This window comes from Homo sapiens, chromosome 2 (genome assembly GCF_000001405.40).
Source record: "Homo sapiens chromosome 2, GRCh38.p14 Primary Assembly".
NCBI classification, from domain to species: Eukaryota; Metazoa; Chordata; class Mammalia; order Primates; family Hominidae; genus Homo; species Homo sapiens.
In genome coordinates, this window is record NC_000002.12 from 185,375,845 (window position 1) to 185,447,933 (window position 72,089).

Genomic DNA, 72,089 nt, shown 5'->3' on the forward strand with positions numbered 1-72,089 from the left:
GTTAATATGTCTCCTTTTTTAGTCAAAACTCTTATTTCTTTCTTCCATATATATTAGGAGAAGTTGATATCTTAATAAAATGCTGACGCTACCATTTCTTACTTGCCATTTTATTCATTTATTTAATCCAAAACCTTTACCTGTGCCTGCTTTTATAAGATTCTGATCGGAATCAATTCAAAATGCCTACTTGCTATCATATTAATCTTCAAGAAGAACAAATTTATCAATGACTACAAATTGATATAAATAACTTTAATTTTTAATCCTCACAATTTTTCAATTTGAATATTATTGTCGTCACAGTTTTCACATCTAAGACATGCCAGAATAAATGATTAAATAAAAATATAAACTTTTATGTTGACATTGTTGTTGCTGCTGTTTCTGTTTGTTAGTTTTTCTTCTAACAGCCAGGTCATACTTCTGCAGGTCTGCTGCAGTTTCCTGGTGGTCCACTCCAGACCCTGTTTGCCTGGGTATCACCAGTGGAGGCTGCAAAACAGCAAAGATTGCTGTTCACTCCTTCCTCTGGAAGCTTAGTCCCAGAGGGGCACCAGCCTGATGCCAGTAGGAGCTCTCCTGTATGAGGTGTCTGTCGACCCCTGTTGGGAGGTCTCTCCCAGTTACGAGGCACAGGGTCAGGGACCCACGTGAGGAGGCAGTCTGTCCCATAGCAGAGCTGGTGTGCTGTGCTGGGAGAATCTCCCTTGTGAAGATCCACTGCTCTCTTCAGAGCTGGCAGGCAGGAATGATTAAGTCTGCTGAAGCTGTGCCTGTGCCACCCCTCATCCCAGGTGCTCTGTCCCAGGGAAATGAGAGTTTTATCTGTAAGCCCCTGACTGGGGCTGCTTCATTTCCTTCAGAGATGCCCTGCCCAGTGAGGCAGAATCTAGAGAAGCAGTCTGGCCATAGCCTCTTTGCCGCCAAGTGGTGAATTCTGCTCAGTCCAAACCTCCCAGTCTCCTTAGCACTGTTAGGGGAAAACTGCCTACCAAAGCCTCAGTAATGGCGGATGTCCCTCCCCCAACCAAGCTTCATTATCCCAGGTCAACTCCAGACTGCTCTGCTGGTAGTGAGAATTTCAAGCCAAAATTTCTTAACTTGCTGGGCTCTGTGGGAGTGGGACCCACCGAGGGAGACCACTTGGCTCCCTGACTTCAGCCCCCTTTCCAGGGGATTGGACGTTTCTCCCAGTGTCTCACTGGGGTTCCAGGCACCACTAGGGTATGAACAAAACTCCTGCAGATAGCTCACAGCATGCCCAAACAGCTGCCCAGTTTTGTGCTTGAAACGCAGGGCCCTGGTGGTGTAGGCCCACGAGGGAATCTCCTGAACTGTGGATTGCAAAAATCCGTGGAAAAAGCATAGTACCCAGGACGGGTAGCGCAGTCTCTCACCACTTCCCTTGGCTGGGGGAGGGAGGTGCTCCCCGTCCCGCTCCTTGCACTTCCCGGGTAACCGATGCCCCACCCTGCTTCTGCTCACTCTCCATGGGTTGCACCCACTGCCAAACCAGTCCCAAGGAGATGAACTGGGTACCTCAGTTGGAAATGCAGAAATCACACGCCTTCTGCATTGGTCCCGCTGGGAACTGCAGACCGGAGCTGTTTCTATTGGGCCATCTTGACCCCTCCATCCATACCAGAATCTCTGGGAAACATCTAAAGCAGTGTTAAGAGGGAAATTTATGGCACGAACTGTCCGTGTCAGAAAGCAGGAAAGATCTCAAATCAACACCTTAACATCACAATTAAAAGAACTAGAGAAGCAAGAGGAAACAAATAAAAGCCAGCAGACAAGAAATAACTAAGAGCATAGCAGAACTGAAGGAGATAGAGACAAAAAAATCCCTTCAAAAATCAATGAATCAAGCAGCTGATTTTTTGAAAAATTTAACAAAATAGATAGACTACTAGCTAGACTAATTAAAGAAGAAAAGAGAAAAGAATCAAACAGACACAATAAAAAATGATAAAAGGGATATCACACTGATCGCACAGAAATACAAACTACCATCAGAAAATACTATAAAAACCTCTATGCAAATAAACTAGAAAATCTATAAGAAATGGATAAACTCCTGGACACATGTACCCTCCCAAAACTAAACCAGGAAGAAGTTGAATCCCTGAATAGACCAGTAACAAGTTCTGAAATTGAGGCAGTAATTAATAGCCTAACAACCCCCCCCCACAAAAAAAAAAAAAAAAAAGCCCAGGGCCAGATGGATTCACAGCCAAATTCTAACAGAGGTACAAAGAGGAGCTAGTCTCATTCCTTCTGAAACTATTCCAAACATTAGAAAAGGAGGGTCTCCTCCCTAATGCATTCTATGAGGCCAGCATCATCCTGACACCAAAACCCGGCAGAAACACAACAAAAAATAAAACTCCAGGCCAATACCCCTGATAACATTGATGCGAAAATCCTCAATAAAATATTGGCAAACCAAATCCAGCATCACATCCAAAAGTTTATCCACCACTATCAAGTTGGCTTCATCCCTAAGATGCAAATCAATAAATGTAATCCATCACATAAAAAGAACCAATGACAAAAACCACATGATTATCTCAATAGATGCAGAAAAGGCCTTCGATAAAATTCAACATCCCTTCATGTTAAAAACTCTCAATAAACTAGGTGTTGATGGAATATACCTCAAAATAATAAGCTTTTTTGACAAACCCACAGCCAATATTACACTGAATGGGCAAAAGCTGGAAGCATTCCCTTTGAAAACTGGCACAAACAAACATGCCCTCTTCTCATCACTCCTATTGGACATAGTATTGGAAGTTCTGGTCAGGCAATCAGTCAAGAGAAAGAAATAAAAGACATTCAAATAGGAAGAGAGGAAGTCAAATTGTCTCTGTTTACAGATGACTTGATTGTGTATATTTAGAAAACCCCACCGTCTCAGCCCAAAAACTCCTTTAGCTGATAAGCAACTTCAGCAAACTCTCAGGATAAAAAAATCAATCTGCAAAAATCACAAGCATTCCTTTATACCAGCAACAGACAAACAGAGAGCCAAATCATGAATGAACTCCCATTCACAATTGCTACAAAGAGAATAAAATACCTAGAATACAACTTACAAGGGACATGAAGGACCTCTTCAAGGAGAACTAGAAAGCACTGCCCAAGGAAATAATAAGAGAGAAATCAAACAAATGGAAAATTTATTCCATGCTCATGGATAAAAAGAATCAATATTGTGAAAACAGCCATACTGTCCAAAGTAATTTATAGATTCAATGCTATTCCTATCAAGTTACCATTGTACTTTCTTCTTAGAATTAGAAGAAACTACTTTAAATTTCATATGGAACCAAAAAAGAACCTGTATAGCCAAGACAGTCCTAAACAAAAAGAAAAAAGCTGGAGGCATCATCCTACCTTACTTCAAACTATACTACAAGGGTATAGTATCGAAAACAGCATGGTATCAAAACATACATTTAGACCAATGTAACAGAATAGAGACTTCAGAAATCAGACCACACATCTACAGCCATCTGATCTTTGACAAACCTGACAAAACCAAGCCATAGGGAAAGGATTCCCTACTTAATAAATGGTACTGGGAAAACTGGCTAGCCATAAGAAGAAAACTAAAACTGCACCTCTTCCTTATGCCTTACACAAAAATTAACTCAAGATGGTTTAAAGACTTGAATATAAAACCCAAAACCATAAGAACCCTAGAAAAAAACCTAGGCAATACCATTCAGGACATAGGCATGAGGAAAGACTTCATGACAAAAATGCCAAAAGCAATTACAATAAAAGCAAAATTGACAATTGGGATCTCATTAAACTAAAGGGCTTTTGCACAACAAAAGAAACTAGCATCAGAGTGAACAGGCAACTTATGGAATGGGAGAAAATTTTTACAACCTACCCATCTGACAAAGGTCGAATATCCAGAGTCAATAAGGAGCTTACACAAATTTACAAGAAAAAAACAAACAACCTCATCAAAAACTGGGCAAAGGATATGAATAGACACTTCTCAAGACATTTATGTGGCCAACAAAGATATGAAAAAAAACTTCATTATGACTGATCATTACAGAAATGCAAATCAAAACTGCAATGAGATACCATCTCACACCAGTCAGAATGGTGATTATTAAAAAGTCAGGAAACAATAGATGCTGGCAAGGCTATGGAGAAAGAGGAACACTATTACACTGCTGGTGGGAATGTAAATTAGTTCAACCATTGTGGAAGACGGTGTGGTGATTCCTCAAGAATCTAGAACCAGAAATACCATTTGACCCAGCAATCCCATTATTGGGTATATAAACAAAAGATTATAAGTCATTCTACTATAAAGACACATGCACATGTATGTTTATTGCAGCACTATTTACAATAGCAAAGACTTGGAACCAACCCAAAAACATATCAATGATAGACCGGATAATGAATGTGCTACACATACAGCATGGAATACCATTAAGCCATAAGAAAGAATGAGATCACGTCCTTTGCAGGAACATGGATGAAGCAGGAAGCCATCATTCTCAGCAAACTAACACAGGAACAGAAAACCAAACACCACATGTTCTTACTTATTAGTGGGAGTTGAACAATGTGAACACATGGACACAGGGAGGGAAACAACACACACCAGGGCCTGTCAGGGGGTTGGGGGCAAGGGGAGGGAGAGCATTAAGACAAATGCCTAATGCATGGGGGGCTTAAAACCTGGATGAGAAATTGATAGGTGCCCCAAACCATCATGGCACATGTATACCTATGAAACAAACCTGCATATTCTGCACATGTATCCCAGAATTAAAGTTATATACATATGTTTAATATCCTACTATTAATTCAATACACATATATAAGACTAGGTGTGAAAATTCACATCAGGTCATCTCCTTTTTCATCTAAAATGACCTAGTACTAATAATTATATTGCTTGAATCAATGAGATAATAAAGTCAAGGGTAAAATTTAACTCATAAATTAAATTTGGGAGCTAGTTTTCTGTTTATAGCCACAAATAATCCAAACAACCAACCACAGTATGTGGTAAAGTCTTTGTTTACATATCGACATCTATTTCAATAGCAGTCCATTTTCAGAAAAGGGTGTGTCAACATGTCAAGGATGATAGGAAGTGTTAGATATTAACACAAACGCATCATCTCCACACACAAAAAAAATCCACAAAAAAAAAGAACACTTGCACTATGTCCTCTAAATATTGAGTTGGCAAACTTACACCCCTAAACTTTCATCATGTTTTAACATTTCATTTTATTTTTTTCTATTCTACTATCCTCATTTAAAGATAAGTATATCTTACCTAGACTATAATAATTTATTTCTTAAACTACAACTTTTATTTGTGTAATGTTCCTTCAGACTTTCTCTGAAAATCCAATAACTCATTGTTTAATTAAACAGATATTTCTATCAACAATAAGTTTTGAATTATGTTACATTCCTTGTAAAAAGTTTGTAATGTGGCTCGTTCCTGAAAGCAGTGGTTGAACAATCTGGTTGCACTTTGTAAAATTGCCTGGGGAGCTTAAAAGTAACAATGACAAAAATAAAACAATAATGCCTTAGCCTTAGCTTACAAATTTTGGTTTATTTGGCCTGAGATGGAGCCCATGTATTAGTATTTTCTAAAATCTCCCTCATAAGGGAATAGACTTGAGAATGACTTGATTATAAGTTGAAGTAAAAAATCCTTAGAAATAGGATGTTATTCCTAACTCTTCTTTATGGTTTAATTGCATATTACACACTACAAAACTGCAAACTCTCAAACACGACAGACTACTCATGATTCTGAAGTCTGTTCTTATGCTTTCTTTGAACTGAACTGATCATTCTCTCAAATTTCTTCACTAACAACCCAAATCCTTCTAATTCCTAGCAGTCAAGTTTAAGACTCTTGGTGAAACATGAATGAATCACTTATAACTGCTTCTTTTAAAAGTCCCTTATTGTTAATTTTATCTTGCTTTTGTTGTGCATGTATTTCTCAGTCAATTGCCAACTCTGTTGTGACTAACATAACAGCTTAAGTGATTCAGCAAAATTCTAGTACTTCATTTTAATTTACAATATTGATTGGGTTAGCACACACTTGTCAGTGGCACATAAATCAGATCAGGCCTGAGTTTCTTTAATTTGTATCATACATACATATTGCCTTTTCAAGATATGCATTATGTGAGCAACAACTATAGCATAAAATATTTAATATTTGATTTATATTGATTTGTTTTTACTTAAACACATTTATTTAAAAAAAAAACTTTCTAATCCCACCATAAATGAAAACAAGTTTTTTCCCGCTATAAAAGTAAGCACAATGAGAAATATTATTTAGCTCTAACCCAATATCAGTTTTCATCTTTTTTGGATTGAAATTATCAAGTTTCATAAAATTACATTTGATGTGCTAACAGAATCTTGTTTTTCCTTGATTTAATCAGAAAAATTAAGAAAGATTTAAAAAGAAAATAATTTGTAATTTATTATTATTTTTTTTTTTTTTTTTGAGAAGGAGTTGCTCTTTTTGCCCAGGCTGGAGTACAATAGCATGATATCAGCTGACTGCAACCTCTGACTCCTGCCTTCAAGCGATTCTCCTGCCTCAGCCTCCCTTGTAGCTGGGATTACAGGCACGTGCCACCACATCCGGCTAATTTTGTATTTTTAGCAGAGACAAGGTTTCACCATGTTGGCCAGGCTGGTCTTAAACTCCTGACCTCAGGTGATCCACCCACCTTGGCCTCCCAAAGTGCTGGGATTACAGGCGCGAGCCACCGCTCCAGGCCCAATTCTTTGTAATTCTTTATAGTGTAACTTATATTTAACATTACTTAGTGATCTATCAATATGTTTTCTAAAATTACTTGATGTACCAAGAGGTCTACCATATGTTTTTAAACATTTACTTAAAAACTATTCAACTGATGGTAACTCAACCACATCTACACCCACCCTCTACACCCTCCCACCCCTTCCCACACACACAGTACATATTTTTAGATGGGAATTATTCTAGACTTGACTATATGTCGAACACCTGTGTTTATATAGAATGAATGTCTTTTAAAAAGACAAACTCAAGACTTCTTTCAGCAGCCCTGGATTATGCACTCAATTTTTTACCTTTTTATATCCTACCAAATCTGTGAATCATGCTTCCAGGGAGAAAAAGAAAAAGTAGTGAAATTTTAGAAATATGTTAGACTGAAATACATTTTATATTTGTTAAAAGTGTTCTCTGGGCACCTACAGATTTAAAGGAAATCTTTATTAAGGAAGCTGTTTGTCCACAATTGTTGAGTAATAGCATTTTATAGAATTTATGTATAAAGTCAACTCACTTTTTAAATAGCCAACATACAACATGTATTAGCTTCAGCTTGATGAGTTAATTAAAAGCAGTTGAGATAGTTTTAAAAATTCCAGGCTTTTAATGTAAAAGGAGAGGTTGAAAAATAATATTTGTAAAGAGCTCAAGAGATGATTTAAAATAGAACATGTTCAAAGAAATGATTGTTAATGCCATAGCTATGATCTTTTGGATATAAATATTTTGTCCTGTTTTCATAAATAGGTTTTTTTTTTTTTTGAGACAGAGTCTCGCTCTGTCACCCAGGCTGGAGTGCAGTGGCACAGGCTCGGTTCACTGCAAGCTCCACCTCCCGGGTTCACACCATTCTCCTGCCTCAGCCTCCTGAGTAGCTGGGACTACAGGCGCCCGCCACCATGCCTGGCTAATTTTTTGTATTTTTAGTAGAGACAGGGTTTCACCATGTTAGCCACGATGGTCTCGATCTCCTGACCTCGTGATCCGCCCACCTCGGCCTCCCAAATTGCCGGGATTACAAGCGTGAGCCACCGCACCTGGCCTCATAAACAGTTTTATCTTTGGACTAATTTTACAAAAACTTCTTTCCTGATCTAATCTCTTAGTATAACCAGTATTTTCTATTTGCTTAAAGGAAAAATATTTCATAAAACCTATGCATCTACATTCATTTTAATAGTCCTAGCTACCTAAAACCTTCCATACATAGAGAAATACACTTACATTATTATTGTCTGCTTCGAGAAATTGGAAGTTAAAAATGGAAGAATTTCTTCTTAGTGAAAAACTAAAATCAGTAGTTAATGGGTCAATATAATGTTATGCAACACTTTAAAGGAAATGAAATAATTATTTACCTATATGACCTGAAGGCAAGTTATTTGAAATTATTTGAAAAAATTTCACACTAAAATAAGGTGTTCAACTGAAATGGAAAAAAAAAATTATAAAAGGAATCGATATTTCCTAGCTTTCCTTGGATAGTGGAAAGGGGCCCTAACTCAAGAACAGGAATATTAGTTAAGTGTAACAAGCATACCCCTAATGGAGAGATAACTAACAAACAATTTTTGCTTTTTAAATTTAGGTATTAAGATTATTCATTTAATACCTGACTTATTTTACTTAGCCTAATGCCCTAAAGGTTAATTCCTATTGCCAAATATGACAGGATATGTAATTTTTATTTGTAACTTATACATCAATTTAAAAAATAATAAAATAAAATATTTCTTATAAAAAACATAATAATAAAAAAATCATTCATTCATTTAAATTTCCTATTCTTATTCCCCCATGTTTGGAAACTAAACTGTAATTAAAGCATGGCTCTTAATTTGTAGGTTGCTATATATTACCTACAGGAAGGTAGTGTGTGAGCTCTTATTTTATATTTTGCCAAATTCTTGCAATTTTAAGGCAATGGGTACTTGCAGTGGCAAATGTAGCATAACATCTTTAAAAAGAGCCGTATATCTCAAGTTAAAAATAAGTCAGAAACTTACCCAAGACCATGCTATACTCTCTTCTTCTGCCTCCAGGATCCTTGAACATGGCAATATTCTATAGGCTCTCAGAGTCAATATTAATGTTAATGGTGGAAAATTGGAAAATTAAACTAGTAAATACTATTGAGGATAAAAATATAAACAAGAACCTAAAGGACAAAAATTCAGGAAGTGAAGACAAATTCTGCATGGGAATAATCATTGCAATAATATCACTGGGTTACATCAGTGGAAAGACAAGACTGCACATGGCATACTCATGCGAGGAATGCCTTAATAAACATAAAGGATATGGAACAACAAGGAAAAGAAAACACAGGCAATAGCACAGAAGTCCAAAATCATTCACATGTAGTCCTCTAACATGCTTTCTTCATCTCGCAGGAAATACTTTGGTTTTAGATTATGAACCACCAAGGTATGTGCAATAGTTTTCAGTGACAGGGGAGCCCATATACAAGTTTACTGAGGGGTCTTTTATCCCATTTGTCACTTGGCTAAAGCCAGGCTTTTTCTCTATTAAGCCAGGAGCAAATGATTAATGTCTGTTTCTCTAAACAAGAGAGACAAGTTAGTACCATGTGTTCCATGAGAGTTTTGAATTTTAAACAACAGGTTATAAATCATTAGCTAGCACAGCTCATTCTTCCCTTTACTAATGGTCAGTAACAGGATTCTCAGCTTCCCTGGAGATAAACATAGTGCTGTGCCAGTGCAGATGTAAGATAACTCTACTCTTGCAAACTCATAAAAGGCTGAATGATGTGAAATTAAATGAATAACCTAAGTCTCAGGCTCAGTGTGCAAGTTATTTTATAGGCCCTATGGCCCCTGTCATGTCATGCTGAAGTATCTAAACAAATCAAAACCAAACTTTGTATTAGATATAATACAGCATGGCCAAGTAGTAATTATTCCAAAGTTAAAAAGAAACTTAGTATAACTAAATCTATTAAACTACTGACTAATGACCAAAGTAAGATATCAATAAATAATACCTACAATCCAGTACAAACCACCTCAAAACTCCTCAGACACATGTTTATAAAGCTACAGGATTAAATGGTGGTTTTATACCTCGACTAGGGGTCAGAGTCATGGCATTCCTACCAGAAAGGTGTGAAATACCCAATTGTTCCACATCCACACCATTACTAGACATTCTTTTATCTTTTAGATATTCTGAGTGTGTAATGTTACACTAGGGGTTTGTTTTTGACAGAGTTTTGCCTTGTCGCCCATGCTGGAATGCAGTGACACAATCATGGCTCACTGCAGCCTCCACCTCCTGGGCTCAAGTGATCCTTCTGCCTCAGCCTTCTGAGTAGCAAGAACTACAGGTGTGTGTCACCACACCCAGCTATAGCTTTTAATGTTTTGTAGAAGTGGGGTCTTGCCATATTGCCCAGGCTGGTCTTGAACTCCTGGCCTCAAGTGATCCTCCTGCCTTAGCCTCCCAAAGGTTGGGATTACAGGCATGAACCACTGTGCCTGCCTGTACATTAGTCTTAAGAATAAATTTCCAAGAAAGGTGACCCTATAAAGAGAGTTCATTTAGACTATATTTTACTTTGTTATTATGAATTTCACCAATTTCTTAATCATTATGCCTATAAATTTTCTGGAGTAAAATGCATAAAACTACATGTATTAAGACTGTAAGATTAAGTAGTAAAAGTAAAGCATTAATTTACATTATTGACTTTGAAACAATGTTTAAAAGATAATAAGTATGATTATATATGAGTTAAAGTTCCTCAGGAGAACTTTTGTGCCTGTGTGTGTGTGTGTGTGTGTGTGTGTGTGTGTGTTTATGGATGAGAGAGAGGGAGAAAGATAAAATATAAGTGAATATCAATATAATTGTTATTTTAGAAATACTTTAAGAAGTAATATATAGTCTGTTAAGTAATAGTCAAATAAGGAAATAAATTAAGCCTGAATTACTGTTGGTTTGTCAAAAAAAAAAGGTTAAACATGAACATCAAAACGGTACTGAGTAATTTCCTATTGCCTATGATTATTTTTATTATTTGAGAAATATGTTTCAATATAACCAACTTATAGTACCCCACAGCTACATATTAAAAATTGAAAATATGCCAAGCAAACTCTTAATTTAAGAGGATTAATGAGATTAGAAGTTGAATTGATTTTTTAAATATTAAATATATTTGTTTATTATAGAAAAATGAACATTTTATAAAATATTCTACCTATGGGCTGGGAGCAGTGGCTCACACTTGTAATCCCAGCACTTTGGGAGGCCAAGGAGGGCAGATCACCTGAGGTCAGCAGTTTGAGACCAGCCTGGCCAACATGGCGAAACCCCATCTCTACTAAAAATACAAAAATTAGCTGGGTGTGGTTGCAGGCACTGTAACCCCAAGCTACTCAGGAGGCTCAGTCAAGAGAATCACTTGAACCCAGGAGGCGGAGGTTGCAGTGAGCCGAGATTGAGCCACTGGACTCCAGCCTGGGTGACAGAATGGGACTCCATCTCAAAAATTAAAAAAAATAAATAAATAAAATAAAGAACGAAAAATAAAAAAAATTCTTCCTATGTTTTTATGAACACAAAAACTTCAGCATAGAGTGCACAAATATGTCTTTGCTTTCTCATGCTGTGGCCTCATTTTCAAATGCAATAGCTTTACATGGATCTACAGTGAAATATATTCTCAATCTATCATTTTGGGGGTTGGAGTGTTGGGAGGTGGGTACAAAGAATATCATACGCCTTCTTATACAACCAGATAAGTAAACGAGATGCGGAAGCAGGAAGACACAATTCATATTATATATAAATTTTAATTAATAGCTTTCCACAAAATTTGTTAATATAAAATATATTGAACTTACAATTATTTCCAGGTGATTTTGAGCTTATATTATCATTGATCATCACCTCCTTTATTTGGCACCTTGCAATCCATAAAATTAATTTAAAATAATTATATATTTGATATTTGGAGAGCCCTCTCTTTAAATCACACTTGGACGTCTTAGGAATCACTATTAGAAGAACTCATTTAAATTAAAAGTACTTATTAAGATGTATTTGCGAAGAAAAGGCTTAGTTACTTGGTGAAATAACACCCGCACATTTCAAAATTAGAAGGCAAAAACAATCCTAGTTAGCAATATACAAAAGATATGTTTTAAAAATAAAGTAATATTGGCAAAGTTTATTCCAACAGTTCTAGGCTTTATGATGTGACACATTTTTATTCCATTAATCTGACAATGTGGACTATCCAGACTCAGCCAACAAACTGGAAAGAAATCTCAGATTTTTTAAAAGTTGAATTATACGTTTAAAAGCCCATGAGCAAGAATTGTACACTTGAATAAAGTTACCAGGTTTCATACACCACAGCATAATAAAAATAGTGTCTTATAAAGGGTAAGAAGAGGCATACCTCTTGACAACAGCAAAATTGACACTTGATGATTGAAAAATAATTTTCATTTTGTTTTGTTTTGTTTTAATGGAAAACATATTAGAATCCCATGGCTAGGATACTCAGTTTAGCGAATAACTGGTATAAATATGGCTATTGTCAGAGTAAACATTTTTCCTTAAAAGCTTTAGTTATATGGAAACTGATGCATATAAAATATTACATTCACTGACCAGGTGTGCTGGCTCATGCTTGTAGTCCCAGCTACTCTGACTGTTGAGGTGGGAGGATTGCTTGAGCCCGGGAGGTTAAGGCTGCAGTGAGCTCTGACTACCACTGTGCTCCAGCCTGGGTGACAGAATGAGACCCTGCCAAAAAAATAAGAATAATAAAATAAAAGATTACATTCAGTATTACTGTTGTGTAACATTTTTCTAGAGTAATCATGCTACATTTTGTAATGCTTAAACTATAATTACAATATAAGCATAAATTGTTTCTTCCCTTTAAGAATGAAATAATTCAATTTTTTTTTACTCACCTAGGAACTAGCTGGCCATTCATGTAGGTAGAAGGATTTAATCTGCATAGATTTGCATTGTGAGTTTGGAAATAAGTTCTAAGATATTTTAAGACATTGAGAATGCTCACTACTGGAAAATACTCATATGAAGAATGCTTTCTTTCCATGTAAAGTCATGGGGCATGGTCTACTAGGGTAGGTGAGCCCACATACCTAAAAATATAAATATTTTAAATGAACAGATTTTTTTCCAGTGTGCAACAACTATGACAACTAAGACATTGTTTCTTGCCTCATCTCATATCTACTATTTTCATTCCTGATTCTAGTCTGATTATTTTGGGGCATTTAGAGAACATTTGGTATAATTGGCACATTTAAAAAATTATTTAATTCTCATAACTCTACAAGGTAGATATTTTAATTATTTCCATATCAAATATATGAAAGCTGAGGCACGTAGGTAAGTGACTGGACCAAGGCAGTACAGTTAGAAAATTGACTGGTCAGGATTAAAATACGGGTTGTTGCCTCCAGGGTTTGCACTCTTAACCTGAAAATATACGGATTCTATATTTAAAATATTTACAGACCATCTTAGAAATTTTACTCTTATTTACAAGGGAGATCACCTTCAAGTACACAAACAAACAAATAAAAAATAATTTGAGGGAGGAAAAAAACCTCACACATTTAGGAATTGGGATCATATTGTATAAATATCACTTATTTTCATCATTGTTCTATGAACTTAATTTTACATTATACATTAGCACACAAAATTTTTCAAATATTTTTCCAGTTTTCAATACTCTTACAATATTTAAAGGCTTCTCTGTTGTTTTGTTTTGGTCTCAATATGCCAGATAATATAAACAATGAAACTCTAATAGATGGTAGCGTGGCCTAGGAATCCAGAAATATGAAAATACTGACCAAAACCATAGCCTACTTTCTCCAGAAGGTCCTCAGTGGATTAAAAATCCACTTGAAAAGAATGGCAAGGAAAGTAAAAACACTACTGGGTTGTTGATTTTGAACCTTATGTGCAAAAAAATGTGGTAAAACAGACTGAAGTGTAACAATAAGGGGTCACACCCCCTGCTTCCCATACTCAAACATGAATCATAAAATGTTACACTTCAGTGATCCATATAGAGAGGAAGTACCGATGACATGAAAAGAGGAAGAATACAAATGTCCTCCTTAGCTATTTTCTGGGAGAGCCTGCAAACATTCTGTCTTCAGCGTCCTGAGATATGATTGGTTGGATTGGTTATCTTAAATGCCTGGAGGAAAACACAACACAACACAACACAACACACTTCTTTCTCCATCTTTGAGCATCTGAGATGGATCTCTTTTCACCCCTGAGCCAGGCCAACTACAATTTTGTGTCAGCCTCCACCTCTTGCTTGCACCGGGCCCACAGATCCACCAAGTCCATCTTTTCTGAGGAAAAGTTGCACTTTGTTTTCTCCTATATGCGTAGTTGCTGTTCTGAACTCTTACTCTCCCAAGGAATTTCGTCTTTGGCCTCTGTTTTCCCAGGCTTTTGGATCTGTCTTCTTCTTGCCCTGTATCCTGTCCCTTGCCCTAGGCAGGCATAGGCAATAAATGTCTTTAATCTTCCAGCAGATACCCAGAAAGCCCCTTCAGCCTAAAGAGGGAGAAACAAAGGTCATCCTCTGCATGTCCTTCAGGGAACCACCAGACAGCTCAAACGCATGAACTTATTTTTAAGACAAATCCATATTAGGGAGAGATAGCATTAGGAGATATACCTAATGTTAAATGAAGAGTTAATGGGTGCAGCCCACCAACATGGCACATGTATACATATGTATCAAACCTGCACGTTGTGCACATGTACCCTAAAACTTAAAGTATATATAAAAAAAAAATCTCTGTTACCAATGAGCCACACCAGGAATGCCAACCCTGTCCCCACGGATGCAGTTGCTGGCTGGGGAATGGAGGATGTTACGTTCGTAGGTGCGTTTTTACCAAAATTCCGCTGCCCCTTTTCTCCTTAAATGGCCCCTTGGATGCTGCAAAATTTAGAATAGATTCCAGGGTTTTGAAAGAGTTAATTCCACCAGTCTTTGCCAGCTGAGGTTTACTTTAATGAAGGGACTGATTATTTGCAGCTGAGTGCCCTACTTCACCATTTACTGTATGTCACAGTCTGTGGTCTACATTTATTTTTTGCTACTTTTATTGTCCTGTGAATATAGGTTTGTTTTTTACTCCAAAAGAGAATCTGTTTATATGATTGTTGAATGGGAAATCAAAAGAAAATAACATTATGCCTACAACTACACCTCCAAAATAAAATATATGTTTGCAAGTGTGTGTCCTCTGTTATTTTCATCATGATTCAAAAAGATTTTTTTAAATATTCACTGAGCATACAGTGGTGTGATTCCGTTTGAACTAATTATTTTCAATATACCACCTTGATATACAATTCAACACATTACTTTAATTTGTTTTTAATGTACTCTTTTAAAATATTGATTTAATTTTACTTTGATAAATCATTTTATTTTATTCCAATCAAGAAAACCAATAAAACCTGGGAGGTCTATGGGATTTTTTTTTTTTCTTTTTTTTTTTTTCAGCTTTGAGAGACTGCCTGCATTATTTAGCTCCTGCCTCTTTGTCTTGCATCACTCTAACTTTTTGCTTGTGTTGTCACATCTCCTATTGTCACATCTGCAAAGTCCTTTTTAGCATATAAGGTAACATTTGTAGTTTCTGGGGATTAGGACATGAATATCTTTGGGAGACATTAGTCAACCTACCACAGAAACAATTCTTAAAGAAATAAAATCCAAGAAAACAAGAATCATCAATAACAATAGAATATGCATCTTAAAAAAGTAATTATAAACCATACTATACATTTGTGGTGTTAGCAATTTTGTACTTCTGTTTAAATCCATACACTTGCTACTCTAAGATGTGTCACTATTACAATAGATGTTCCTAAACACCCTCCAGATGAAAGCAAATGCCTGCATTGTTCTTCTGTTTATTTGATTACATAGTGACAGAATTGCTAGCACCAGAAAAATTAAATTGCCCTAATTCAGCAGAGTCAGCCAGTTACATATAGTAAAATAATTTATGGGCATTCCAAGCTAATTTATTTGAGGGAAACATGATAACATACCTCAGGCAGATCCATTTAGTAAATGCACTCTGTGGCTAGGAGAAATGGAGTTTGATATTGACTAATCTGAGCCATTGAGTTGTCTGCTGAGAAGAAATTGGAAGATTACTTTTATATTTGGAGTATTTTGATGGGAATATGAATGCCCCAGATGTGAGGCCAAAAGAATTTGAGGTATAGAAATGAAAAAGTTTGTCATTAACATCACCATCTCAAACTATGTCTCAGGTGTGTACTGTTATGTTTTTCTTCCAATTTTCCTTTATTTCCCAGCTAGAATATAAACTCTATTAGAACAGGACACTTTTCTTTCTTCTTCATGACTTTAGTGCCTAACTAATATTAGGCATTCAATAAATAACCAGTTAATGCTTTCAGTTGATTTTTGTTAAATGTCAGTCAGTTTTGAATTACCACAAACTTGCTCATGAAAGCCTCATCGAAGCAAATAAAATTATCAATATATATGTCTCAATTGGTTTTCCTCACCCCAGAAATATATTTAAGAATATTAGATTATGGCAAAGTTTTTGTTTATTGTATACTTGTTACCAACAGTGATATTTGCTTTAATAATATAGATATTTTACTTAATTATTACTAACTGATCTCTAATTTTGTTCATGACAGCAGTCTCCAGTTAAAATTTCTCATCTCCCTAGGTTTCCTTGCGACTAGATATAGCCATATGACATCATTCTGACCAGTGTTATAAACAGAAATATACTAGTTGCAGATTACAGAAAGTTACTGTTTTTCTAACTTAAAAAAAACCATAATTAATATGTGCATATCTTTTTGTTTTTTATCTTACAATTTTATTTTTTACTAGAATTTGAACTCAGTGCCTAGGTGTGGAGAAGCCATTTTTAAACCAAAAGGCTAAAAGCTCCATCATAAAGAAAGTAAAGACAAAGCTAGTATGTGCCTGGGTCTTTGATGACTTTGTGGACTAGCTGCAGTAGCCATGGGATGTATACCTCTGTACTCCTTGCCGCTTGAAGAAAACTACCACCTATTCACTAAAGCAAGATTTCTGTTACATGCAGCAACACAGTCTTTATTATTATAAAGCTATTGAAATAATGTTGTTTTCTTAACCTAGTCTTGTCAGTTGAAATGACAGACAATATTATAAGTCAAGAAAACATCCAATTCTCAAAATAATTCCTATAAAATGATTTTTACTCTGAAGTGTCCAGATGACGATGAAGAAAATCTTACATGGTGGATAACCAGTTCACATAATTGTAAGAGTTAAAGAAAGAGGAAACAAACACGAAAAGTGGCTCAACAGTCAAAGACAGGCTTATTTTGGAGAATAAACCTGACAGGGGCTTCTGGCTGACTTTGGTCAGGAGTGATCTCTTTTACAGACTAAGGGCATTTATTGTTGTGAGAGCTTGGAATGTTTCTGTGTCTGGGAGAAGTTTCTGTTACGGCTGGAATGTCTTTGGTCAGAGGGGAGGTTATCTTGGGGCTGACATCTCTCTGTCTGGAGGGGAGGTTATCTCGGGCCTGGGATGTCTCTGGTCAGGGAGGGCTTTGGACTATTTCTGGTCAGAGATGTTATTTGTGGTTTACGGTCATGCTGACCTTAGCCATTAGGCTGATGCCCTTTGGATTTAGGTGGTTTTTGATCAAGGTGAAATTTAAAATGACGGTACTTGTCCAAGACAGCGATGCTCCTACTCTGTCAATAATGAGGGACTCTGCCAATAACCTGCTCAAAAACCTGACTCTAGGCTCAGGTTGTTTATTTTATCAAAATGGCTTCAATTAGAAAACTAATATTTATTAGCCTGTTAAATTCTCAATTTTCTGTAATTCAAACATATAATTAAAATAGCTCCCTATAACACCCACATAAAGCAATGGGACTATGGTCTGGTTAGAATATTGTGTTATTTTTCAAAAAAAATCTAGATTTATTAAATATTTAGACATGAGTGAATTATTAGAGTTGGGAGTAAAAATCTGACATGAAACATAATATTTGTTCACATTACTGTATTTGTTTTGTTTATTCTGAAAGCAGTGACTGGTTTGAATTTATAAATTTGAAGTTTTAATTCACTGATATATATTTAAATTTGAGTCTGGTTTGAATTTACAAATTTGAAGTTATAATTCACTGACATATATTTAAATTTGAATCTTTTTTTATTAATTATACATGATTCATGTGGTCCCTTTTAAGCTGATAATTCTTCCCTTCGGGTATATATATGTATATTTTTTCATTAGTTCTTTTTCTTCTCTATGTGCTGTATTATTTCTTTTAAAAGTAACATATGGTCACCTGAATAATTTATCTAAATATTTTATCTTTTCTTTAGTAAAGTGTTTGCATTTTTGTTCCAGATTCTGGTAAGATTTTTCAGCTTGATCTTCCAGTTCCCCAGTTCAATATTTGGTGAAGTGCATTATGTGTGTCTCACATATTTTATTGTGTTACTGTATTCACAATCTTGTTAATTTTTAGGAATTATTTAGCCATCTTCAACTTTCCTTTCACAGTAGAATTCTAGTAATATTTTATTTATGCAATTTTTTTCTTTTTTTTGAGACTGAGTTTTGCTCTATTGCCCAGGCTGGAGTGCAGTGATGCAATCTCGCTCACTGTAACCTCCACCTCCTGGGTTCAAGTGATACTACTGACTCAGCCTCCTGAGTAGCTGAGATTACAGGTGCTTGCCACCACGCCTGGCTAACTTTTGTATTTTTAGTAGAGGCAGAGTTTCATCATGTTTGCCAGACTGGTCTCGAACTCCTGACCTCAAGTGATTTGCCTGCCTCTGCCTCCCAAAGTGCTGGGATTACAGGCATGAGCCACTGCACCCAGCCTTATTTATTCAATATCTCCTTGAATAACTCTGAGATTTGGCTCCCCACATTAACTCATTCATTGAAATAATATGTTTGCATAATATGGTTTCTCTTTCAGGATCCATATTCTACTTATTCTACTATTATTTATTTTCTATATAGATTTATAAATTATCATGTAAATTGAAAACACCTAGAAGCTTGTTTGTATTTTCTTACTTACTTTGTATAATAATTGCTCAGCTCACTTTATAAGATTCTCTTGCATACATGTATCGACACGCTATACTCACATGCAGATAGATGATAGATATGTATATACTTTTTTCTGAAACATTTGCCCCATTACTTTGAAATAATTCAGTGTGTATGTGTAAAAACAAAGACATTCTTCTATAATCACAGTAATTTCAGACAAATGAAACTTTAACAAAATAGCACAAATATTTCTGTATACCTTTCTTTCAAATTCTCAAATGTTAACATTTTACCACACTTGCTTTAGAGCTTCTTTCTTTTTTGCGTAAGACTTTTGCATGCAGGCTGCAGATTGGATGTCAGTTTATCTCTAAATACACACTCTGACATGTGTATCTGCAAAATAAATTAGAATATTGTTTTGAGTAGCCATGGAAAATTATCAAAATTATCAAAAATTAACATAATAATGTTAATTAATATGAACATTATTAAAATATTATTATCTAATCTACACACCTAATTAATGAAGCCAATTGTGTCACAAGTATCATTTTTCTGGTCTAGAGTTTAATCCAGTATATGTGTGACTCCCTTCTTTCTGCTGATATTATGCAAGCAAAATTATGTTCCTGTGGGATTGGGAAGCTGTTCTCAATAGGGATTCCAATATGGATATTAAGGTGAATAAACAGAATGAAAAATGAGGTATGATAATTTGTAGGCTTACTTTAGGGTAAAGAAGCACTGAATCAGCCCTCTAGCTGTTGACACTCATATTAGGAAAAAAGAGAGAGAGAAAATGAAAGAACTAATAATTTGGGGGTACAACATTTATGCAAGAGAAAATATCCATTATTTCCACTGATTGTTTGCTTTATAGGTTCAAGTTTTCATGTCTTGCAGAGAAAAGGGGTGCTTACCAATACCTTCATACTGTATTTGGTTTGATTTAATCTAATTTAATTGCCTGATTTTGATCTATTTATTCCATCCATGTGACTGACATCTTATCGTGAAACTGAACCTAGAACTTCTACAAAATTCTACTGGAAAGAGTAGCTTCCACGGTATATATTCTTGGCTTTGTTTTCTTGCATACACTTCATCATGTACATTTTATTCCTCCAAGTAATTAATTCAAATATATTTTACTACTTATAATAATCCTCCCTGTACCCTGCTGTCTTCTCACTATTAAGCCTTTCTTTTTCACAGAATTTCTGTACTTTTACTTCAATGAAGCCTTCATAACAATAGAAGGAAAGTGTATGTGTCATTTCTAACAACGTGAGAGTGAGTTTACTCTATTTTTAAATAAAACAAAATAATATCTTATTAATTTTCATTTGATAACATTTAGTTTAAATACAGTGACTAAAATAGAAAATTGCTTTGGTATCATCTTTCAAGTCCTACAAATGGTATCTAAAATTATAAAAGAAAAAATACCAGTTATATAATAATAACATCAGAGTATTGATTTATAGAAAACACATGAACCAAAAATGCTAAGCCACTTAGCATACAGGGTACATTCTGACTCATTTTCACTGCCATACTTTAATTTTAGTCAGAAATATCTCAACAGGTATACAGAGCTGCAATTAAATAACCTTTTTTAAGCAGATCCTCAATTACATATCACACATGTTACAGGATTCTTTTGGTACTGCTTCGCCAGCTAGAAATCTCTGTGGCTGCCATGACCTCTGCCTGGGGACTCGTACAGGCCTACTGGGGTCACTCTGCCCACTAGGTCCAGCTGATTGTACTCAGCTTGCACTACCAGCCCAGATCCCATGCCCACCCTGGCTCCACACAGCCTGCAGCTGAACTGCGTGTGCCACAAGCAGCTTCTGCATTGGGCACGAGCATCTAGATAAGGGGAACATGGTGGTACTCCAAAATTAGGAGATGCCATCAATTGTGGAGCCCCAAGGGATGTTACAGCTCTTCTTCAGGGAGTCCTGAGGTCTGAGCCCCCAAGAAATGTTGCACCTTTTGTAGTTCAGCAAGCAGGAGGGAATGCCATTCAGCGGCTTTTTCTCACCCATTGCTCAGCAAGCAGTAGGGAGTGGTATCCAGTGGCTTCACTTCTTCATGCTGGCAGCATGGCAAACACGGGTATGTTACAGCTCTCTTGTTTCTGCCACCCACAGCTCAGCAAGGTCTGGGCTCTTGTCCCCTGACCAAGAGGAATAAGGTTCATGGAAACCAGAAAGTGAGTAAGGCAGATAATTTTATTGAGTGACACAGGAAAGCTCTCAAATATAAGAGGGGACCCTGAAAGTGGGTTGCCCTCAGCAGTAAGAGGGAGCCCAAAAGTGGGTAGCCATTGGCTGCAAGAGGGCCCTGAAAGTGGGTAGCCCCCTGAGGCTGAGTCCAGGGTTTTTATGGGCTCAGAATGGGGGAGTACATGCAGATTGGTCCATGGGTGGTCTTTGGAAAAAGAACCATTCAGTTGGCTGAAAGGCATCATCCAAAAGGAACCAATTGAGAGAGAATGGGTAAGACATTGATAGAAGTTCTCACTCTGGTTGTGGACTCTGTATTTCTTATTGACTTCACAGATATATCATCATTTAATAATTTTAGGTATTATTGCATAAAATCAAAACAAAATAGTAAAACAGTATGCATCTATGCATGTTTCTGTATTTCAAAGTCACACATTTAGGGCAATTTTAACATTAAAATGGACACATAGTGGTAATGGCACCCAGAAACTATTGTGTACCTATATATAATACACACACACATATGTGTTTTTTATTCATATAGATATATACACACACACACATAAACATATATTTATGCATATGGGCTAGAGAAAGAATTTGAAATATTGATATTCAGAAAAAACACCTGTAGTAGGCTAAATTATACAGTTACAATCTAACCTCACATAATTAATAAGTCTATGACCATAGGAAACTTACTCAATCTCCTTTTATCTCTTTTTTCTCACTGTTATTTAGGGAAAATGCTTATCCTATTGAATTAATATTTGAGGAGAAAAATGTTTGTAGACAGACTATGTATAAAAATGTACATTAATTTCATGTAAATTTGTGTCCCTTCTCTACCACAACTCCACTCTTTCCATCCTGCCCTGTACCCTGGGAAGCTCACCTGCATGGACTACATGAAGATTTCCTTGCCGTGTGGCTTCTCGTTAAGGTTAAGCAATGAGAGTACAAGCCCAACACTGAAATGTAAAGAGGGGAGAGATACTAGTGAGCTTTTTCTAGTCTTTCAGATTAACAAGGATCACCTGTGTTATTCTACTTAAAGACACAATTCCTGTCCTACAGCCATTCTCTCCATGAGTTTGAGTAATGACTCTCTCCCATTGACCTTAGTGTTCAACAGATGATAATGCCTCCCAAATTTTGCTCTGTGATACCACTACTCCATGTGTTGTTGATATTCTTAACTTTGACTATATATGTACTAATAGTTCCTTTGTTGAATTTTTTAAATCACTAGAGTGATTGTGCACATTGGCTTAATTACAGTTCCAGTTTATGCTTCTTGTTCTGGTGTACTTATTAATTTCAGATTAGCAGGGATTGGACAGTAGGTGATATGTTCAACTTATGAGTAATCTCACTCGAGTAGGCTATCTTTCCTGATGTAACCCTGACAGACAGAGACCATTCTAAAAATATTAGTATATTTAATAATCATTCAGTAAATAGTATACAAACATAATTATTTTAGCTCTTAATAAACAGATTTTTAATAAAATATGCATCCAGAAATCATTGAGAAATTAAACCTAAATAAAGTTTTATATCCACAGGTAAAAGTTATTTGGTATTAAAATGATGAGAGCTCAAACTTTTTTGTTGTTTAATTCAGACTTAGCTGCAGAAGTGGAAGTGTTCTCTAAATTACTTCATGTAGCTCATGAAGCAACCTTGTCACTACAGAGGATGCCTGATTAATGAGACTTTTTAATATACTTTTATAGGCAAATTTTCTCATAATATTCAGATATTATTAACATTTTCTCTGTGGCTTATTTTATGTTTTTGTCATAAAGTGTAGAATGGCCGGAAAATCTCATGACAATGTACCTAATTTCATGGTAAGGGATTCAAAGGTATTTGTTTAAAACTTCAGAATTTTGAAAAACCGAATCAATAGGCTCACTGGTGTTTCCACGTTATTAATCCAATTGTGTAGATGATTTGCCTAGGAAGAGCTAATAACATACTCTGTTTATTTGTTCTAGCTGTTAGGAGGCTCTGAAAAACTGACCTCAGCTTATTTTTACTAATACTTTTTGCTGATTTAGGCTGCTTACTGTGAAGTGGTTCCCTGAAGTTAATCTTTTCATATATCAGCAATTCATAACCTGCTAATTTTTAAAATATGACTGTTTCTACAATGAATTCATAAATTTTATTGTACATTTTCTTTTATATTACATTTACTTCTTTACCAGTTAATTTTGTCCCCTCAAAAAGATATGTTGAAATCCCAATCCCCAGTACCTCAAAATGTTACTTTCTATGAAGACAGGATCTTTACAGAGGTAATCATGTCAAATTTAGGTCATAAAGGTGGGCCCTAGTTCAATATCACTGGTGTCCTTTTAAAAGTTGGAAATTTGGACAAATATAGACACACACAGAGAGAGAATGATGTGAAGAGATACAGAGAGAAAACAGCCATCTACAAGCCAAGGACCAAGTCCTGAAACAGATCTTTTCCTCACAGCCCTGAGAAGGAGCCAAGCACACAGTCCAGAACTGTGATACAATACATTTCTGTGGTTTAAGCAACCTAGTTTGCGGTACTTTGTTAAGCAGCCCTAGAAAAATAGATCAGCCTGACCAACATGGAGAAACCCCGTCTCTACTAAAAATACAAAAAATTAGGCTGGGTGCAGTGGCTCACGCCTGTAATCCCAGCACTTTGGGAGGCTGAGGCGAGCGGATCATGAGGTCAGGAGATCGAGACCATCCTGGCTAACACAGTGAAACCCCATCTCTACTAAAAATACAAAAAATTAGCTGGGCGTGGTGGTGGAAGCCTGTAGTCCCAGCTACTTGGGAGGCTGAGGCAGGAGAATGGCGTGAACCCGGGAGGTGGAGCTTGCATTGAGCCGACATTGGCCACTGCACTCCAGCCTGGGCGACAGAGCAAGACTCCGTCTCAAAAAAAAAAATAAAAATAAAAATAAAAATTAGCCGGGCATGGTGGTGCATGCCTGTAATTCCAGCCACTTGGGAGGCTGAGGCAGGAGAATCGCTTCAACCCAGGAGGCAGAGGTTGCAGTGAGCCGAGATCGTGCCATTGCACTCCAGCCTGGGCAACAACAAACTCCGTCTCAAAAAAAAAAAAAACCACCAAAAAAACACAATACATTTCCAGAAAGGGATCAAATATTTTCACTAAGTCTGTGTATTCATCTGTTTTCATGCTGCAGATAAAGATATACCCAAGACTGGATAATGTATAAAGAAAAAGAGGTTTAATGGACTCACAGTTCCACATGGCTGGGGAGGCCTCACAATCATGGCAGAAGTCAAGGAGGAGCAAAGGCATGTCTCAATGGCAGCAGGCAAGAGAAGAATGAAAGCCAAGTGAAGACGAAAACCCCTTATAAAACCATGAGATCTCATGAGACTTATTCACTACCACGAAAACAGTATGGGGGAAAACGCCCCCATGATTAATTATCTCCACTGGGTCTCTCAAAAAATACGTGGGAATTATGGGAGCTATAATTCAAGATGACATTTGAGTGGGGACACAGCCAAAGCATATCAGTCTGTCTCTGATCTTTCAAGTAAACTAGGAAAGAAAGGAGCAAAATAGGTTACGGATCTCACCTTTTGTTAGAAGATGGATATGAACATTATGGATTGTTTCCAGTTACTCTATTCTACACAGACTAATTTTCAATATGACTGTGAAAATAAGGAACAGGCAATGCATTGACAAAAATCATATTGAAAATATACAACAGTTAATGTATTGACAAAAATCTTCAAGTGAAAATTGCAGGAATGTTCTTATATAAACACTTTATTAATATCTAAGTTCATTTTTCTACATCTGCTAATAGAAAAATAGATTATTGTTGTTCATGCTTGTTCTCACCAAAATCACCTGAAAATTTGGATAGCATTCAAAATAAACATCTGTTTGAAGATAGAGTAATGTTACCATGGAATCCACAACTTCAGAATCAAAGATCCTCCTGTGAAGGAAAATAAACTGAAGCAAGCCTGATTTTGCACAACACCTTTCTCCTTGAGACATTTGCTGATTCATAAGAGGCAGAGGATAGAGAGACCAAGAAATCAAGCAGAAAAAAGAACGCACAGTGTTTGAATGACAAATAAATAAATACATAAGAAAAATAAAAATTGGATTTCATTGTCTGCAAAGGAGAAGCAGCCTCGGTAAACATTCCAAACTTGCAGTTAAAATTTCAGAAGGGCTATACTCTAGAATGAGGTAAAGAAAGAGTCCTTAGGAATTATTAAATGTAGTCTCAAGCCAAGACAATTCCAGACTGACTGAAGAGACTTATTCCTACCAAAACTGCATCCCAGAGTCCATCCTTATTGGATAAACTCTTAAAGCACCATGCCCAAAGATTTACACGTGTGAATTCTATCAAGCTTTCAAAAACCAGATAATATCATGCCACATACTTTTCCCCAAACATAATAAATTTAGAATGTCTTTCAAATATTTTCTGCAGCAAGTATAATATTAATAACTAAAATGATTAAATAGCACAAAATAAAATTATAGCAACAAAAATTTTACATAACGATAATAAAGATGTGCAAAATCTATATAAAGAAAACTTAAATTCTACAAAGCATACCAAATGTCAACTTGAACAAAATGGAAAGCTATCTCCTGTTTTGAGGTAAAATGACTTAACATTGTAGGAGTTAATTATTCCTATGTTTATATAATCCCAATAAAAATATTAGTTAGGGTTTTTGTGTTGTTTTGTATTGATTTATTCCATGAAAGTACACATGTTTATACTAAAGTTGTGATGAAAAGTGAAATATGTACGAACATCTAGGAAATCACTGGATGGAAAAGGCTATGAGGATGAATAAGTCACTACCAAGTATTGAAACATACTTAAACATAGCTTCAATGTGATACTAGCTCAAAAATAAGCAAAGAGACAAGGGAATAGAATAGAAATTCAATAAATAGACTCAAATACAATGGAGTATTTAGTATATTACCAAAACTGACACCCCTAATCACTAGGAAATAGAATAATTTTCTGTTTGAATGAAAGGGGAAATAACTGTATAAGCCATTTTAAAAAGTGCACCTGTATCACATATAATATGGGTGTGCATTCATCATCACATGCAAGAGTGAACTCCAACCAGACTGGAGATCTAGATGTAAGAAATAAATCTTAAAAATATTAGAAAATAACATGGTGTGTTTCTCTATATCACCATAAGGAAAATTTAAAACAGATTAAAACTTTAAAAATGTAATATAAACATAGGTAAAAAAAAATCTCTCTAATATATAAGCATCTTTTAAGATGGAAAAAAATGAGGCCAAAATTTGATAGAAAAAATATACAAGCAGAAAATTCATAAAAAGAATGTTAAAAGATATATGAAAATGGCTTGTAAACATATAGAAGGGTCTTCATTTTCACTTAATACAAGAAAATAAAAGAAAGAAAACCAAAACTAGAATGAGATACAATATCTGATCTATCAGTTTGACAAAACAAAAAGTTGACAATATACTCTTTTGGCAAAACTGTAATAAAACATTGATATTCTCATACACTGATGTCGGGAATATAATGTTGTGCAACTCCTGAGGGAAATTAGTCAATATCTTTAAAAAATACATATGATTTTACCATTTGAACCAGCAATCCTACTGTCTAAGAATTTTCCCTGTGAGTAAATTTCCAGTAGTGTAGAAATACATCAGCACAGGGGTTATTTACTGTAGAATTATTTATGATACAAAAAATTAGATATAATTTAAATGCCCCCACACATGTTGAATACACTGTGGTCCATCCACACAACTGAGTACTAAGTAGCTATATAAAAGAATACGTAGATATTTATAAATTTATATGTATTAATTTCTCAGATACCTTGTCAAGTGAAAAAACACAGTACAAAAGAGTATCCATATTATGTTATATTTTTTATTAAAAGAGAGAGCATAAAAAATACACAGGTATTTGCTAAATTTTTGCAAAATGAAAATACAGAAAGGGCAAATCAGAAACTTATGAAATTTGTTACCTGTAGGGGTGCGTAGCCATGAGAAGGATGGAAGAGGGAATAACAAATCTGAGTTGTCTTCTTGAGTTACAGGTCTAACTAAGTCCAGCAAACAACTTCCTTTCCTTGCTCCTTCTGGCTTAGGTGTGTAGTAATCATTACCAGCCCCAGGTGCTTTCCTTTTCCTACTTGCACTTTTGCAAATGATCCCTTTATTAAACTTTCCTCAACCACTCCTTTCGAGTAGCCCATCAATTAATTGACAAAAACTAAATTGAACATAAATATCTTATCTTTAAAACACACACACTCACACCCACATACACATACCACACACATATAAGAGATGGAGTCTCACTCTATAACCTAGACTGGAGTGTCGTAGTGAGATCATACCTCACAGCAGCCTTAAACTCCTGGGTTCAAGCAATCCTCCTGCCTCAGCCTCATGGGTAGCTGGGTCTATAGGCATGCAAAACCACATCCAAATAATTTTTAACTTTTTCGTAGAGATGGGGTCCTTGCTATATTTCCCAGACTGGGTTCAACCTCCTGGCCTCAAGTGATCATCCTATCTTGGTCTCGCAAGGTGCTGGGATTACAAGCGTGAGCCACTGTATCCAGCTTACAAAAACATATTTAATTTATCAATTATTTCTATATAATTCTCATTTTTGAGTGTTTATAGTTTTGATCTTCCTATCACTCTGTGTAGGATTGGTTGAGAAAAAAAGGCTGAAACTTATGTATCCCTTTTCTAGGATATTCCAGGCTTTGTGTAGTTACTTTGATTAGATTTCATGTCTAAGTTATTGAAGACTGAGGTAATGATATGACAGTGAGATTCTATTCTGCACTTAGGGTTAGTATTTTTTATTTTAATTTTAAAAAATTATAGAAATCTAGGAATGCTAGGAAACACGGGAGGCATATGCATGGTAGAAAATACTCTTAATTAAGAGTTAACTTATAAATTAATTAACTTAAGCGTATTGGAACACAGAAACACAAAACAGCACTAACGAAAAATAGAAGAATAAAAGAAAATTTAAATAACCATATTTTCAATATTTCTTATATCTTCTGATCCCTGTCTGAATATTTTACTTATACTTTTAATGCTCTATAATAGTCACCACAATAAATTCACCAAATATATATATATATATATTTAAATTCACATAGTTTACTTCACATTTTCTGCTAAGCCATTCATTTTGTTTGGTTTTGTTTTATTTTAGATGAAATATTTTTAGTTTAATTGCTCCTGTGCATTGGTAGGGAATACATAATTTTCATACACAACCAATATAGAGTAAATGAACACATTAATCAGAAAACAGTATTCAAATCTATTTGGATATAAACCAATGTGATAAAAAATATAGATTTTCTAAAACTCATTCCCATTCTCATTTCCATTCTAATTTTTTAACACAAAAGTGAATGAAATAATCTATATAATATCAGAATTGATGGCAAATATCAGCTCAAATTTAATTATAAAATATTGTTAATAAATTGGTGCATAAGTTCAATTTTAGTCTTCAAATAAAAATTCCAGGTTTTGAAGGTTATTCTGGAGAAGGAGTTTGGCACATTGGTAGGATAATATTATTACAACAGTCTTTGCAAACAGCCAGTACCCTCTAGTGTACATTATTAATAAAACACTCAACAAAAATGAACAATATTGCCTTTCTCCTTAACGATTACCATTTATCTACACTGTGTGTTTGTTTTAGTATTTTCAAACATGTAATCAAGCAACGATTACCTAGTGAAATGATGAAACACACTGATTATAAATACTTCTTAACCATGGTGCAATCCATAGGAGTCCATTCCTTGGTACAGAGCTGTAATTCTTATTCATGTTCATGTCAGTTGCAAATTTATATTGATGGAAGAATTAGGCCTCAAAGTAGTTCTTATTCTAAAACTCTGTCACTGATTATTGATTTAACTGACATTTAAACCATCATAGCATGTCACAAACATACACAAATCCTTACATATTCTTGTCAAAGTCAATGAAAAATTAAGTACAGAAAGCAATTTAAAAAATATGAAGTAGAATATTACATTAAAGCAGCTGCTTCCAGGAATCATCTGGATTAACCAACATTCCTATTATTTCTGACATAAAGTCTGGAAGCCTAATTGTGCACTTTGGGACATCCTCAACACTACCCAGATGCTATAGCTAGTGAATAATGAAATATTTTTCTGATTTCAATATTAAGCAATTGCTCTCAAGTTCACACTGGCTGTCCTATATAAACTAGCACAAGACAATCAAATAACATACAGGATTTGCACATTTGGGACTGGAAAAGAGGCACATGCAATCCAACAAGAAATATCAGTTTCTTAATTTATTGTAAGAGTCAAGGAGCATTGGTCTTGAGATCATTATTTTACAAAACAAAAATCCCAACGGTGTCAAAGTAGTTTACCAGTTAATATGCTCAGCTATTTGCGCTTTACTGTAACAATTACATTTTCTGGTCATTATGTAGGAAGGGTAATATTTCAACAGCAAATTTGTTTTCAGAACAAATTAAGCAGTACTAAGAATGTAGATTTATCACCTGAAGGAAACGACTATTTATTTTTTTGCATTTAAACAGAAAACTGTACAGTGGAGTACTTTCATAAAAGAATGTAGCATATGCCCAATTTACATTTTTAGTTAAATAACTACAATTATTTTTAAGAAAAACTTGATAAGTTAGAAGCCATTGTTTAAATGCTTCTAACTGAGAAATAGATTTGAGAAAATAGATTGAGTAAAGAAAAATAAGAAAACTTCTTTGATAATAAAACTGTATCAATGCAGATTCCTGAACTTAAAGAGCAAAAAAAAATGCTAAAATTAAATGTTAAGATTGTATTGTGGTCCTTTGTTAAGTAATTTTCCTATGCAGCATAAGGACTTGGAAAAAAATATTAGATTTTAACAGTTGTTAGAGTGTGTGCTCAGAGCTGAAAGAAACACACACACACACACACACACACACACACACACACACACATATACACAAAGGTACCCACTTCTCCAGCTCTTAATCCTTAGGCTAGTCAGATAGGAATAATGCCTGTATGAAAAACAAACAGAAAAAGAGACAATTGGAGAATGAAAAATCTCAAAATAGTTTTCTGTGTAATTATGTCCTAGTAGTTTCTGGAAAGATGAGGGGAAAGGAAATCAAAATGAAATGAATCTTTAAGGTTAGATAAGACATTTTGGAGCTTGCTAAATAAATCAGAAAAATATTATAATATGAGTAATCATATCACTTTATGTAATAAAGGGATATTTTCATTTCACTTTGCTTCTATTTTTCACCTTCTTTAAATTTGTATTAAAAGTTACACATCTCTCAGAAATCAATGTAAAGAAATGACAAAATTATGTGAATATGAAATATATAATAGCAAATGTACAAGGGTAAATGTCCATTTCTGTCAGAAATGATTAGTAGCTTCCACTTTTTTTTATGATTGCAGACCTCTGTAAAATGATTCATGCAATGGCTTGAGGAAATTTTATTTCTCACTTCATATTGAAGAAATGGAAAAAAATAAAACTTTTGAAAGAAAAAAAGTAATGATATCTTCAAATAGTTACATCTCTATATTGGAGAAGAGAAGATTTGAATTAATAACCTTTGGTTTTATGATTGTTAAAAAATAATACTTTTTTCATTCTTTTTTTTTTTTTTTTTTGAGAGGGAGTCTCACTCTGTCGCCCAGGCTGGAGTGCAGTGGCACCATCTTGGCTCACTGCAAGCTCCACCTCCTGGGTTCATGCCACTCTCCTGCCTCAGACTCCCGAGTAGCTGGGACTACAGGCGCCCGCCGCCACACCCGGCTAATTTTTTGTGTTTTTAGTAGAGACGGGGTTTCACTGTGTTAGCCAGGATGGTCTCTATCTCCTGACCTTGTGATCCGCCCACCTTGGCCTTCCAAAGTGCTGGGATTACAGGCGTGAGCCACTGCGCCCAGCCAAAAAAATAATAATACTTTTTTGTATTTTCCTAATTATCATTTGGCTCACTGTAGAAAAGGGGTAAGGGCAGAATATTCTCTAAAACAGTTCCTTCAAAAAACCCACCAGGTTCTCATTTCAGTCTGTGAAATCAACTTAAGTTGATTTGAAATTGCTAATGTTCAATGTTTTTTTTAAAGCATTGCTGAGATAGTTTTATCTGGTATTACAAAAGGTTCATTTTTCAATTTTATCATTCTTGCTGCACTTGTTAGCTTTGATTCTTCTAAAACTAACTGACATTGTTTGGCTGTGTACCCACGGAAACCTCATCTTGAACTGTCTCTCCCATAATCCCCATGTCGTGGGAGGGACCTGATAGGAGGTAATTGAATCATGGGAGTGGATTTTTCCAGTGCGGTTTTTGTCATTGTAAATAAGTCTCACGAGAGATCTGATGGTTTCATAAAGGGCAGCCCCTCTGCGTACGCTCTCTTGCCTGAGGCCACATAAGATGTGCTGTTGCTCCTTTTTTAGCTATTGCCATGATTCTGAGGCCTCCCAGCCATGTGGAACTGTGAGTACATTAAACCTGTTTTTCTTTTTTCTTCTTTTTTTTTTTTTTTGAGACGGAGTCTCGCTCTGTCACCCAGGCTGGAGTACAGTGGCATGATCTCTGTTCACTGCAAGCTCTGCCTTCCGGGTTCATGCCTTTCTCCTGCCTCAGCATCCGGAGTAGCTGGGACTACAGGCGCCTGCAACCACGCCTGGCTAATTTTTTTGTATTTTTAGTAGAGACGGGTTTTCACCGTGTTAGCCGGGATGGTCTTGATCTCCTGACCTCGTGATCCGCCCGCCTCGGCCTCCCAAAATGCTGAGATTACAGGCATGAGCCACCGCGCCCGGCCAAACCTCTTTTTCTCTATAAATTATCCAGTCTTGGGTATTTCTTCATAGCAGTATGAAAACAGGCTAATACACTATTTTTCCCTCATAAGCTATTTGCTTATCCTGAAACATGATCTTTAGATGGGAGGAAAATAAATATTGTATTCTTTCCCTTTATGTATCAATTTTCAGGAAATGACCTTGTATTCTGGCAACCTCCAAAAGGGACTAGTAGTATCACTAGGAACTCACAGCTTATTATACTTTGCTATATTTCAATCCATTGTATCTATTCTTCTTTTTTAAGTTTATTTTTTATTTTAGATTTAGAAGGTACACGTGCAGATTTGTTACATGGGTGTACTACATGATGCTGAGGTTTGGGCTTCTAATGATCCTGTCACCTAAGTAGTGAACATAGTACCCAACAGGTAGTTTTTCAACCTGTGTTCCCCTCTGTCTTTCTCCCTTTTAGAATCTCCAATGTCATTTCTTCCCATCTTTGTTTCTGTGTATACCCAATGTTTAGCTCCCATTTACAAGTGAGAACTAATGTTCAATTTTTTGACCCTAAAAAAATAGCAGTTATATGGCTCAATCTAATAATTAATATATCATGCAAATATATAATATGACTAGAAAGTTGGTTTGTGTAGTGTTTTTGTATTTAGCAACTAAACTAAAAATTATAACTATTTACTGGAGAAATTCTATGAATTTAGTGCTAAAATATTCACATATAGAAAAAAATCAATCTTAGACCTTTTCTGCTGGTAGATAAAACTGCATAGATGCCTGTGGATGCTTCTGCATCATAACCTTTTCACTTGCCCAGACACAGGTCTTTACAACTACAGCTTATTTTGGAAATGAATTGACCTCTGGGAGTCAAGGGGTGAAGCAATATTTTGTTAGGAGTATTCTTCTTCCCAATGTCAGGCAAGATGACAATTTAAGAGCAAAAATAGATTATCTTTTAAAAAGATGTGTTATTTATAGCTATATCCTTTATCTTATTTTTTAAAGCTTTAAAAATGCCCTTTAAAATCTTCAACCATGTCTCATTGTAAATATTAAATGAGAAAATACTTAGTCTTATCATTTCAAATTACATTTTAACTGTTCTAATTCCAGATAATGACAAATGTGTTTCATCCTGAAGGAAGATTATGAGATCTTCCAAAAGACTATATGTTGCTTTTTGACAGGCTTTAAATGGTTTATAATCTATTTCTTCAAAACATGGAAAGAATCATTATTCTAGAACTTCACAGAACAAATAAAATGAAAATATAGGGTAAAGATAGTTAGACACAGTAAAACAAACAAATGTATTAAAAGTAAAAATTTGGATTAATATCTCTTAATATCATGATAAAAATTATATTTTTAATTCTAAAAACATTAAAACATTAATGAAGGAGGTAAAAATTTTTGAATGATTATTATATTACTGTGAATAAAAATATTGACTCCATGAGTTACAAAAAAACAAACCTGAAGTGGTTTTTTGTATAAGAGAAGTTTTCATCCTACAATTTCACTTAAGTTGCTAGCTTTTTACCTAACAAAGACCTGTATAACATCTTACTGCAAATTAAATAACCTTAATCATTTTATGTGGGACATCCTAACACCATGTGAGATATGTTTTGTTATTACTATTTATTTACTATTAAGAAAATATTTTTATGGTTGATATATGTAACCACATAAGTTAAAATGTATTTATTACCATCTATACATTAAACCAGGTTAAATAATAAGAGACATGTTTCAAAGAATTAGCATCATATAAAATAAAAAGCATAACATAGGTTTAGGGAAGGGGAAAAAAGCCATACCAATTAAATATCTATTTAGAGAAATATCCCATAGGTATGCAAAATATACACACAAGGGTATTTGTTGGTTTTGTAAATAACAGCAAAAATCATAAGTAAAATCATTGCCCACTAGTAGGCAAATAATACATAAAATATAATTTCATTAATACTATATAATATTATGGAGCCATTACATTGAATAGAATGCTGTCAGTAAAGAATCTTTAAGAATTAACGTCCAGTGAAAAGAACATGTAGCAAATAGTAGACATTCATCCAGCAAGTATTTATTGCACCTATATACTATGTTCCAAGTGCTGTTCTGGCCTCTAGTGTCTCATTTATTTTAGAACTGAAACAAAAACAAAATTAGTTTCTGTGTTCTTTTCTATGTATATACATAGATTTTAAATTGACTGTAAAAGAGTCTGGAAGAAAGCAAAAAGAAGTTATTTTTGAGAAGCAGAGAAAGTGAGATTGTGATGAGAGAGATCAAATGAAATTTTGTACAGCGGTGCTCCATATCCAGCAGTCCACATTGAAGATTCAACCAAAAGTGAATCAAAAATATTCAAAAAATTAAAAATAATGATATAACAATAAAAATAATACAAACCAAAACACAATACAGTACAACATCTGCTAACCTAGTATTTACATTGTATTAGGAATTATAAGTAATGTAGAGACAATTCAAACTACATATGGGAGGCTATGCATAGATTATTTGCAAATACTTCACCATTTTATATAAGGTTCTTGAACATGCACAGAATTTGGTATTTGTGGGAGTTCTGGAACCAATCACCTGTGGATACAAAGGGATGACTATTTCTGTATTGCTTAACTTTTGATTTTCAAGTTTTCTAACTTGTGTGAGTAGTTGCATAAAGCATAAAGTTTACTGCTAGATTGTCAGTCCCCAAATCATTATGTGGCAAACAGATGCACGTCAGGGTCAGTAACTAATCATGGCACTTCTTTCAAAGTGTGCCAGTGAATGGCCACTGCATCTGTTATTCAGTTCAGGCATACACAGCAAGACCTGTAGTTGTACTAACTCTTTGTCTGAAGTGATGAACCTGTATGGCAGTCACAAAAATGGATAATAGAATGAGACAATTGCCCCATAAAGACGAAAACACAGCAAATAAATGAAACTATAATGGTGTAAGAAACATGAATGAAATGTAAAGAAAGATACAGAAGAAAAAGCTGATCATGGGCATGTTGATGCTGCCACTGTTCTAGAGATTATATACATATCCAGCTAGAAGATCTTACTGAGAGCAAATTTAGAGACATAATAAGGAAAACGGTTGCAAAGAAAAGATAAAGATATTCCAGAGAAAGTAAAAATGCAAAGCAAAAATGTTCACGTTAAAGGAACCCTCAGAGATATGTTACAATATTAAAAAGGGCCAAATTCAACCCTGGGCCTGTTTTTATATGATCTGTAAGCCAAGAATTAAGAAAAAAAAAACTTACATTTTTGATGGATTGCACAAGATGAAAGAGGAGGAAGAGAAAGAGAAGAGCTAGAGATACAAAGATTGCATGTGGTCTGCAAATCTTAAAACATTTGCTATTTGGCCTTTTACAGAAAAATTTGGGGGGCCCTGCTTCAGAATAATGGACATCAATAATAAAGTAAAAAGGAGAAAAACTTGTTAATTGACTTGAGAATCATGTCACAAAAGGACTTAGATGGCAATGTAAATAATTTTTACGCTTCTTAAGCAGCAAGAGACGGTTGAATTATATTTAATAGCCTCTTGAAGGAAAGTTATGGAGGGTCTCTACAGAGTCACTGCATGATGAGACTCCTAGGTTTACATGCTTGTTGAGAGCATTTCAAACCCAGATATGTATGCCTATACTGTCCTTACAGATCTTCATGATCCTTGTAGTGGCCAGAAACATCACTCAGAGGTTCACATTCTAACATATTTCTGCCTAAAGCTAGATGTCTTTCTTAACTTGAAAATCCTTGATTTTATAAGGTGAATTCATTGCATTCATTGCCAATGTGATATATTATTTTCAAGGAAATGGACACTATATTTGGCAGTGGTGATGCCAAAGGCCCAGACACATACAATTTAGTCTGGTAAATTTTCACTTCTCTAGGAGTATATGTAAGTTTCAAAGATAACCAAAACAAAATCTTAAGTGGACTATTAAATAAGCCACACAGAAATGCGTTGTGCTCATAATATTTTATAAGATAAGTTTATCTTTAGAGCAGTTTTAGAGAAATTACATCAATTACAGGGGAAATCCCTAAGCTAACTTGACAGAAGAGGCATTGTAGAATATTGGATGTAGATTTTCATAGCAAAGTCACTAATTGTAAGAGAAAATACAGAATAGTATTTACATATTCTAACACCTTATATTTTTAGCCTTAAGATAATTTTCATGTTTTATATGGACAGCCTTCTAAAACAGATGTTTTCAACCTCTTTCAGAAAAGATAAGAGACTTGAAATTTTGAAGATGGTTTGATGTGGACAAGGGAATAATTTCAATCTTGTCCTGAGCAGTAGACTTTAAACACTGACCGACTGCTGCTCTGATTAACCTCTAGAGTATGACTCCATTCTCATAGAAGTAAATGTGGAGAGTTTAGGGTTTGTAAATTGGCAACATTTTTTTTCTGAAACAAAGAAATAAACCCCTGATTTTTTGATATTTTCTTACTGATTCCCCACATAAACCACTGTATTATGTGACTAAGGTTGCATTTTAAACATTTCAAACTGGTAGCAGATTATGGGTTAAGAAAGGAAGGTACAATGGGAATAGCACTGAATCTATAAATTACTCTGGGCAGTATGGCCATTTTCACGATATTGATTCTTCCTATCTATGAGCATGGAATGTTTTTCCATTTGTTTGTGTCCCCTATTTCCTTGAGCAGTGGTTTGTAGTTCTCCTTGAAGAGATCCTTCACATCCCTTGTTAGCTGTATTCCCAGGTATTTTATTCTCTTTGTAGCAATTGTGAATGGGAGTTCAATCATGATTTGGCTCTCTTTACACCATTGTTGGTGTAAAGAAATGCTTGTGATTTTTGCACATCAATTTTGAATCCTGAGACTTTGTTGAAGTTGCTTATCAGTTTAAGGAGTTTTTGGGCTCAGATGTTGGAGTTTCCTAAATATAGGATCATGTTGTCTGCAAACAGAGACAATTTGACGGCCTCTCTTCCTATTTGAATACCGTTTATTTCTTTCACTTGCCTAATTGCCCTGGCCAGAACTTCCAATACTATGTTGAATAGGAGTGGTGAGACAGGGCATCCTTCTCTTGTACCGGTTTTCAAAGAGAATGCTTCCAGCTTTTGCCCATTCAATATGATATTGGCTGTAGGCTTGTCATAAATACCTCTTACTATTTTGAGATATGTTCCATCAATATCTAGTTTATTCAGAGTTTTTAACATGAAAGGATATTGAATTTTATCAAAGGTCTTGTCTGTGTCTATTGAGATAATTATGTGATTTTTGTCTTTGGTTCTGTTTATGTGATGGATTATGTTTGTTGATTTGTGTATGTTAAACCAGCATTGCATCCCAGGGATGAAGCTGACTTGATCGTGGTGGATAAGTTTTTTGATGTGCTGCTGGATTCGGTTTGCCAGTATTTTATTGAGGATTTTTGAATCAATGTTCATCAGGGATATTGGCTTGAAGTTTTCTTTTTTTGTTATATCTCTTCCTAGTTTTGGTATCACAATGATGCTGTCCTCATAAAATGAGTTAGGGAGGAGTCCTTCTTTTACTACTGTTCGGAATAGTTTCAGAAGGAATGGCATCAGCTCCTCTTTGTACCTCTGGTAGAATTCGGCTGTGAATCCATCTGGTCCCAGGTTATTTTTGGTTCGTAGGCTATTAATTACTGCCTCAATTTCAGAACTTGTTATTGGTATATTCAGGAAGTCGACTTCTTCCTGGTTTGGTCTGGGGAGGGTGTATGTATCTAGGAATTTATCCATTTCTTATAGATTTTCTAGTTTATTACAGGCGTGAGCCACCGCACCTCCCCCCTTTTTTTTAGAAGAAATAAAATTTAAAAGGAAAAAAAGAGGCCGGGTGCAGTGGCTCATGCCTGTAATTCCAGCACTTTGGGAGGCCAAGGTGGGCATAACACCTGAGGTTAGGAGTTCAAGACCAGCCAGGCCAATATGGTGAAACTGTGTCTCTACTAAAAATACAAAAAATTAGCTGAGCGTGGTGGCAGGTGCCTGTAGTTCTAGCTACTCAGGATGCTGTGGCAGGAGATTCACTTGAACCCGGGAGGCAGAGGTTGAAGTGCTTGAACCTGGGAGGCAGAGGTTGAAATAAGCCGAGATCACGCCATTGCACTCTAGCCTGGGCAACAAGAGCAAAACTCCATCTCAAAAAAAAAAAAAAGAAAAAAGAAAGAAAGGTATGCAGGAGGCCATAACTCCAGAGATGAGGAGGCCTAAGCACCAATTATCTTGGAGTATAAAGTCCTAAACTATTATAAAAGGGAGGGTGTGAACCATAATAACATCAACAGTAATAATTCTGCCATATAGTTTGACTGTTAAGTAGACAGAAATTTTAATCAACTGATGTGGAATACATATATACCTGCAAACACACACATAAAGGGACAGAAATATTTTTAAATACCGTACAATTGACACTGCTTTGTCAGATTTGGGCATTATATGGGGAATGCCACATTATAAAAATTAGTATACCTTATTTCTCAGAGTATTGAATCTTTTTTATAGATAAACAACTTCTGTCACCCAGGCTGGATGATCTTTCAAAACTTACTGCAGCCTCATACTCCTTGGTTCAGGTGATCCTACTGCCTGAGCCTCCTGAGTAACTGAAACAACAGGGGCACATCACTATATCCGGCTAATTTTTTATTTTTATTTTTCTGTAAAGACAGATTGGGCTTTCCTTCCCAGGCTGTCAGAGTATTTGTATCTCAAGTTTTTGTTGTTGTTGTTGTTGTTGTTTATGTTTTGCAATTTTTGAGTTGAGTTTGTTTGCCTTCGAGATATCAAAACAGATAAAAACTTCCCCCTTTTAATAATTTAATCTTTGTAACATTTCACAAGCTGTAATAACTTCTCGTTACAATGGATATGATAGCATTTCTTTTGTGTTCCTGATATTGCTAAAGAGACACCTGATTGTTTCCAAAACTGAAGTGCTTTAAATGAGAAAATACTATAATAAAATGATCACTTTTCAACCCTAAAAGAAATAAAACTTCAGAAGATAATATGGGTTCAAAAAGAAAATATCAGAAGGAAATTAGTAAAATAACTATCAAGATATAGGAAAAATAATTCATCTGAAATTTTTATTCAAGCAAAATTAATACAAACATTTATATTCTAAAAATGTGTCCTGTCATTTAGGACAATCAAAGAAGATAAGAACCAGATATTCTTAGCTTGGTGGAGATTGTATGATTCAATGGAAACTCCTTTTGATTGCTAACCTAAACTGGAAATTTAGGGAGTGCCATATCAAAGTGATACAAAGGGATGACAACTTTTTGAGATAAGTGAGAAGTAATTCCTGAAAGGTTAGGCAAAGCAAAAGAAAATATACAAGTGGTAAATTTAAAGTTTTGTCAGTAAATGGATTAGAAAAGCCAGAAAAACTATAAATGTGAGAATGAAGGAAAGACACAGGTTCTATTGGGAAGAACATTGTATTCTGTGATTAGAGGAAGCAGTGTATCCAAACAACAAAATAGAATAAAGATCATAAGTGAGAAGCTAGTTGTCTCTTTTCCTAGACTCAGATATACAATTGTATATAAATAAATGCATAGCACACACAGTATATCAGGTACCTACTATAAACCAGATGATTATTTCATTGGTAGAATTCATGTTATCCACCACTAAATGACTCATTTAACATCAAATAGCCTAAATTCAGGCATCTCTTAAATCCCATATTAGTTTCATTGCAAGCAACAAAGATCCAAACCAAAATAATTTGATCATAAAGAATTTCATGTAATAAAAATAATAAAAAAGACAACTGCAGCTTGATGTAGATGGCCAATGAGGCTACTTATGTCTTGGCTTACAGACTCTCCCTTTGCAGAATGTTTGCAAGATCTCCAGCCCTTACTTGCCATCTAGTTCATATGTCATGGGGAAGAAGTTCTGACTCTGTTCCATAATTCCAAGCCAAATCTTGTAACTTTATGGCTCCAGTGAGAAACAGACCCTATACGGATATGATACACAGACGGGCTTAAGGTTGGGATGCATTCTTTCCACCTAAGCCAGGCCTCTCTCAGCTGAAATTCATTAACTTGGAGTTGAGCAGATAAAGATAAAAGGTCTCCAAATTAAACATACAGGTATTTTCCACATGAATAGGACAATACTATAGCTCACTGGTAGGCATGGGAATGGGAAATTAAAATTAACTCCAATTTTGCTTTTCAAAGTTGCCGTGTTTCTGTGGTTATTAGAGTTTACCTTAATGGAAGTATATATCAGTTAATTGTTCTGGTTGTGGTGCTAACCTCAACTACATTTGTCACTTTGTAATAATGGTTTAAATTTCAGCAGGTTGTTAACATCTAGATTTCCTTTCTGTAATATGAGGATCTTAAGAGTACCTATTTGATAAGGTTTTGTGATGCATAAATGAGGTATCATATGAAAACTCTTCACACGGAAACTAACATATAGCATTTTCTCAATAGGAGATGACATGGAGAAGGGATAATTTAAACTCAGATAACTGTAAAAACCTGGAAAGAGATAAAAAAAAGCGTAAGTAGTTTGAACAAGCATGAAAAATGAAAGCATCAGGCAAGAAATTCTGCTTATAAATGTCTTCATCACAAAATGATTAATAGTTAAAAAAAAAACCTAAAAGAAAAACTAAGTGGTTTGTTCATGTAAAAGTCCAATAGCAAGAAAACAAATGTCAGTCAAGCTTAGATAAACAAGAGTAAATTTTTTTTTCTGTTTATACTTAGTCCTGTCATTTCATACAATAGCTGCAAACGAACTAGATTCTAGTCATTTCATGATTAATTCATTATTTCAATAGTTTTTTTTTTTTTGGTGATTTGGGGGATTTACTAAATTGATCTATGATTGAACCTTTATCTACTAAAGAATCATTTCCATCAACCTCTATGCTATAGGAATGATATCTATGTTCACTGGGGAGGGTTGATTACATATGTGATGGGAACATCCAATGCTTATTTGGAATTAGTCCATGTTGAATTTCTTCTACTGTGGTATATAATTCCCACTGGGCCTGAGCTCGCGTCAATTCTTGAAGTTGAGTTACTGGTCACGCTATAGCACCTTCTCAATACATCTTCAAACCTGAACTCCTCTTGCCAGAAGTTTAGAGCTCTTTTTGGTCTAACTGTTTTCTCTTAAACCTTTCAGAACTTCCTGAAAACAATGGAAAACTTGGTTGACCTCTCTACACAACCCTGTGGTGCACAGGCCTGTGAGTCATCTCAGATCCTTTCTTCCCATACACTCTGGTAGCCATTGCTACTCTATTGCTTTTGTGCCACACTGAATGTCTCTACTAGGATTATAGCTTCCAAGCAGGTGACACTGGTAAGTGGTTGGATTCTGACCTATTTCAAGAATCTTCCTGTTACCTGATAGAGCACTCCAACAAAATTCTAATCGATGCAAAAACAGATACACAGTGTTTGTTAAGGTTCTTTTGAGCTCTGATATTTTCTGTTTTTTCACATCTTTTCCCTCATCTATCTTTTTGTAATTCCAATGCTGTGTGATATAACTTTGTTCATTTAATTCATTGTCAACTAAGTGTGATTAAGTCTTAATTGTTACAACTTTTCAACCTAGAGTATTTGAACCATAAAACATATATTTTGGCAATTTGGATTCTTTCTTAACTAACTTCATTAAATATTTTCAGAGTTTTTCCTATGTTCTAAACACACAGAAATGGTAGTACACCAAAAGAAGACAGCAATACAATGATTACTATCAACAATTCAAAGCACACACATATATATATAAGCACATGCATATATATATAAGCACATGTGTATATATATGCACATATATACATATATATGCATCTCAAGTTCAAGTAGAAAAGAGAAGTGCAACATTTTAAGATTAGATATTTATCACATGTAGCAGGTGCTATAAATCTAACCAGCCTAATAGAAGTCAGAAAATTATCAGGAAAGCTGTTTCCTCCTGCTTGTTGAAATTTAAGGCCACTTTCAATTTCTCTTAAATCATTTTGGTTGTTCAGCAAAATTTTCGTCTCCTAACACCTACCATTTTTCTCTTCTGCTGCTCCAGCTCATTTTACCTAACTGTAGATGCAATTCAAAGTTTGATTATGGACTGGGAGCATCAGTATCACATGGGAATATTTTTCAAATGCAGAATCTCCAATCCCACCCCTCAGCTGCTGAATCAGAATCTTTAATTTCGGTATGATCCCGAAGTGATTCATATGCATGTTATATTTATATGAAGGTGATTTATATTCACATGCCAAGAACTGCATTAGATGTCCGAAGTGGAATGGATATTGCCAATGACTAGTTATCATGCCAGCAGGGCTAGTGCATGCCACTAGTACCCCGTGCACTGGCTCCTGTCTATGTCCACACAGAAGCTGCTAATGTCCAGTGTCAATGGTGCTAATATTTGCTTCTAGGGCATTGTCCTGACATTGCTACAGCAACTGAACACCATCAGCTATCATATCTTAGAGGGTACTTTCAGCAATGCTGTTAATGCTGTATGTTAAAGTCAAATGTCAGTCAAATATAGTTAAAGTCGTGTTTGCTTATACTTTACCTTTCTATTCTAGGCCTGAAAACCATGAATCTAAAGTAGCTAGTTTCAACATAATCTGAGTGACAGACATTGTACTTTAATTTGAATTACTCACTCTCTCAGATATTGGCCAATTGTCTAATAAAACAAAAGTACTATCTTCCACAGATGATTTCTTTCTCTAGAAAGCTGTTGTTTAAAAAAACATTCCAAATAAATCTATGCCTACTACTGTGCCCAGTCATTTCTGAATCCTAAATTGACACATTTTACTCAAAATCTAAGGTCCTTAAGTATCTGAACTTTTTTGAAATAGGACTGAAAAAATCCCAATTCACCAAATTGGTTGTTTAGTCTCTATTTTGTTTTAAGGAGAGAGATTATTTTGACAGATTGATGGAGCATTTCAAGTTTCAGGATGACAGTGTATAATTTTCCACAATTTGAGTAAATGGACTTTTCTCTTTTTTTTGAGATGGAGTGTCGCTCTCACCCAGGCTGGAGTGCAGCAGCGCCATCTCGGCTCACTGCAAGCTCCGCCTCCCAGGTTCACGCCATTCTCCTGCCTCAGCCTCCGGAGTAGCTGGGACTACAGGCACTTGCTACCATGCCCGGCTAATTTTTTTGTAGAGACGGGGTTTCGCCATGTTAGCCAGGATGGTCTGGATCTCCTGACCTCGTGATCCGCCCGCCTCAGCCTCCCAAAGTGCTGGGATTACAGGCGTGAGCCACCGCGCCCGGCCAAATGGACTTTTCTTTCTTTTTTTTTTTTTTAATTAATTTTTTTTATTATTATACTTTAAGTTTTAGGGTACATGTGCCCATTGTGCAGGTTAGTTACATATGTATACATGTGCCATGCTGGTGTGCTGCACCCACTAACTCGTCATCTAGCATTAGGTATATCTCCCAATGCTATCCCTCCCCCCTCCCCCCACCCCACAACCGTCCCCAGAGTGTGATATTCCCCTTCCTGTGTCCATGTGATCTCATTGTTCAATTCCCACCTACGAGCGAGAATATGCGGTGTTTGGTTTTTTGTTCTTGCGATAGTTTACTGAGAATGATGATTTCCAATTTCATCCATGTCCCTACAAAGGACATGAACTCATCATTTTTTATGGCTGCATAGTATTCCATGGTGTATATGTGCCACATTTTCTTAATCCAGTCTATCATTGTTGGACATTTGGGTTGGTTCCAAGTCTTTGCTATTGTGAATAATGCCGCAATAAACATACGTGTGCATGTGTCTTTATAGCAGCATGATTTATAGTCCTTTGGGTATATACCCAGTAATGGGATGGCTGGGTCAAATGGTATTTCCAGTTCTAGATCCCTGAGGAATCGTCACACTGACTTCCACAATGGTTGAACTAGTTTACAGTTCCACCAACAGTGTAAAAGTGTTCCTATTTCTCCACATCCTCTCCAGCACCTGTTGTTTCCTGACTTGTTAATGATTGCCATTCTAACTGGTATGAGATGGTATCTCATTGTGGTTTTGAATTGCATTTCTCTGATGGCCAGTGATGATGAGCATTTTTCATGTGTTTTTTGGCTGCATAAATGTCTTCTTTTGAGAAGTGTCTGTTCATGTCCTTCGCCCACTTTTTGATGGGGTTGTTTGTTTTTTTCTTGTAAATTTGTTTGAGTTCATTGTAGATTCTGGATATTAGCCCTTTGTCAGATGAGTAGGTTGCGAAAATTTTCTCCCATTTTGTAGGTTGCCTGTTCATTCTGATGGTAGTTTCTTTTGCTGTGCAGAAGCTCTTTAGTTTAATTAGTTCCCATTTGTCAATTTTGTCTTTTGTTGCCATTGCTTTTGGTGTTTTAGACATGAAGTCCTTGCCCGTGCCTATGTCCTGAATGGTAATGCCTAGGTTTTCTTCTAGGGTTTTTATGGTTTTAGGTCTAACGTTTAAGTCTTTAATCCATCTTGAATTGATTTTTGTATAAGGTGTAAGGAAGGGATCCAGTTTCAGCTTTCTACATATGGCTAGCCAGTTTTCCCAGCACCATTTATTAAATAGGGAATCCTTTCCCCATTGCTTGTTTTTCTCAGGTTTGTCAAAGATCAGATAGTTGTAGATATGCGGCGTTATTTCTGAGGGCTCTGTTCTGTTCCATTGGTCTATATCTCTGTTTTGGTACCAGTACCATGCTGTTTTGGTTACTGTAGCCTTGTAGTATAGTTTGAAGTCAGGTAGTGTGATGCCTCCAGCTTTGTTCTTTTGGCTTAGGATTGACTTGGCGATGCGGGCTCTTTTTTGGTTCCATATGAACTTTAAAGTAGTTTTTTCCAATTCTGTGAAGAAAGTCATTGGTAGCTTGATGGGGATGGCATTGAATCTGTAAATTACCTTGGGCAGTATGGCCATTTTCACGATATTGATTCTTCCTACCCATGAGCATGGAATGTTCTTCCATTTGTTTGTATCCTCTTTTATTTCCTTGAGCAGTGGTTTGTAGTTCTCCTGGAAGGGGTCCTTCACATCCCTTGTAAGTTGGATTCCTAGGTATTTTATTCTCTTTGAAGCAATTGTGAATGGGAGTTCACTCATGATTTGGCTCTCTGTGTGTCTGTTGTTGGTGTATAAGAATGCCTGTGATTTTTGTACATTGATTTTGTATCCTGAGACTTTGCTGAAGTTGCTTATCAGCTTAAGGAGATTTTGGGCTGAGACAATGGGGTTTTCTAGATAAACAATCATGTCGTCTGCAAAGAGGGACAATTTGACTTCCTCTTTTCCTAATTGAATACCCTTTATGTCCTTCTCCTGTCTAATTGCCCTGGCCAGAACTTCCAATAGTATGTTGAATAGGAGTGGTGAGAGAGGGCATCCCTGTCTTGTACCAGTTTTTAAAGAGAATGCTTCCAGTTTTTGCCCATTCAGTATGATATTGGCTGTGGGTTTGTCATAGATAGCTCTTATTATTTTGAAATACGTCCCATCAATACCTAATTTATTGAGAGTTTTTAGCATGAAGGGTTGTTGAATTTTGTCAAAGGCTTTTTCTGCATCTACTGAGATAATCATGTGGTTTTTGTCTTTGGCTCTGTTTATATGCTGGATTACATTTATTGATTTGCGTATATTGAACCAGCCTTGCATCCCAGGGATGAAGCCCACTTGATCATGGTGGATAAGCTTTTTGATGTGCTGCTGGATTCGTTTTGCCAGTATTTTATTGAGGATTTTTGCATCAATGTTCATCAAGGATATTGGTCTAAAATTCTCTTTTTTGGTTGTGTCTCTGCCTGGCTTTGGTATCACAATGATGCTGGCCTCATAAAATGAGTTAGGGAGGATTCCCTCTTTTTCTTTTGATTGGAATAGTTTCAGAAGGAATGGTACCAGTTCCTCCTTGTACCTCTGGTAGAATTCGGCTGTGAATCCATCTGGTCCTGGACTCTGTTTGGTTGGTAAGCTATTGATTATTGCCACAATTTCAGCTCCTGTTATTGGTCTATTCAGAGATTCAACTTCTTCCTGGTTTAGTCTTGGGAGAGTGTATGTGTCAAGGAATTTATCCATTTCTTCTAGATTTTCTAGTTTATTTGCGTAGAGGTGTTTGTAGTATTCTCTGATGGTAGTTTGTATTTCTGTGGGATCGGTGGTGATATCCCCTTTATCATTTTTTATTGTGTCTATTTGATTCTTCTCTCTTTTTTTCTTTATTAGTCTTGCTAGCGGTCTATCAATTTTGTTGATCCTTTCAAAAAACCAGCTCCTGGATTCATTAATTTTTTGAAGAGTTTTTTGTGTCTCTATTTCCTTCAGTTCTGCTCTGATTTTAGTTATTTCTTGCCTTCTGCAAGCTTTGGAATGTGTTTGCTCTTGCTTTTCTAGTTCTTTTAATTGTGATGTTAGGGTGTCAATTTTGGATCTTTCCTGCTTTCTCTTGTGGGCATTTAGTGCTATAAATTTCCCTCTACACACTGCTTTGAATGTGTCCCAGAGATTCTGGTATGTTGTGTCTTTGTTCTCGTTGGTTTCAAAGAACATCTTTATTTCTGCCTTCATTTCGTTATGTACCCAGTAGTCATTCAGGAGCAGGTTGTTCAGTTTCCATGTAGTTGAGTGGTTTTGAGTGAGATTCTTAATCCTGAGTTGTAGTTTGATTTTGCTGTGGTCTGAGAGATAGTTTGTTATAATTTCTGTTCTTTTACATTTGCTGAGGAGAGCTTTACTTCCAAGTATGTGGTCAATTTTGGAATAGGTGTGGTGTGGTGCTGAAAAAAATGTATATTCTGTTGATTTGGGGTGGAGAGTTCTGTAGATGTCTATTAGGTCTGCTTGGTGCAGAGCTGAGTTCAATTCCTGGGTATCCTTGTTGACTTTCTGTCTCGTTGATCTGTCTAATGTTGACAGTGGGGTGTTAAAGTCTCCCATTATTAATGTGTGGGAGTCTAAGTCTCTTTGTAGGTCACTCAGGACTTGCTTTATGAATCTGGGTGCTCCTGTATTGGGTGCATATATATTTAGGATAGTTAGCTCTTCTTGCTGAATTGATCCCTTTACCATTATGTAATGGCCTTCTTTGTCTCTTTTGATCTTTGTTCGTTTAAAGTCTGTTTTAACAGAGACTAGGATTGCAACCCCTGCCTTTTTTTGTTTTCCATTGGCTTGGTAGATCTTCCTCCATCCTTTTATTTTGAGCCTATGTGTGTCTCTGCACGTGAGATGGGTTTCCCGAATACAGCACACTGATGGGTCTTGACTCTTTATCCAATTTGCCAGTCTGTGTCTTTTAATTGGAGCATTTAGTCCATTTACATTTAAAGTTAATATTGTTACGTGTGAATTTGATCCTGTCATTATGAAGTTACCTGGTTATTTTGCTCATTAGTTGATGCAGTTTCATCCTAGTCTCGATGGTCTTTACATTTTGGCATGATTTTGCAGTGGCTGGTACCGGTTGTTCCTTTCCATGTTTAGTGCTTCCTTCAGGAGCTCTTGTAAGGCAGGCCTGGTTGTGACAAAATCTCTCAGCATTTGCTTGTCTGTAAAGTATTTTATTTCTCCTTCACTTATGAAGCTTAGTTTGGCTGGATATGAAATTCTGGGTTGAAAATTCTTTTCTTTAAGAATGTTGAATATTGGCCCCCACTCTCTTCTGGCTTGTAGGGTTTCTGCCGAGAGATCCGCTGTTAGTCTGATGGGCTTCCCTTTGAGGGTAACCCGACCTTTCTCTCTGGCTGCCCTTAACACTTTTTCCTTCATTTCAACTTTGGTGAATCTGACAATTATGTGTCTTGGAGTTGCTCTTCTTGAGGAGTATCTTTGTGGCGTTCTCTATATTTCCTGAATCTGAACATTGGCCTGCCTTGCTAGATTGGGGAAGTTCTCCTGGATAATATCCTGCAGAGTGTTTTCCAACTTGGTTCCATTCTCCCCATCACTTTCAGGTACACCAATCAGACGTAGATTTGGTCTTTTCACATAGTCCCCTATTTCTTGGAGGCTTTGCTCATTTCTTTTTATTCTTTTTTCTCTAAACTTCCCTTCTCACTTCATTTCATTCATTTCATCTTCCATTGCTGATACCCTTTCTTCCAGTTGATCGCATCGGCTCCTGAGGCTTCTGCATTCTTCACGTAGTTCTCGAGCCTTGGTTTTCAGCTCCATCAGCTCCTTTAAGCACTTCTCTGTATTGGTTATTCTAGTTATACATTCTTCTAAATTTTTTTCAAAGTTTTCAACTTCTTTGCCTTTGGTTTGAATGTCCTCCCGTAGCTCAGAGTAATTTGATCGTCTGAAGCCTTCTTCTCTCAGCTCGTCAAAGTCATTCTCCATCCAGCTTTGTTCCGTTGCTGGTGAGGAACTGCGTTCCTTTGGAGGAGGAGAGGCGCTCTGCTTTTTAGAGTTTCCAGTTTTTCTGTTCTGTTTTTTCCCCATCTTTGTGGTTTTATCTACTTTTGGTCTTTGATGATGGTGATGTACAGATGGGTTTTCGGTGTGGATGTCCTTTCTGTTTGTTAGTTTTCCTTCTAACAGACAGGACCCTCAGCTGCAGGTCTGTTGGAGTACCCTGTTGTGTGAGGTGTCAGTGTGCCCCTTCTGGGGGGTGCCTCCCAGTTAGGCTGCTCGGGGGTCAGGGGTCAGGGACCCACTTGAGGAGGCAGTCTGCCTGTTCTCAGATCTCCAGCTGCATGCTGGGAGAACCACCGCTCTCTTCAAAGCTGTCAGACAGGGACATTTAAGTCTGCAGAGGTTACTGCTGTCTTTTTGTTTGTCTGTGCCCTGCCCCCAGAGGTGGAGCCTACAGAGGCAGGCAGGCCTCCTTGAGCTGTGGTGGGCTCCACCCAGTTCGAGCTTCCCAGCTGCTTTGTTTACCTAATCAAGCCTGGGCAATGGCGGGCGCCCCTCCCCCAGACTCGCTGACGCCTTGCAGTTTGATCTCAGACTGCTGTGCTAGCAATCAGCGAGACTCCGTGGGCGTAGGACCCTCTGAGCCAGGTGCGAGATATAATCTGGTGGTGCACCATTTTTTAAGCCCGTCGGAAAAGCGCAGTATTCAGGTGGGAGTGACCCGATTTTCCAGGTGCCCTCCGTTACCCCTTTCTTTGACTCGGAAAGGGAACTCCCTGACCCCTTGCGCTTCCCAAGTGAGGCAACGCCTCGCCCTGCTTCGGCTCGCGCACGGTGCGCGCACCCACTGACTTGCGCCCACTGTCTGGCACTCCCTAGTGAGATGAACCCAGTACCTCAGATGGAAATGCAGAAATCACCCGTCTTCTGCGTCGCTCACGCTGGGAGCTGTAGACCGGAGCTGTTCCTATTCGGCCATCTTGACTCCTCTCTGCCGGACTTTTCTTTAAGAAAATCTTCTGCCACTGTTATAAAAGGTAAATTTAAGTGGAAATCTTAAAACTGTTATGTTGGCAATTATATCAAAATAATGTAATAGATATTTCATATCTCAGCGCAAAGAAAAAGCTTATTACATTCTTTCAGTCAATTAATATGCACATTTAGATTTTGTAAAGAATGATGTGCCTTATATATTTACAGTGACTGAAATATTGAAAAAGAAGTATGTGCAATAAATTATTAGGCGATTATTGATCAGTTTTTAAATAGGGGCTTCAGTACCATTATTAGGGAAATGCAACGACCTTTGCAGTACAAAGAAGCTTTACATTTTTATTTTGGTGTTAGGCTTGTAAGGCCTTGGTTTATACAAAGCCTTGATTTCTTCTTCATTGTTTCATCCTTTTTAGATCCTCTCTTTGTCAACACACTGCTACAGCAGCAACTAATGATAGTTATTAAAATGTGTCCAAATTGTAGAATATCTGCTATAGTAATATGGTTCTAAAGGATTTTTAATAATTGAAGAGGCAACAACTTTCTCTGGCTCTTGGGATGATCTGGCTAAATTTCAAAGGGAAAATTACATTCTGTCTGTTGCATTCCCTAGTATTTTCATGTGTTTGGCAGGCTCTTTAAAAACAAAATAAAAACAAATGAAATAAAAATAAAACAGAAACCACAGATTCGCCATGTAATAGAGATTCACAAGAATGCTTTTGTACGGTATTATATTTGGCTTCACAAAAGATGTGTACACCTCTGCTGAACATGTGCATCTTAATGAAGGATTAAGAGTAGATTTCTTCGAGAATTTGGAAAAATTTTTTTATGTTATCTAAATAGTGCAATTGGGGTTCTATGAGTAAATGTATGAACAGCTATCTGTGTATATCCTTTTACTAAGACTTGAGAAAAAAAACAAACACTGAGTGAATTAGGTATGCCGTAAAATCATCAGTTCTGTACATAGGAAGAATTGGTAACTTGGATCCAGGAAACACACCCATCATCACCAATATCATTATCTCATCTTCCAACCTGCATTGCTCATATTATGCATTTTAGCATACGCATTATGAACAGAAAAAAAGCAAAGGTTACTTTCACTGAGCAACATTGAGATAGAGTTTCTTTTGGACACTTAATTTTGTATCTGTTTCTCTTTTTTTGAGCAGGCTCTATAATAACAAAACTGAAGTCACAGACAAATCCAAGCTTTTAATAGGAAGTAAAAAAGACATTTATTCTATATCTATATCAACATTCTATAGAATTCAAAAGTATTGTTTCTCTGTGTTCACCTCTAGCAAGAAATTTTCTTAAAACACTAAGGACAGTTAAAAAGATTCTATGTATAATATAACCATGAATATGAAAAGCTTTAAAGAAATCTAACCTCATTTGTTAATGCTTTCATGCTTTTATAAGTAATGGAATATCAGAAGATTATAAAGAATTATTTGGGAAGCCCTAAGGCATGGTGAGGGAATATTTCTCTATTAGGGAATATTAGCTCTAATGGGTCACACGTCATGTGGAAAAAGCAGGATGTAAAACTGCTTTTGCTTTATGACAATACCGTAGGGCATCTCTCCCATACTACTTTAGGAATACTTTTAAGAGATATTTCACTGGGCTTTGAGAAGTAAGCTATATTACCTCCCTGTTGAAAAGATGAGGGATAGTGAGATTGGAAGGTTAAATGGTTTGCTTACCATCTCATGCTGTTATTGGCAGACGAAATATAGGGGAATAGCCTCTGGACTTTAAATCTGTTGCTTAGCTACTGATCCACAATAGCTCCCAATTGACTTGAACTACAGAGTACTAGAGAATTTGAAGATTTGAAAAAGATCATACCTCAACAGAAATAAAAAGTGAAAAGTTCTATCAACAGATTGTTCTATACATAAATCACTTCATCACTCTCATCGAATAGATTCATGTATTAGTATATTCATTTTTTAAATTTTCATGACATCATAAATACATTGCTAGGTGATACTGTATTGTAAATATATATTAGAAAATACCTGCATAAGCTCTTCTCAATCTTTTTCACGTATATATAGAGAGGAAAATTATTAAGTAACCTTCATATTTACTTATCCTCAGTTGTGACAACAAAAGCCATGTCAACTGTCAGGTGATATATATTGTCATGCACCCCAATCTACCATATTAAAAAATTAAAGTGGAATTCGTACTTTTTTTATTTTTCAAAAAGGAAGTGTATCTTAATTTAAAGTAGTATATTTTAATTTAAAATATGCAACATCAGGTAAAATTTGGTTTGGGTTAAAACAGTCTGATCAGAAAAATGTTTTGATTTCTATTATTTCCCCTGCCCCCCAAAATACAGATGGTTTTAATGAATTCATGAATGTTTGCTTAATTATTTCACTGACCACATCTTAAAAATAAAGTCTCTACCCTTCTCATTTTGTTTTGATGAGTAAGAGTTGGTGGTAGAGAAGAGAGCAAAGATCTCTCCCACCTGCAAGTGTACATCTTGATTATACAGATGATATTTTGATCTCCACTATGACCTGTTTGACTTCCTTTAATTGCCCTATATTCTATTTCTCCACATGGAAAAACACAAACCTCCTTGGTGATGGTATGGAAAAGAGCCTTGTAAGATGCAGGCTGTTGGATTGCTCAGCTCCAAGACCAAGTTACACTGAGTACCAGAGGAGAGAGCTATGCTTTTCTGAGACCATGATCAGAAATAGCAGTCCCAGAACATTCAAGATTACTTGAATATGCAACTTTGCTGAATTGACTGTAGTCAGTGACTGAAGAATTCATTAGTACTCGGAAGCACTCTGGTGCTTGCAGACTTCAAGAACTATTTTTATACCCAAGCTACAATAATTTGTTTAGACCCTCAGTCTCCTCCCTAATACTGTCTCTAGGGTCACAATGTGTTTACTTTATTTGCAAGTGTGTTTCACAGTTGCACCTGAAAGCCCCATTTCTAGAGCATTCCCTCCTTAAAAAGAACCTACACTTTGTTTAAGCTCCTCCTGAGTTTCTCTCATCTTAAAGCAGTGTTTGCAAACATATAAATTATGTAATTTCTCCTTCTTCATGTATGTACATTTTTCATTAGGTCTTCATGAACTCTCTACATTTCATGAATTTGATGGCTTTTATTCATGTGTTTCTCCTAACTTAGCCTGATGATTTCCAGTGTTATATCCTCCACCCCTCATTTTTTTCTAGATTAAGTGGTGCCCTGTCGACATACCCCATAAGAATCATCATCAACAACAACATAACTAGAAATAAGACATTAATATTATACCCATACACAGTCAAAGCAATCGTAAAGAAATAAAATCTGTTGTAAACATCTTGTACTTTGGGGACAGGAGTTTAAGATTAAATATACTGATTTGTGACATTTATCTGATTTTAGTCTACAATAAGTTGTGCTCATTCTATTTTTAAAGTATCTATGTTATTTCACTTAATGAAAACATAAAGATGGGTATGATAGTTCATAGTGAGTGTCATCTTGATTGGATTGAAGGATACAAAGTATTGATCCTGGGTGTGTCTGTGAGGGTGTTGCCAAAGGAGATTACCATGTGAGTCAGTGGGCTGGGGAAGGCAGACCCACCCTTAATCTTGGTGGGCACCATCTAATCAGCTGCCAGCTCAGCTAGAAGATAAAGCAGGCAGAAAAATGAAAAGAGATGAGACAGGCCTAGCCTCCCAGCCTACATCTTTCCCCTGTGCTGGATGCTTTCTGCCCTCAAACATTAGACTCAAAGTTTTTCAGTTTTGGTACTCGAACTGGCTGTTCCTGCTCTTCAGCCTGAAGACTGTCTATTATGGGACCTTGTGATCATATAAGTTAATACTTAATAAACTGTCTTTTATATATATATATATTCCATTAGTTATGTCCCTCTACAGAACCCTGACTAATACAATGGGTTAGGTAAAATTATGTCTTAGCTGAAGAAGCAATTCTCATATAATCGAGACAGACATCTCTCTTTCTAAGTAATATAATTTTTGAAATTATAGTAAAATGATACACTGTTGAATTTTAAGAGTATACTGAAATAAATGACATTAGTATAATGAGTAAAATGACATCTATGATAAGTTTAGCAGAACACACTGCAAATTAGCACACTATTAAATTGTAATATTATCAAAATTCAAATAATTCAGAAATAATATATTTACAAAATTAGATAAATTTATCCAATCTCCGCATTTATATTTTTTATTTTTTAAATTTCTTATAATTGGATACAAGTAGATCTTATTCATGTACTTCTGTACATTTATTTTAAAAGTATAAATATCTGAAATAAATGAGAGGGTCAAAGCAGGTTGCCAAGATTATAATAGCACATGTAGGGAGCTAAAAACTCATTAAAATATGCCATTAACTTGCTGTTTCATCAATCAAAGGGTAAAATAGGCAAAAGGAAAATAAAACATATATGTGCCACTTTTTAAAATAAACAATCACATTTACTTTCATTAACAATTAGAGAAACACTATCATTCTATACCTCTCTCTCCTGTACTGTTTATGACTGGAGTTGGTAGGGCTTCATACAATATGGAGACACTCTCCTTTTTTGTTAAATTGGTTTTAGTTCCGAAGAATTGACACTTCTTAAACTCTCTCTAGTAATACATTTTTTTCTCCCTAGTGATCCGTCTTTCTCTTTTCCAGGGCTTACTTGCTGTCTAATACACTATAACCCCTGAGGATGAAATGGCCTAAAGACAAACAGTTTATTTTTATAGAACTGGGAGTCCTGGTGTGTTCATCCAAAAATTCTTGAGAAATAAAAACACAGTATAATTTATAGCCCCTACTTTAAGAGCAAATTAAGTTATCAAAAATATGTACCTTAGATAGCTTATATGTAAATAAAATTTTTATATTATATTATGGTTTTATTTGTAAAAACCTGTAAGCATAGAGTATTTCTAATTGTGGTAGAAAATAAAGAAGTGCTAAAACAACACTTAGTGTGTTTAAATATCTTGGTACACAGTCATCAATGTTTTATTTCTTTTTTTTTTTCAAAAACTACCAATTTATTTCAGAGAATGTCCTGATAATGCTAGAATGTAAAAATTTTTGAGAAACAGTGTTACAGCAGCTTAAATATCTTATAGTCAAAGATTATGCTATGAATACCTAAATCACATATTTGCCTCACTAGAATGGAAAAAAGAGAAAACAACCAAAATTAATTAAGTCATATGTAATAGGGGCTCATATCACCTAATACACACCAGTATGGATATTCTGGTTGAACGATTATTAAAATAAGTCTGAACAGTTTGGTAAATAACTGTGGCTCTGAGCAAGCTGTGTGTCCCTCTTTCCCCAGATATCTGTTTCTAATATTCCCCCATTTGATCCAGCAAAAGATGGGTTAATGACTGGCACAGTATGTGGTTCCTAGAACCAGGGCTCCCAGTGCAAGGCCAGTATCATTCTCTTTGGCATTTTGCCATACCACTTGATAGATATTGTCACTCTGTAATCAAGCAATGTAAAATCTGTCACAACGTAACTCTGTATAATTAGTACGATAAATCATTCTTTTGTTCATAATGAAGTTTACTTCATCTCACAACAATATCCCTACGTCCAAGTCTCATCCAAATTGTTACCAATCAACTTGGAGAAGCATGTCATGCAACAATGAATTAGGGGAGATGTTAGAGAGAAGTGAGAGTCTTTCTGAAAAACATTGTTGGAAGCTTTTTATAGGTAGTACATGGAGTACTGGGCACCCCTCAACTGGATTCCCTTAGAGCAGGAGTCCCCGAACCCCCAGCTGCGGACTGGTACCAGTCCATAGCCTGTTAGGAACCCATCCACAGAGCAGGAGGTGAGCTGCAAGTGAGCGAGCACTACTGCCTGAGGTCAGGCGAGGGATGTAGGTGGCCTACTCCTTATGAGAATCTATTGTCTGATGATCTGAGGTGGAACAGTTTCATCCCGAAAACATCCCCTTATACCACCACCTCCCCTTCTGTGGAAAAATTGTCTTCCACAAAACTGGTTCCTGGTGCCAAAAAGATTGGGGACTGCTGCCTTAAAGTCACATCTTAAATGAATGTAGTATAGTATCGAACCAGGAACATGACATTGTAAATGGCATTGTGTTTTAATTTGTTTCCACATATTCATGGCTAGTATAAAAATATGATGTCGTTTTTGTTTTGGACCTTGTATCTTGTGAACTTGAAAACTCACTTTTTATTTCTAGGTGTTTTCTTCCAGATTCCTTGGGATTTTCTATATATATCATCTATCTATCTATCTCACTTTAAAGTTGAGACAGATTTATTCCTTCCTTTCTAATAGGTATGTCTTTTTTTCTTGCCTTATTATGCTGGGTAAGAATTCCTCTACTGTGTTAAATAAAGTGGTGAGAGTGGACACCCTTGCCTTGTTTCCTATCTTAGGAGAAAATAATTCAGTCTTTCACCAGTACGTATGATGTTAAAGTGAATAAGGTGAATGAGCATAAGTGAGCTCTAAGTTTTTTTATAGATATTATTTATCAAATTGAAGAAATTTTACTCTGTTTCTAGTTTGCTGAGAAGTTTTATAATTAACAGCTGTTGGATTTTATCAAATTTTGTTTCGCAACAATTGATATGATCTTGTGCTTTTTCATTTATTATTTCATTGATATTATGGGTTACACTGATTAGTTTTCCAATATTGAAACAGCTTTGCATTCTTGGAATAAACTGCACTTGATAATGGTGTATAATTACATGCATATCCTGCTAATTTTGATTTGCTAGTATTTTGTTGAGAATTTTTGCATCTAAGTACATGAGAGGTATTGGTCTGTAGTTTTCTTTGTCCTGTGATGCCTTTGTCTGGTTCTGTCATCAGGGTAATAGGGTTCTCATAAAATGAGCTAGAAATGTTCCTTGTATTTTATTTTCTGGAATAGATTGTTTGGAATTGGTGACAATTCATCTCTAAAAGTTTTGTTCAGTTCTCTAGTGAAATCATATGGGCCTGTTTGTTTCCAATGATACTTTCTTGGCTTTTTAAAAGCTTTTTAATTGTGAGTTAAATTTCTATTTCATATGTATGAGTTTGATAGTTTGTAATTTTGAAAAAATTGGTTCATTTCACCTAAATTGCCAAATTCATAAGTGTAGAATTGTTCATTGCTTTTCATTATTACTTTTTTAGTGGCTGTAGAATTTGTAGCTATACCTTCTGTTTTTATTCCCGATATTAATAATTTGTATTTTTTAATCTTAGTCTCTCTAGAAATTTATTAATTGTATTGTCCTTTTCTGGAAACCATTTTTTTTGTTTAGGTGAGTGTATGGTTTTTCTCTTGAGGCATATTTTAAAATACAGTGTGTCTATTGATTACTTATGTATTGAGGAGATGGTGTTCTTTAACTTTTTTTCCATTATTTTGCCAGGTTATTGAATAGCTAACTCATTTTTTGTGGTTTTTTTTTTTTTCTAATTTTGACTTTTATCTTAGAATCAGGGAGTACATATGCAGGTTTGTTACATAGGTTTATCATGTGATGTTGAGGTTTGGGGTACAAATGATCCCATCACCCAGGTAGTGAGCACAATATCTAACACGTAGCTTTTCAGCTCTTGTCCTGCTCTCTCTCTCCCACCTCTAGTGGTCCCCAGTGTCTATTGTCCCCATCTGTTGTTTTTTTTTTGTTTTTTTGTTTTTGTTTTTTGAGACACAGTCTCCCTCTGTCACCCAGGCTGAAGTGCAGCGGCAAAATCTTGGCTCACTGCAACTTCCACCTCCCAGGTTAAAGCAATTCTCCTGCCTCAGCCTCCCAAGTAGCTGGGATTACAGGCATGTGCCGCAATTCCCACCCAATTTTTTTTGTATTTTTCATAGAGATGGAGTTTCACCAGTTGGCTAGGCTGGTCTCAAACTCCTGACCTCAAATGATTCACCCGCCTCGGCCTCCCAAAGTGCTAAGATTACAGACATGAGCCACTGAGCTCAGCCAAATGTTCCCATCTTTATGTCCATGTGCACCCAATGTTCACTTTCCATTTGTAAGTGAGAACATGTGGTATCTGGTTTTATGTTTCTTCATTAATTCACTTAGGATAATGTCCTCCAGCAGCATCCATGTTGCCACAAAGGACATGATTTTGTTCCTTTTTACGGAACATAGTATTCCACAATGTATATGAACCACTTTTTCTTTAATCCACTGTCAATGGGTACCTAAATTGATGCCATGTCTTTGCTATTGTGAATAGTGCTGCGATGAACACACAATTGCATGTGTCTTTTTTGTAGAATGATTTATTTTCTTTGGGTATATACCCAGTAATGGGATTGCTGGGTCAAATGGCAGTTCTGTTTTAAATTCTTGGTAAAATCTTCAAACTACTTTCCACAATGGCTGAAATAATTTGCATTCCTTCCAAAAATGTATGTGTTCCCTTTTCTCTGCAGCCCTGTCAGGGCCTGTTATCTTTTGTCTTTTTAATAACAGCCATTGTGACTGATATAAAGTGGAATGTAATTGTGGTTTTCATTTGCATTTCTCTGATGGTTAGTATACATGAATTTCCTCCTGCCTCTATCACCCCTCAGACAGCAAGATCAATCACTCCTCTTCCACATCCTCTTACTGTGAAGATAATAAGGTTGAAGACCTTGATGATGATCTACTTTCACTTGAACAGCAAGTATATTTTCTCTTTCTTATGATTTTCTTAATAACATTTTATTTTCTCTAGCTTACTTTATTGTAAGAATATGGCATAGAAATAAATGTACCATACAAAATATGTGTTAGTTGACTGTTTATATTATTGGTAAGGCTTACCATGAACAGTAGGCTATAAGTAGTTAAGTTTTGGGGGAGTCAAAAGTTATACTTGGATTTTTGACTACATTAGTTTTACGTGCCCATAACCTCTACATTGTTTAAGAGTGAACTGTATTTCATTTTATGGGTTCTCTGAAATTATTTATATGATTAGGTTTACTTATTTGAGCTGATAGGAATCTCAGAGTCAAAATTGTGCCCCATATTTAATAAAGTGTGCAAGATCTATGGCATGCATCTTGGAGATAACTTTATCCCTGCTTTATCTTTTCCCCATCTTCATTTCATGATTTTATCATAATTTTTTAATACTTGTATGAGAGTTCTCCAGAGAAACAGAACCATTAAGGTGTCTATATTTGCCTGTCTGTCCATCTATATCTATCTATATCTATATTATCTATCTATCTATCTAATCTATCATCTATTTATTTTAAAGAATTGGCTCATATAATTATGGAGGCTTGTAAGTCCAAAATCTGTAGGGTAGGCTGGCAGGCAGGAGACCCAGGAAACATTGGTGTTGTAGTTGGAGTCTGAATGCTGCCTGCTGGCAGAATTCCTTCTTCTTTGAGGGAAGTCAGTCTTTTCTTTTTGAAAAGGAAACCTTTTATTTTAGGTTCATAGGTACATGTGCAGGTTAGTTATATAGGTAAATTGGTGCCATGGGGCTTTGTTGTACTGATTATTTCATCATCCAGGTACTAAGCCTAGCACCCAATTGTTATTTTTTCTGATCCCCTTCCTCCTTTCTCCCTCTACCCTCAACTAAGCCCCAGTGTCTGTTGTTCCCTTCTCTGTGTCCATGTGTTCTCACTGTTTAGCTCCCACTTATAAGGGAAAACATGCACTATTTAGTTTTTTTGTTTCTGTGTTAGTTTGCTAAAGATAATGGCCTCCAGCTCTATCTATGTTCATGCAAAGAACATGATCTCATTTTTATGGCTACATAGTATTCCCAGTGTATCTCTTTCTATGGCTGCATAGTATTCCAGTGAATATGTAACACATTTTGTTTATTCAGATTACCATTAATGAACATTTAGGTTGAATCAATGTTTTGCTATTGTGAATAATGCTGCAATGAACATACATGTGCATGTGTCCTTATGATAGAATGATTTGTATTCCTTGGGGTATAGATCCATAATGGGATTGCTGGGTCAAGTGGTATTTCTGTGTTCAGCTCTTTGAAAAATCGCCACATTGCTTTCCACAATGGTTGAACTAATTTACACTACAACCAACAGTGTATAAGCATTCTTTTTTTCTCGACAACCTTGACAGCATCTGTTATTTTTAACTTTTAATTGTAGCCATTCTGACTGGTATGAGATGGTATCTCATTGTAGTTTTGAGTTGCATTTCTCAAATGATCAGTGATGTTGAGTTATTTTTCATATGCTTGGTAACCACATGTAGGTCTTCTTTTGAAAAGTTTCTATACATGTCTTTTGCCCACTTTTTAATGAGATTTTTTTCTTGTATTTTTTATGGTGTTTTGTTTTGTTTTTGAGACAGAGTCTTGCCCTGTCTCCCAGGCTGGAGCGCAGTTGCACAATCTCAGCTCACTGCAACATCTGCCTCCCGGGTTCAAGCGATTCTCCTAGCTCAGCCTCCTGGGGAGCTGGCATTATAGGTGACCATCACCGCATCTGGCTAATTTTTGTATTTTTAGTAGAGACTGGGTTTCACAATGTTGGCCAGGCTGATCTTGAACTTCTCACCTCATGATCTACCTGCTTCAGCCTCTCAAAATGCTGGGATTACAGGTGTGAGCCACCATGCCTGGCCTTATGTTTCTTATGGATACTGGATATTAGACCATTGTCAGATGCATATATCGCAAATATTTTCTCTCATTTCGTGGCTAATTCCTAATGGCCTAAGTTAAATTAGCCACATGCTATCAAGCTGTATAGAAGTTTAAAATGCTGACACTTAATAGAATATTTTTAATTAAAGGGTTGCAGTTTTCAATTCTGGCTTTTAATTCATGGACAATTTGATGTTATTGAGATGAAGGATAACCATTATAGAAGGGAGATGAAGCCCAACATATTAAAATTTCCAATGGAGAAGATATTCTATTTTTTAATTAGTCAACAAACTCTGTCACTGATAATCTTCTATTATACTCAAGCAGACCAATATTTGTCACATATATAAACGTGATTATTCCAATACAGAGTCACATGAGAAAAAAAACTACTCACATTAATTTTCAGGCTGATTAAAGAAATATAAGCGGCATTAATTCATTTAAAAATATTGATTGTTTACTATATGTCAGGCTTTAGAAAATGATTTGTTTGAGTCAATAAGCTAACTGTTCCAAGTGTACTATTAGTTTATAATAATTTTTACAAGTGCAAGATCGATGGAGTATGGGGTTTGTAGTTTCTTGGAGAAAATTTATATTTCTTGGAGGGTTCAGAAGAGTCCTAAACCCTCTTCAAACTGTTAATAATATCTAAGAAAACTATTATTGGGTTATATGTATATATAGAGAGAGTAAGAGTAAAAACAAGAGTGAGAGACAAAGAGAGAGAGAGAGACAGAGAGAGAGATGTTACAAATAATTGTCTTGTGCAACTATGGAGCCTGGTTAAGCAAGTCTGAAATTCAGAGGGAAGGTAGTCAGGAAGAGAAAATCAGAAGCAGCCTGTAACCCCATGTGTACAAACTATATAAAGTCTTTGAATACAGGAAAATCAAATCCTCTTTAAAAGGACCCACCCAAGATAATCTTCCTAAGATTAATTTAAAGTCAGATGATTCAGAGACTTTAATCACATCTGTAAAATCATTTCACAGCAGAACCTAGATTACTGTTTGTTTGAATTACCTGGCACTATAGTGGAGCTGAATCATGTTGACATGCCACAAAGCTGTGACACTATCAAAGGCTTCCCTTGCCATTTTTAAGAATGTGGGATTGGTTTAGAAAATGTAGTTATTCTAAACCAGGATGGACACCTGAGAAAATGTGTTATTTATTTTGATGGTTTATTTGGTAATTTTAAAAATTAATGTTTATGTACTAATTAATGTATTCGGCAATTTCCAAAGGATTTTACATATATTATTTAATGCAAAACAACTTTTTGAGGTAGATATTATTATCTCCATTTGGGGAAGTCATGATTTAGAGAGATTAAATAAATTGCTTATTTTGAAATAGCATAGCCATGTTTTGTAATCAGTGTCCTATACAGTGACATATGAAGTAGATAGAAGTGGGGAAAGAAAATGGTATCAGTTAGCAGGTGTCAGGTGACTTAGGTCTCAAATAGCATTCAGATGGTGACACAAACAGAATTAAATAGTATAAATGTGAGAAAATTACATTTAAATAAATACAATGAATAAATGAGAGTAATTAAAAGTCACTTCAGAATCAAGAGATTAGGAAACTATGAATACTATATGAGTATTGATATAAGTAAGAGAACTTCACAAGGAGACAGCATGATGTGGGTTTGCAGTTAGTTGAAGCTTAAATCTTTCTACAAAGTAAATTATGAAATATAACAAGGAGTGCTGGTGATTGTCTACTTAAAGACAGAGGAGTGGCACAAACAGGCAAGTAAACCACGGAACTAAGATAGGAGATTAGGAAGATAAAATTCATAGTACAATAAATGAGGAATGATTAATCATATCAAATGAATCTGAGATTTTAAGGATTTTCTTTGAATTGAGCTAGTAGAAAAACATTAATAATATCTAAGGAGAAGCTCAATAAAATAGATTAGAATGGTAGTTATGGAAAACAAGGTGCTAGGAATGAGAATATTAGATAAATTAATTATTCATGTGAGGATGATTGCTGTAAGAACAGAGATATGATTGTGTTACATCCAGAGGACTACTGGGTCAATTGAGTGCTTTGTCTGTTGTGTCATTTAAGGAAGGCAGATGAAAGGGTTGGTTAAAAAAAAAAAAAAAGTGTGGGAGAGATACATGTGAGAAAAAACACAGTGTTAAATACATTAACTGATTATATCTCTAAACACTAGTCAGATGTCAGACTCATAGCAAGGTCTTAAATATTTATTAAATCAGATATCATCAGATTTAATGTGGCACATGTAAATTTCAAAATAAATTAAGAATCAAGATCTTCTTAAGAAATTATTTTGAGACACAAAAGGATTTAAAGAAAATAAGTCATTTGAAGGAAGTCCCAGAATAATAAAAACACATTTCCAAACAGTGCTGAAAGTGTTTGAAGTTGAGAAAAGCTCACAATTCATTTTATATTAGGTTGGTACAAAAGTAATTGCTGTTTTTGTCATGACTCTTAATGGCAAAACTGCAGTTACTTTTGCACCAACCTAATAAATGCAAAGAAAATTGAGAAAATGAATTCTTCAAATTTCTCCTTAATCTGATTCCTCTTGTTTCCAAGTGATTGGGTCATTGGAGTTTGCATACAACACAGAAATGGCGGGCTTATGCTGATAAAAGTCTTATTGAGTGATAGTTTTTCTTCATCAATTACTAAGTTGCAGCTTTGAGGATATTGTTACAGCCTTTAATTATTCCAGCTTCTTGAGTTCAGACTCCAATCCCCAATAATAAGAAAAAGGATTGCAAAATACATTTTATATTTCACAAATCTTCCCAGGCATCTAAATGTCTATAGCCCCAATTTGCACTAAGAAAATGTCGTTCACGTGGAAATATAGTTAGTTCATGGTATAAAAGCCTCAAAAGATGCATTTTCCACAGACAAATTATTTTTGGGACACAATCTTACATTTTTCTCTAGCCTTGTATTCAGTGACACTTCTCTTGATTTAGTGATAGGTTATTTGCCAAACAGCTGTATTTTTTATTCAGGTTATTTTAACATGGAATTCTACATCAATGGACATCGCTGCATATGCACTGGATCAAAGACAAAGCTGAAAAAATAATACATTAAATAAGATATTAACAATGATATTGTAATATAATAAGTTCATGTGAAGTTGTGGGACTTTATCTGAGATTAAAAGATAGAAAATTTAGTGATGCTAGTATTTCATAAATGAATAATCTCAACTGTAAATTATAATGTTTACTTGTGGTTTGTTTTTGAAAAACAAAATCATAAAAAATGTTACATTTAAAAAAGTAATCAGCATTATTGGTTCCCATGAAACAATGCCAACTCCTACAAACTAGATGATGTACATTTCTTAAATAATAGAATGCTAATTAATCACTCTTCCTTTAATGTGATATAGTCACTAGAGTGCTAATATTATGGTGCAATTTTCAGATCTTTCATCCTGAGACTTAATTGTGAATCATAACACAGACTATGCATGTCAATAACAATTTTTAAAGAAATAAAAACAGTAGAGATAAGAATATGTTTAGAATATTCAAAGTAATTTTTGTGCAATATAGCAAATAACCCTATGATGTAGATGAATATTTTAGTTCTAGGTCAAAATAGGATATGTTTAGGAAGTGGGAATCTGGTAATTTTTTACTAATTAAATGATGTAGAATTCTGTTTATGCACATACAACTAACTGTACCTACTAACTGTTTTCATTTTACTGGAACTGAGGTCTAACGACATGACAGAAATCATACTCTTGGCTTTTTTTATGTTGTTAATGCTCATATGTAGTTAGTTTTCTATTCTTCCACATTTCTTCAGTTCCTCTATGAAGGTAATTTTTTCTATGCTATTGAAGATGCCTGTATAAAAACCTGACACACATGTGAATACTATTTGAGACAAAATCTTGCTTTTCTATGTTTATTATTACCAGAGTGGAATTTGAGAATGGAATTTGATAAAAATCGATGACCATCTCAGTGTAACTGGCTACTTGGTAATTAAATCTTGTATTAGAGTAAAACTTTTAGCAGCATCAATCAGGTGCCAATGTTATAAAAAGGACTGACAGCCATCCAGTACAGTCTTAACTGCATATTACTGTGGAGTTAATCTCACTTATTCCCTGATAATGTTCTCTCTTCTGGTTGCAGCTTATTTCTAATTTCTCATTAACCTCTCTATATTACTCCAGTGTTCTGTAGAAAAAACATGTTTCCCAGGCTGCATTATATAATTTGATTGGAAATGAACCCATACCTGTCACACTTGGAAATAAATGACAATCCCAAACCACAAGCAACCAACGCAATTTTTAAAAGTCTACTCTATTATAAATATACTCTTTCTTAACCTCACAAGAGCAACACTCTGGTAAACCCCATTTTTCCTGCCTCAGCTTCATGTAGTCATCAAATGTGTGCTCATATAGTACTAGCAGTCTTACACTAATATATTTTTTCATAAAATTCAGTTTTATATAGTGGTAAGCTAAAATAATATGGGAAAATATCCTTTATGTGTTACTTTTGTGAGAAATAATATGCTACTCGATAATTATAGAGGCATTTATGTCACATAAGTCACTTAGAAAGTACAGGTAAAGGCATTATACCCAACATCTATTCATAATAAAATCTTCTGACTAAAATTCCTTGAAATAAATTTATGTTAACTCCTCACTTGCTGATTTGCTCATAAATGGCATAATACTTTTATAACTTAATTGTTCATTAGCTAATACATTTTTACTGTAGGGAAAACCAAGGAGGTACCAAAATGGGAGAGATAATAAAACATAAACAGTTAGTTTAGCTATTAAAAGAAAAGTTGACATTGATTTCTTAAAGTGAAGATTGATATTTTCTAATTGAACTGAACTTAAATGTTCAATAATAGAAAAATTTTAACGTAAAATATTCTATATTCGTAGAATACTATGCAGAAATTAACCATAATATGTTTCACATTTATTGACATAAAAAATGAACAAAACATGATTAAATGAAAATTAAAACTATAACTATGTTACAGAAAAAAATATATGTGTGTATGTGCACATATGTGTATTTTTTTTAAACAGTGATTTCACTCAGGTATTGGTTTAAAGGATATTTTTCCTGTTACCTTTTTTGTATTTCCTAAATTTCCAATTTGAATATCATTCATGAGCATAAGAGTATAATACAAATTAAATTAAATTGACTTAAATATTTTTGTCAGTCTACTATGATGTATATTTAACCTTTGGCTTTTATTACTTAGCAATTGATGTGATTGCTCAGTACACAAATGAAGTGACATTTTATGACAATATGTATCTACTATGCACAACAATTTACAAATAAGTTTATGAGCCATAAATTTAACAGTGAAAAACTTGTTTTAATAGGCAGAGGCATTTTTTAGGACCCAACAAGGCATATTCTGTTTCACTTCAGTAGGAACAGAGAAACTGAGCAAGCTTTAGGCTTGGACAGAAACACTTAGAAGACAGAATGTTGCCAACACACCTGCAGGTCTTGGAAGGAAGAGCAGCCTGACAGTGACAATGTGTTATACTCAAAATGTGCTAACAGATAATATTAGTATTAGTCTATAGAAATGGACAGTGCTGCAGATTTGGGAAGAGGGTTTAAAAACTGATGCCAACAAGAAGTGATCAAGATGGCTGATATGTATAAGGAAAAAAAATGTTCCTCTAAGAGGCATCAATCTTTAAAAACATAATTAAGCTAGTTTTTGGCATTTTGGAAGTTTGTGTGGAAAGAAGAATCTTGCAAACAAGGTTTGACACAAGAAATTGGACTGCACTTTTTGGATGGAAGAGTTTATAAGACTGAAACAGCTATCAGGCAAGTTAACTAGAGAATGCTCAGATGCAGAAATAGGATGGATGCTAGAATGACAGAAAGCTGGATGCTAGGATAAAGCTTTTTTAGAAGAGCAGGGTAAAGTTAAAGTCAGATCAGAAGCAATGAGAACAAAGTTAATCAGTATAAATAATACTATACAGAAACCAAAAAGCAAGGGATTGGGAGTTTTAAATTGATTAATGCATTTTTGGAAGTACAGATAAAATTTATGCCTGCATAGTACTCTGTTACAGTAATAAAAATCAAAGTACAACATCTGTTTTGAGGCTTAATGTCTGCAATGTTTAAATTTTACATTTTTAAAAGAACTTCAAATGATCACACAAAAGGACAAAATTGAAGAGACATAGTGCTAATATTGGTAAATTCAAATTTACTGTTTAATTGCAAGAATAAATAGTGCCATAGGGGTTGGAGAAGCGAATTTTGTCCAAAGTGAACTCAAATTGTTCCAAACTGTTACAAATTTTCTGTTTAAATGAATATGTGTAGCTGAGTTGATGTGTATTTGCTGAATATTGGGAGTTCTTCAAATGATCTTCCATGTAAAGTACAATGTTACAAAAGATTGTAACCTTCCTAAATGGGTAACTAACTCTAGATATTAAGATTGTTAACGTTTGGCCCTTGCAAGAATTATATTTTCCAATAATTTGAGCAGGAAGTTGTGACAAAATGTAATTAAGGAAAATGCATGGAGAAAGGCCTACCTAGAAAAGATTAAGTCCAAATAGATAAATGAAAAAACATTTTTTAAGAAAAAGATTAATGAATAAGATCTCTAATTTGATGATTTTGGTATAATAAAGGCTCTCCTTCATGTGGTAGTCCAGAGAGTAAGAATAACCTTACAAGCTGAAATCAGGAAAAGTGATTGAAATATCAATTGGAAAAGTTACAATTGTTCCATTGACCATTACAATTTTTTGTCAAGGAATGCTCTTGCTGTTGATTGTAAATGTATAGGAAGATAAAAATAATAGTAAAAGTAATATGTACCCATATTTTAAAAATGTTGAAATTAAAGTATTTTATTTTTTAGTAAAAACAATAGACAGACTTGCCTTCTTGTTGTATAATTTATGACAGAGTGAGTGTCTTTTCTATGTATTGGGTATTTTCATATTCCATTCTAAATTTGGTTGCGCTTCCAGTATTTTTATCTTTGTGCTTTCAATATCAGGATATATCGATGAGGGTTCCTTCAATGTGGTGGTTTTGCTGATGCTACTTTCTCTAGGAATTTTTATCTTCATCCTTGCAACCATTTTTCCTCATTATGTCTCTAAATTTGATTTTAACTAAGATCCTCTGGCTGCATATCTAAAGTCTCTAGTATAGTGGCAGCATTAACATTCCCATAATCAGCTCTTTCTTCTATATTTCTATTTATATGTCTTTGATATTTTACTTTTTTATTTTTACATTATCACATTTCATGTATTTACATCTTTGTTAGGCAACTGCCTCATTCTGTTATCCATTTTTGTAACTGCCATGTGGGTTCATCACTTCATGACAAGGAGTTAGTACAACTACAGGCCTTGCTGTGTGTTCATGAACTGAAAAGCAGGTGCAGTGGTCAGTCATTGGCAGACTTGAAAGAAGTGGCATGACTGGTCACTGACTATGATATGCATGTATTATTCACATAATAATTTTTGGGTGAAAGAGCTAGGGATAAACTTTATAGTTCACACAACTACTCATATTTAGTATAGTGTAATAGCTAAAATTTGAACTGTGTTGTTTGGACACCGGTACTATTTTACTAAACTATGATAACTAATATGTGGATATAAGAAACATACAAAACAAGAACACCTTGTATTAAAAATCAGTAATTACAACAATTGTTTAGAATTTAGGTCACCAATTATTTTTCAGGAAGGGACATTTTAATCACTGACATTATTTAGAATTGTGAATACTTGCACTTTATTCACTTTATTAGGACTTTTAAAAGTTATTTAAAAATTCTTCACAGAAAATGCATTCCTTTATTGACTGCAGCCAGTGCAGACTATTCTCACCTCCCTACTGATAGTAAGCCATTTAGACAGGGAACAATATCATGACTGGGAGACCTTTGGAAACTAGAGCAGTCGCTCTCAACACAATGTGCAGAAAGAAACGGCCGGACACTGAGATTAAGCAGCAAGGTTGTAAATTCTATTAAAGATCCTCATATTAACTATGGAAAGGAGCACAAAAGAACTATTGGAGTTGTGGGAACAATTAGAAGCAATGGATGTCTCAGTGTGAACTTTGTCTTTTTCACATAGCTAAATATCTCACAGAAAACTCTGTGGAAGCATGTAAGAAAACTGCATTTGTACCCTCTAAATATATAAAAATTAAAAAATTTTAAAGGAGAAAACTCTGGAAAAAATTCTCAGTTCTTTATTTTCTTTCCATGCATTGAAAAGCAACCTCAACTAAATTAAATTTTGCAACATAGTATGTTGCTGTTATTACTAAGACATATCCAGAATTTTAAACTATGCTTTCTCTAGCTAGAGTGAGCTCTGCTGTTAATACCTTATTTAATGAGAAATTCATTCAATTTTTTCAAAGATCCTATTAAGACTGTAATTGGTACGCTTATTATTGAATCAGTTTTGCTCCAAGGCCATGTCCGTGTATTTTCATTACTATATATTTAATGTTTCCCCTCATCTTGGGGAAAAAAATGCTCAATTTAAAATCTATACTTTTCAAATGTTCTTCCTTTTCTTTCCACATAAATTTTTTTCCTTATATATTGGCCCTGCCTCTTCCCTCAATACTTTATTTTCTCTTTATATATAAGCTATGTGCTGTCTGCTTACTCTGAATCTCTGGAAAATGGCCTATTTTTTCACCGTGCTTATGCCTATAATTTCAGATTTCCTTCCTTAAATCTCAAACATTGAAAAAAATCTAAATAGTCACTTTCTCTGTTTTATAATAGAACCCATGGATATTTTGGACAAAATTGTCCAGATGGTGGTAGTGACACTACACAAAATCCATTGTCTCAAATCTCATGTAATGGCTAGACAATGTTCAGAAATCCCACTCGAGCATTTCACCATTTTCATAATAATCATTTAAAATAATTCCCTTTCTGAAAACTTCCACAAACTTCTAACATTCCCAATGGGTTTTAGCAAATGACCTTGCATTTTACTTCATAGTGAAAATATGCCATCAAATATTTCTAACACAGCTTCCATATACCAAATCTGAAAAAAAATTATATCTGCACCTATACACATAAACACACATACACATTATATACACTGTTTCTTGTTTTCTCATGTTATAAGAAAAATTCTATTACATTCTGAATGCTAATCTTCTAACTATTCACTCAATTCCAGCCTATTTATTTCCAGAAGAGATTTAATATCAATTATCTTCTCTCATTTATATCTCAAACATTTCCTCATATTAGCCTTTAAATATGGTCAAGTTTATTTTATAACCTCAAGCATTTTCTTATCATTTTCCCTTTTATTTACTGCTGTACCTTTTTCTTTTCTTTTTGATAATAATGTCATGTATGAATTGTCAATACACATTATCTATTTGTCCACCTCCAATTATTTCTCAAATGATTGTAATCTGGGATTTGCCTAAATCAGCCAATCGATATGATGACAAAGGAACAACATGTATCCAAAATCTGTAAGCATTTCTCTAAACACTTTGTTTGAAACTGATGGCGGCTATCTTTTCAAAGCACACAGTGGTCTTAAAATCTTTTTTTATGACAGAATATCATGGCCATACGCTGAGAAATAATCATATGCATATATATGTGTGTGTATTATATATGTATATGACAGAATATTGTGGCCATATCCTGAGAAATATTCATATACAGAAATATATATATATACACCCACACATATATATGTGTGTGTATATATATGAAGCTGAGAAAAACAAGATAAATTCAAAGAAAACCACAATAGTTACATTATAGTCAAATTACTGAGAATAAAGTAACATCAAATAAGTATATAAAAGTGTCCATAATGAAAAGATAAAGGGCTATAAACTATTAGCATTGGGAGCTGATTTTTTTCATGTTTTCAAAAGAGATAATCAAAGCCAAAAGTCAGTAGAATGACAAAATTTGACATAAGGAAAGAAACAAACAGGTAACAGAAAAACAACTTTCAATCTAGAATTTATATGTACAATTACTGTATTTCAATACAACAATAATAATTAAGCTAAGAACAAATTAAAGGAGGCAATTCTATTCAAAATAGCTACAAAAAAATATACCTAGGAATATATTTAACCAAGGAGGTGAAAGATCTCTACAAGGAAAACCATAAAACACTAATGAAAGAAATTGTCAATGACACAAACAAATGGAAAAGCATCTATGGAAAAATTAATATAGTTAATATGACTATACTGCCCAAAGCAATCTACATATTCAATGCAATCTTTATCAAAATACCAATGTCATCTTTCGTGGAATTAGAAAATAAAAAAAAACAGTCCTAAATTTCATATGGAACAAAAAAAGAGCCCAACTAGTCAAAGCAATCCTATGCAAAATGAACAAAGTTGGAGGTCACATTATCTGACGTTAAATTATGCTACAGGACTATCATAACCAAAACAGCATAGTACTAGCATAGAAATAGATTAAAGGAACAGATTAGAGAACCCAGAAATAAAGCCACATATCTATAATCAAATGATTTTTTAAAAAGCCAGCAAAAGCATACACTGTGGAAAGGACACCCTTTTCAACAAATGTTGCTGGAATTGGATTGGCATATGCAGAAGAATGAAACTGGACCCATATCTCTCACCCTATAAAGAAATAAACTAAAATGGATTAAAATCTCAAATTATTACCTAAAGCTATAAAAATCCTAGGATAAAACCTGGGAAATCTCTCTTGAAAATTGGTGTAGGTGAAGAATTTATGACTAAGACTTCAAAAGCAAGTGCAACAAAACCAAAAACAGACAAATAAGATTTAATTAAACTAAGAAGCTTCTGCACTGCCAAAGAAGTTGTCAACAGAGTGAACAGACAATCTAGAGAATAGGGAAAAATATTTGCAAACTATGCATTTGACATGGGACTAATATCAGAAGTTACAAGGAATTCAAACAACTCAACAACAACAAAAAAATCAAATAACCTAATTAAAAATTGGACAAAGTATATAAATAGGTATTTTTCAAAGAAGATATACAAATGACTAATAAGCATGCCAAAAAAATGCTCATCACTAATCATCAGAGAAATGCAAATTAAAATCACAATTAGATATCATCTTACACCAATCCGAATGGCTATTATAAAAAAACAAAAAAAACCCATATTAGAAGGATGCAGAGAAAAGGGAATGCTTATATACAGTGGTAGAAATATAAATTAGTACAACCTCTACAGAAAATATTATGGGTATTTCTCAAATAACTACAAATGGAACTACCATTCAATTCAGCAACCCCACTACTGGGTATCTAGCTAAAGGAAAATAAATTATGATATCAAAAAGATTCCTGCACTTGTATGTTTACTGCAGCACTATTCACAATAGCACATCTATGGAATCACCAGTGTCCATCAATGGATAATAGATCAAGAAAATGTGATTATATATATATATATATATATATATATATATACAGGTGTATATATATATATATATATATGCAGGTGTATATATATATTTATGCAGGTGTATATATATATGCAGGTATATATGTATATGCATGTGTATATATACACATATATACAGGTATATATATAAATACACATATATGTATATGTATACATATATACATGTATGTACATATGTGTGTGTATCTATCAATATATATACCTGCATACATATATACACACCTGCATATA

At 35.1% G+C, this 72,089-nt stretch overlaps 2 long non-coding RNA genes across 2 annotated transcripts; one reads left to right on the forward strand and one right to left on the reverse strand.

Annotated features, from left to right (window-relative positions):
* Positions 1 to 19,262: 19,262 nt before the first annotated feature.
* On the reverse strand, positions 19,263 to 22,214 carry LOC107985832 (uncharacterized). Its single transcript, XR_001739228.3, has 3 exons — positions 22,139 to 22,214; positions 21,057 to 21,191; positions 19,263 to 19,399 (listed from the first exon to the last, which is right to left on the reverse strand). It is a non-coding gene; the product is annotated as an uncharacterized LOC107985832 (long non-coding RNA).
* A 27,379-nt stretch (positions 22,215 to 49,593) lies between these two features.
* On the forward strand, positions 49,594 to 58,447 carry LOC124907919 (uncharacterized). Its single transcript, XR_007087379.1, has 2 exons — positions 49,594 to 49,663; positions 58,253 to 58,447. It is a non-coding gene; the product is annotated as an uncharacterized LOC124907919 (long non-coding RNA).
* Positions 58,448 to 72,089: the final 13,642 nt, after the last annotated feature.